General features: G+C 43.9%; 1 protein-coding gene across 5 annotated transcripts; it reads right to left on the bottom strand.

Moving 5' to 3' along the window:
* Positions 1–14,499: 14,499 nt before the first annotated feature.
* On the bottom strand, positions 14,500–58,012 carry LOC507550 (uncharacterized). 5 transcript variants are annotated; one of them, NM_001098903.2, is given in 18 exon segments: positions 14,500–14,998; positions 15,671–15,817; positions 17,180–17,343; positions 18,550–18,669; positions 19,723–19,840; positions 20,308–20,356; positions 20,682–20,763; positions 22,357–22,432; positions 24,676–24,823; positions 27,693–27,804; positions 30,113–30,183; positions 31,350–31,478; positions 33,866–33,911; positions 35,490–35,610; positions 39,099–39,229; positions 40,322–40,419; positions 42,180–42,255; positions 57,901–58,012. In NM_001098903.2, coding segments are annotated over 18 exon segments (1,857 nt in total). In that variant the 5' UTR covers positions 57,921–58,012; the 3' UTR covers positions 14,500–14,849.
* Positions 58,013–58,333: the final 321 nt, after the last annotated feature.

Here is a 58,333-nt window from a genome sequence, read left to right as displayed (position 1 = left end):
AGAATTTTCCATAGTTTGTTGTGGTCCACACAATCAAAGGCTTCAGAATAGTCAATAAAGCAGATGTTTTTCTTGGAGAAGGCAATGGCACCCCACTCTAGTACTCTTGCCTGGAAAATCCCATGGACGGAGGAGCCTGGTAGGCTGCAGTCCTTGGGGTCATTAAGAGTCAGACACAACTGAGTGACTTCACTTTCACTTTCCACTTTCATGCATTAGAGAAGGAAATGGCAACCCACTCCAGTGTTCTTGCCTTGAGAATCCCAAGGACGGGGGAGCCTGGTGGGCTGTTGTCTATGGGGTCGCACAGAGTCGGACACGACTGAAGCGACTTAGCAGCAGCAGCAGCAGATGTTTTTCTGGAACTCTCTTGCTTTTTCCATGATCCAGAGTTGGTAATCTCTGATCTCTGGTTTCTCTGCCTTTTCTAAATCCGGCTTAACATCTGGAAGTTCACGGTTCACATACTCTTGAAGCCTGGCTTGAAGAATTTTGAGCACTACTTTACTAGTGTGTGCAATGAGTGTAAATGCAGTAGTTTGAACCATTCTTTGGCATTGCCTTTCTTTGGGATTGGAATGAAAACTGACCTTTTCCAGTCCTGTGGCCACTGCTGCATTTTCCAAATTTGCTGGCATATTGAGTGCAGCACTTTCACAGCATCATCTTTTAGGATTTGAAATAGCTCAGCTGGAATTCCATCACCTCCACTAGCTTTGTTCATAGTGATGTTTCCTAAGGCACATATGACTTCTCATTCCAGAATGTCTGGCTCTAGGTTGGTGATCACACCATCATGATTATCTGGGTCATGAAGATCTTTTTGTATAGTTCTTGTGTGTATTCTTGCCACCTTTTCTTAATATCCTCTGCTTCTGTTAGGTCCATACCATTTCTGTCCTCTATTGTGCCCATCTTTGCATGAAATGTTCTCTTGGTATCTCTAACTTTCTTGCAGAGATCTCTAGTCTTTCCCATTCTATTGTTTTCCTCTATTTCTTTGCATTGATCGCTTGTACATTGGTTGTTGTCAGATGCAGGAGTTAAGGGCATCCTATTGGAGAGTGTTTCCTGTGAGGAAGGCATGGCCTCCTATCTTTCATCCAGCTTTGATTGCCCTCAGCACAGTGTCCTGCACATAATTCAGACACACTGAATGCTTCCTGCTAAATGCAGGAACACCTGGAGTGTCCTGGCCTGACTTCCAGAGGTGGCTCTTTCCCACACACGCACCCAGAGTTCTGCATGGCCAGGGCGGAAGGTACTGTGGTGGATGCTGAACCCAGCACAGATTTCCTACAGACCTGGGGTTTCCTGACTCCTCTCAGAGGGATCCCTGTCCCAATTGCTCATAAATGCTACCTATGACAACTTCCTTAAACAAGTGGTCATTCTGTCCAGACTACTTTCAGAACTTAAGAAACAGTGAGAAGAAAGCCCTTTTATTCCCGTTCTTTGGTCCCAGGTTTTATTAACAAGGTGAAATATAACAAGTGACTGGACTCATTTTAGCTGGAAACAGAGAAAGTATGTTTACCTGAGGTTATGGATGAAAAACATGGTAAAAAATCGGAAATGTTCAGGAATTATTTGCAGTTAGCAAGATCTCTGTTTTGTCGAGGAGGTCCTACTGGCTTGGCACTTGTACATCAGAAGCCATATTTTCCCTGCCCAGATGCTTTCTGGCACATCCATAATGTGGGGGTTTTTAATTTTTTAATGTATAGATACAAATATGTAGGCATGGATATATCAGGTATGACGTTTTGTTCAGAGTAAGCAACACACATTGTTTAAAATAGAAAAAAAAAATTGAATGGAGAAAATAAAAATAACCCATAACCCACTGCTGAGAATTTGCCTTCCTTAATTCCCAGATTTCTGGGCCTTTGTGTTTGGGTTTGGATCAAACATGAAAATTTGTGTTTGGCTTTTGGATGGCATTTGCATTACCCCTCTAACTCAAAAGTGTTATAGTTGGAAAGAATAACCAGTTGGGGATCACCTGGTGAGCCTACCTCCTGTGTTAGAGAGGCACAGGAGGTGAGAGACAGGGAATGAAGGAGTGAAGCCAAGCCTTTGGACTCTCTTTTCCTGCACCTTAACATCATATCTTCCCCCATTTGAAAATGTCTCTTGACTCGAACCTCATCCTTTTCCTTCCTCTTCCATAGGCCATCATCCATCTTCTCTATAGTCCATAGAAAGAAGACCAAGAAGCACCACTCAAAGAGCTAATATTTATTGAGAGGGTTTAATAGTCTCAATAACTATGAGAGGGGGTACCACAATTAACCCATATTACAGATGAAGAAACTGAAGCTCAGAGAGTTGGTAACTTGGCCAAGATCTCTGAGATAGGAAATGGTTAAATCCAGGATATGAATCTAGACCATGTAATTCAGAGTCTTGAACCCAACACTATACCATCTGACTTTGGGATTTGCCAGAAAAAAAGTTCTGGATCCAATTGATAGGATTTTTGCGTTGAATCATAGTACATGTACTGAAAAGTATGGAAATCATAAGTGTATAGTTTAATAAATTATCCAGGGGGAAACACACCAGGTAACCAGTACCATAAGAAGTAGAACATTACCAGCTCTCCAGGAGCCCCCCATGTGTACCCATCCCAAGTCACTGCCCTTTCCTCCCCAAGGGTAGCAGATACTCTAACTCCTGAATTAGTTTTGCTTGTTTTTGAACTTCAGTGGAATCATACAGAATGTTGGACTTTTATGTTGGACTACTTTCATTATATTTCTAAGTTCCAAATATCTTTTTTAATGTGGCTGTAGTTCACTTTTATTTCTGTATAGCATTCCATTACAAAAATATATAACCCACTGCATAATATTTATCCTTTTTATTATTGATGTACATTCCAGTTTAGAGAATTACCAAATAATGCTGTTCTGAACATTCTTTTGCATGGTGAACATATGTAGGCATTTCTATTCTATTTCTATTCATATTTTCATATATTTAAGGCTATTTTCATTTCCTTTTGTGTGAACTCTGGGTTCATGTCTTTTGCCAGTTTTTCTACTGTGTGTTTGTTCTTTTTCTTATCAGTTTCTAGGAGCTGTTTGCATTTTTGGCATGTGAGCCCCTTTTTAATATGATTTGCAAATATTCACAGTTTATAATTTCTTCCTTTTTATTATGAAGGTTGGTTTGGGTTTTTTTGTGTGTGTTTTTGTTCATTTGTTTTGCTATGTATTGTTAAGATGTTGCTAAGTCGATTCAGTCGTGTCCGACTTTGTGAGACCCCATGGACTGCAGCCCACCAGGCTCCCCCGTCCCTGGGATTCTCCAGGCAACAGTACTGGAGCGGGGTGCCATTGTTAAGATGTTACTTCTCCACAAATTGACCCATAGATTTATATAATCACAATAAAGTATCTAAGCAGATATCTAGTGAAAGTGAAAGTCACTCCGACTCTTTGCCAGCCCATGACTACACAGTCCATGGAATTCTCCAGGCCAGAATATGGGAGTGGGTAGTCTTTCCCCTCTCCAGAGAATCTTCCCAATCCAGGGATTGAACCCAGGTCTCCCACATTGCAGGCAAATCTTTACCAGCTGAACCACAAGGGAAGCACAAGAATATTGGAGTGGGTAGCCTATCCCTTCTCCATATCCCAACCTAGGTATTGAACTGGGGTCTCCTCCATTGCAGGTGGATTCTTTACAAATTGAGCTATCAGGGAAGCCCATATTTGTCCAGATATCTGGTGAACACTGACTATTCAATTTCAAATTTTCCATAGAAATGCCAATTACCAAGAATAGTCAAGACAAGCTCAAAGAAGAATAAACTTGGATGGCTTACACAACCGGATATTAAGCCTTTGTATAAAGCTACAGTCAACAGGGTAAAATGCCATAGTAGTACAAGGAAAAACACCAGGAGAAACAGAGTCCAGCCCAGACCCACATATGTGAACATTTATGTCATATATACTAAAGTGACCCAGCAGAGCAATGGGGAGAAGATAGTTTCAATAAATAGCCCAGGGTCACTGGTTATTCATATGGGAAAGAAATTAATCTTGACTTCCATTTCACACCATAGACAAAAATCAATTCCAGGTGGATTTTAAATCTAAATGGGGACATTTAAAATAATAGCAATTGTAGTAGATATCATAGGAGAATATTTTCAGGACCTTGGAGCATAAAGACAAAAATTAATAAACTTGACCTTATTAAAATTAAGAACTTCACTTCATCAAAAAGCACCCTCAGGAGAGTAAGAAAGCAAGAACAGAATGAGAATAAACATGTGTCATAAGGAAAAAGCCTCATAAAGGATATGTAACTGATTTCCATGAATTAATAAGATGAAAGAGACAATATACCTGAAAAAAAATGGGCAAAAGATTTGACTAGGTATTTCATAGAAAGATAACCAACAGGACATGAAAAGCTGTACAACATCATTATTCATCAGGAAAATGCAAATGAAAACCACAATGAAACACCACTACACCTATACCAGAATGACTGAAAAATGCTGACAATACCAATTGTTGGTGAAGATCTGAGCAACTGGAATGCTCATACACCGCTGTGTGTATAAACTCCTACAACCACTTTTGAAAATTCTTTGGTAGTATTTCCTAAAAATGAACTTACACATACTCAATGACCCAAAAATTCCACTCTTGGGTAAATACTTCAGCTCAGTAAGAATATGACAAAATTATGAAATTTTAAAGTGTGACAATACATTTTAAAGTTGAGGGAGAAATACAAATGTGATACCGCCTCTCCAGACTTTCCAGACTCACCAGATCCAGCACCGCATAGACTCCCTGCCAAGTGCTTTGGGGCGCCTGCGCAGCTCCAGAGACTTGGGGTACTCAGAGGTGGCATATGGTGGTGGTGGGTGGGGGAGAGGATGGCAAAGAACACACATCCTGAGTGGAGCTGCTGGTTCAGTGAGCAGTGTGCTCAGTAAGGCTCATCGGGAGCAAGCTGGGCTAGAGCTCCCCACCTCATAGCTCACTCTCTTACCGTCCCCAGGAGTGCCAAACCTCAGGAACTTCTCCTCAGTGCATGACGTCCTTTCTTCTGGGCAGAGCACCTCCAAGTACCATCTAAAGAAGACATGGGGAAAAGTTTCCAGCTGTAGGCCTCTCTCCCTAGGAGTATCAGGTGGATGAGGAATCTCCCTTAGGGCTGGCACTGCCCTCTCTTTCAATAATCCAGACCTCCTGGGAGGCAGCAAACCCTGGGGACAGGGACTGGGCTGCTGGTGGAATCTCTAAGCCTCCCTAGGACCTTAGGCCACCAGTCCTGCTTCAAAACTCAGTTTCCTTAAATGTCAGAGCCTGGGTGGAGCCAAATCGGAGGTTCTCAAATGCTTCATTGATAGCAACAAACTCTATGTTCATTTGAAACTGCTCAGAAGAAACTGGAGTGGAGGCCCAAGGTGACTGACACAAGGGCTTCCTCTGAGGCCCACAGAGCCTTCTGAGCTCAGAGGAACCTGCTGGCATCTGGACAGTTTGGATCATTTGAGTTCTCCAATAGAAGGGATTTGCTCTCATACTGCTCCCATTATTCACAAATTTCTCCTTCCTTTTTTCCCCCTCCCTTGAGGAAGAGTTCCCTAAATTTTCAAAAGCTGGTTGCAAAGACGACTCACAAAGCCAGGAGCTGCTCATCAGGGCTGAGTGGAGGCTGGAGGTCTAGAAAGAGAGGAGGGGGTGGGGCCAGAGGGAAAGGGGCACCAGATGGGGCGCAGTTAGTTTCTCACTTAAAGTCTGAAAAATTCCAGTCTTGTCTAGATAAACAGGAAGAGGGGTGTGTTTGGTCTGTGGGCAGGAAGGGGACAGTTTGAGGGTAGGAGGCCCCGGTAAGGGGATAAAAAGGTGGCAGCTGGCCATTCCAGGAGGGGATGCCGAGCTGGCAGAATCAACAGCTCTCTGGCTTTCATGCTGGTCCATCCTGCTGGCACTTAGCTTCCTCCAGGCTGTCGGGCTGGGTGGAGGTTCCTTTCTTCACTAAACCAGCCAGTCTATCCTCAAGAAGTCAGGCCTCCGCTCTTCTCCTGTCTTCATTCCATACTCCAGGGGAGGGCATCCTGCCTGCACCACGAATGGGCACTGCTGGGGACTCTCACGGGCCAGGTGAACAAATGAACAGACTGCCAAGCCGTGGGTCTAAAGGGCAGGACCAGGGACATAAGACACCCAGCCCTGTTTCCTGGCTGGCAAAGCAGCAGAGCTGCTGGACTGCAAAGCTGCAGGAGGTTTTGGTCTGAAGCTGGAGTCAGTCTCCCCCTCAGATGGTACCACGGAGGAGAAAGAGATCTACTGCTGCTGCTGCTAAGTCGCTTCAGTCGTGTCCGACTCTGTGCGACCCCATAGATGGCAGCCCACCAGGCTCCCCCGTCCCTGGGATTCTCCAGGCAAGTACACTGGAGTGGGTTGCCATTTCCTTCTTCAAGAAAGAGATCTAGGTTCCTTCAAGTCCCTTTCTGCCTGAGTTTCAGCTCCCTTGTCTGCCACCCATGTCCTGCATTGAGGCCCCGCCCAGGTCCACGTCCTGTTTTGTGGTTGTGCACTGCCCCCCTGAGGTCACCTGTGGTAGTGCAACATGAGGGAGGGTGGTTGGGGTGCTAGTGATGGGCTAGAGGACTCTTTCTGAAGAACACTGGCTGTCTTCCTCCTAGGGGAATCAGATCAACCTCCAAAAAAGGAATATTCCTCTATGAAAAGAATAAGGTGAACGGTTGTGGCACTCACTGGTGGGGAGTGGTAGCGGAGTGGAAATCAGAGACCCTCTGGGCAGGATACTCTCTGCTCTGTCCTCTGCGTCTTACATTTACTAGAAGAGTTTGGTAACAGAGAAGCAGGAGACCCGTTGACTCGACATAAGAGGGAAGGGGGCTGGCATCAAGGACACCTTCCTGGAGCAGGCGCTATTTACACCCATCTCTGAGAACAGGTAGGACCTGGACAGAATGAGGACGGAGGGGTCCCTGGGGTGCCTGTTAAATGTTTCACCTGAATGACTGAAACCTACGACATTTTCAAAGGTGTGTGTGTTTTTAGTCACTCAGTCATGTCTGACTCTTTGTGGCTCCATGGACTATAGCCTGCCAGGCTCCTCTGCCCAAAGAATTTTCCAGGCAAGAATACCAGAGTGGGGTGCCATTTCCTATTTCAGGGGATCTTCCCGACCCAGGGATGGAGCCCGCATCTCTTGCATCTCCTGTGTTGGCAGGCAGATTCTTTAGCGCTAGTGCTACCATATCCTCTAAAGTCAGCTAATTATAGATGTGTTTGATTAAATAACCAGGAACTATAATCTCACCAACCTGACATGTGGGACCATCACAAGTTGTAATAATTCTTTTGTACATATTGTAAATATAAGATGCTAAGCTGGTCTAATATTTTCTTCCATTCCTTGAGTTATCTTTCACTTTCCTGATAGTGTCGTCTGATGCACAAGTTTATCATATTTGCTGCTGCTAAGTCACTTCAGTCGTGTCTGACTCTGTGTGACCCCATAGACAGCAGCCCACCAGGCTCCCCCGTCCCTGGGATTCTCCAGGCAAGTACACTGGAGTGGGTTGCCATTTCCTTCTCCAATGCGTGAAAGTGAAAAGTGAAAATGAAGACACTCAGTTGTGTCCGACCCTTAGCGACCCCATGGACTGCAGCCTACCAGGCTCCTCCATCCATGGGATTTTCCAGGCAAGAGTACTGGAGTGGGGTGCCATTGCCTTCTCCATCATATTTACTAAGTCTTAATAGATTGTCTTATAACTTACATATTCTTTTTCTTTTTTTGCTTGTGCTTTGGATGTTGTATCTAAGAATCCTTTCAGTTTAGTTCAGTCTACTGTTGCTACTTGGCTGTTCTTCACATGGGTGCTGGTTGAAGAAGAATAATATATTAGTTCTAAATAGAGTTATAATGATTCTTAATATTTGTAAATGTTCAAAATAACTATTTTGGAATAAAAAATTTCTAACAGTTTTAAAAACTGGAATGATGATATGATCTGAACATGAAAAAAATCTATGTCACAAGGATAATGGTAATTATATATTAATATGTCAAAAGCCATACCTAGTCCGTAGTCAAAGCAGCCACCTACTATGTAGGAAATACTGTTTAATCTGGAGTTATGTAGTGTTTATGAAAAGTCAGAATAGCCAATCACCACCTTCCCAGTGTAATACATCAGATTAGTCCTCTGGTTTCTTGAGCCTTTTGATATTATTGCCTGGGAGAAGGAATTATTGCCTAAGTGGCTAATGAGTACTGAAATTATAAACAAACAGTCCAGCTCCAGGTACTTGATGTGGACTTTTGGAGAAAATGTAGACTCAGTTCAGTTCAGTTGCTCAGTCGTGTCTGACTTTGTGACCCCATGGACTGCAGCACACCAGGCTTCCCCGTACATCACCAACTCCAGGAGCTTGCTCAAACTCATGTCCACTGAGTTGGTAATGCCACCTAACCATCTCATGTTCTGTCGACCCCTTTTCCTCCTGCCTTCAATTTTTCCCAGCATCAGGGTCTTCTCAAATGAGTCAGTTCTTCGCATTATGTGGCCACAGTATTGGAGCTTCAGCTTCAGCTTCTGTCCTTCTGATGAATATTCAGGACTGGTTTCCTTTAGGATGGACTGGTTTGATCTCCTTGCAGTCCAAGGGACTCTCAAGAGTCTTCTCCAACACCACACAGTTCAGAAGCATCAATTCTTCAGCACTCACCCTTCTTTATGGTCCAACTCTCACTTCCATACATGACTACTGGAAAAAACCATAGCTTTGACTATACAGACCTTTGTCGATAAATTAATGTCTCTGCTTTTTAATATGTTGTTTAGGTTGGTCATAGTTTTTCTTCCAAGGAGCAAGCATCTTTTGATTTCATGGCTGCAGTCACCATCTGCAGTGATTTTGGAGTCCAAGAAAATAAAGTCTGTCACTGTTTCCATTGTTTCCCCATCTATTTGCCATGAAGTGATGGGTCTGGATACCATGATCTTCTTTTTTGAATGTTGAGTTTTAAGCCAGCTTTTTTACCCTCCTCTTTCACCTTCATCAAGAGGCTTTTTAGTTCCTCTTCACTTTCTACCATAAGGATGGTGTCATCTGCATATCTGAGGTTATCGATACTTCTCCTGGCAATCTTGATTTCAGCTTATGCTTTATCTGGTCCAGCATTTCACATGATGTACTCTGCATATAAATTAAATAAGCAGGGTGACAATATACAGCTTTGACATACTCCTTTCCCAATTTGAAACAGTCCATTGTTTCATGTCTGGTTCTAACTCTTGCTTCTTGACCTGCATACAAGTTTCTCAGAAGGCAGGTAAGGTAGTCTGGTATTCCCATCTCTTTAAGAATTTTCCACAGTTTGTTGTGATCTACACAATCAAAAGCTTTAGCATAGTCAATGAAGCAGAAGTAGATGTTCTTTGGGAATTCTCTTGCTTTTTCTATGATCCAACAGATGTTGGCAATTTGATCTCTGGTTCCTCTGCCTTTTCTAAATCCAGCTTGAACATCTGGAAGTTCACAGTTCATGTACTGTTGAAGCCTAGCTTGGAGAATTTTGAGCATTACTTGGCTAGTATGTGAGATGAGTGCAATTGTGTGGTAGTTTGAGCATTCTTTGGCATTGCCTTTCTTTGGGATTGGAATGAAAACCGACCTTTACCAGTCTTATGACCACTGTTGAGTTTTCTAAATTTGCGGACATATTGAGTGCAGCACTTTCACAGCATCATCTTTTAGTATTTGAAATAGCTCAACTGGAATTCTATCACCTCCACTAGCTTTGTTCATACTGATGCTTCCTAAGGCCCACTTGACTTCACATTCCAGGATGTCTGGCTCTAGGTGAGTGATCACACCATCATGATTATCTGGGTCATGAAGATCTTTTTTGTGTAGTTCTTCTGTGTATTCTTGCCACCTCTTCTTAATATCTTCTGCTTCTGTTAGGTCCATACCATTTCCATCCTTTATTGAGCCCATCTTTGCATGAAAAGTTCCCTCGGTATCTCTAATTTTCTTGAAAGATCTCTAGTGTTTCCCATTCTATTGTTTACCTCTATTTCTTTGTATTGATCACTTAAGGAGGCTTTCTTATCTCTCCTTGCTATTCTTTGGAACTCTGCATTCAGATGGGTTATCTTTTCTCCTTTGCCTTTTTCTTCTCCTCTTTTCTCAGCTATTTGTAAGGCCTCCCCAGACAACCATTTTGCCTTTTTGTATTTCTTTTTCTTGAGTCCTCCAAGAATCCTTTACCAAATCCAAATCGTGATATTTACCCCTTTAAGAACTTTATAGTTCTAGCTCTTAAATTTAGGTTTGCTCCATTTTGAATTAAGTTTTGTATATGATGTAAGGTAAGGATCTAAACTGGTTCTTCTGCATGTGGATATTTTATTTTCCTCGAACCATTTGCTAAAAACAGTTTTCCACATTCCAGGTTCCCTTTGTTGAACTTCAACATCTGTTGACAATCATATGACCATAGATATATGGTTCATTTCTGGACTCTCAGTCTATTTCATGGTCTGTATGTCTATCTTTATGCCAATGATGTGTTGTTTGATTACCACTGCTTTGTTGTAAAACTAAAAATCAGGCAGTGTGTCTCCTAACTTTGTTCACTCTATCCAATATTGTTTTGGCTATTAGTTGCAACTCCAAATGAATTTTAGGATCAGCTTTTCCATTTCTGCAACAAAGATTTATTGCAATTTTATAAGAACTGAATTGGATATATAGAGTGCTGTATTTTATCATAAGTCCTCTAATCCATAAATATGGGATATCTTTTCATTTATTTATAATCTCTTTAGCCTTTATTTCAAGAAATATTTTGTTTTTTTTCAGAGTATGAGTCTAGTGTATCTCCTGATTAAATATATTTTAAAGTATTTTATTATTTTTAATGCTCTTGCAAACAGAATAATTTTCCTCAGGTGGCTCATTTCTATAGACTTTTAACAATTTTTCATTTCTATAGTTGTACTGAATGGCAGTTGATACATGAATGTTAATCTGCTTATAGACTTATAACAATTTTTCATTTCTATAGTTGTACTGAATGGCAGTTGATATATGAATGTTAATCTGTATCCTGTAACATTGCTGAACTCATTTATTAGCTTTACAGTTCCTTTTTGCTTCTGTTTTTTATTCCTTCAGAATTTATGCATATGAAATCACGACATCTACAAGTAGAAATGCTTTTACTTTAGCTAGTATAATCTTGAAGATTTTCACATCTGTTTTCATAAGAGATATTTGTCTGTAGTTCTTCTATTTGCTTCAGAAGTTTTCGGCTGCTTGCCTATCAACATTAAGCCGACCTCACAGAATGAGACAGGAAACATTTCCTTCTCTTCCATTTTTTAGGGAGAATTTGAAAAGAATGTGTTTTCATACTTGAAAACGTTTTGCAGAATTCAGTCATGAAGCCATCTGGTTTGGGGCTTGTCTTTGTTGCAATTTTGTGTTTGTTTTCAAAGGATTCAATTTCTTTGCTCGTTATAGGTCTATCAGTAATTCCTGCTTCTTGAGTCAACTTTGTTTGTGTCTTTGTAGGAATTTATCCATTTCATGTAGGTTATCCAGTTTGTTGGAGTACAGATATTCACAACATACTTTTATAATCATTTTTATTCCTGTAGAGTTAGTAGTATTATTCAACTTTCATTTCTATTTTCAATAATTTGGTCTATTCTCTTTTTCTCTTAGTAATTCCAGCTTAAAAGTTTGTCAGTTTTGTTGATCTCACAGAACCCATTTTTGGGCTGGTTCACTTTCTCTATTGTTTTCCTGTTCTTTATTTTTTGTCTCTATGATCTTATGTTTATTCATATTATTACCTTGTTGTTCAGGTTTAGTTTGCTCTTCATTTTCTAGTCCTCAAGGTGTAAAGTTAGGTTATTGTTTGGGGCTCTTTCTTCTCTTTAATGTAGACATTTACAGCTATAAATTTTTCTGTGAGCATTGTTTTTTCTGCATGTCCTAAGTTTTGGTGTGTTCATATTCATTTTCATTTGATTCAAGATATTTTCAGTATCCCTTGTTTTCAACTTTTACCCACTGGGCGTTTAATGGTGTATTGTTTAATTTCCACATATTTGTTATCCTCCCCCAGTTTCCTCCTGTTGTTGATATCTAGTTTGATTCTGTTGTGGTCAAAAATGACAATTTTCATGATTTTAATTTTTAAAAATTTACTAAGACAAAGGTCCATCTAGTCAAAGCTATGGTTTTTCCAGTAGTCATGTATGGATGTGAGAATTGGACTATAAAGAAAGCTGAATGCCGAAGAATTGATGCTTTTGAACTGTGGTGTTGGAGAAGACTCTTGAGAGTCCCTTGGACTGCAAGGAGATCCAACCAGTCAGTCCTAAAGGAAATCAGTCCTGAATGTTCATTGGAAGGACTGATGCTGAAGCTGAGACTCCAATACTTTGGCCACCTGATGGGAAGAATTGACTCATTTGAAAAGACCCTCGTGCTGGGAAAGATTGAGGGCAGGAGGACAAGGAGATGACAGAGGATGAGATGGCTGGATGGCATCACTGACTCAATGGACATAAGTTTGAGTAAGCTCCAGGAGTTGGTGATGGACAGGGAGGCCTAGCGTGCTGTGGTCCATGGGGTCGCAAAGAGTCAGACGTGCTCAGCCTTATTTATGGTCCAACTCTCAGAAACATACACAATTACTGGAAAAACCATAGCTTTGACTAGACAGATCTTTGTTGGCAAAGTAATGTCTCTGCTTCTTAATATGCTGTCTAAGTTTGTCATAGCTTTTCTTCTAAGGAGCTAGCCCTTGAGGAGCTCACAAACCATTCCAGGGTAGAGGCTGGGAGACAGTTGTAGCAAGAGCTGCGGGAGAGGCCTGGGCCACATGCTGGCAAGACTTTGCCTTCTTAGGTGTGCTGGGTCCCTGGAGTGGTGACTGCACACAGCAAGTACTTGGTCAGCACCAGCTGGGTGCACATCAGGAGCACTGGCTGTGAGGGCAGCATGAACTCTCATTTAGGAAAAATGAGACTCATGCTAGAGGCAGAGCTGGGACCAAAACCCCCTGCTCCTGACCTTCTGTTTAGTGGCCACTTGACCATGATGCCAGGGTTGATTTCAGTATCGAATTCATGGCTGTAAGATTCATTCATCATGGCCTCACTACTTAAGTCAAGATCCTACAGTGTTACAGTAGGTACTTGGTAATGGTGAATGAAACCTGAGGCCTCTTTCTTTGTGGAGCAGAGTATAATGAGAGGTAGGCAGACATTAACCATATCACCACAAAGTGTAACATCACCAACAACAATGACTGATATTTTTTTGAGTTTAGGATGTGTCAGGCACTAGCTTAGGAGTGTTTGTATATATAAACTCATTTTATCCTCAAAGTAATTTTTGGTGTTATGGGTATTACTCCCTTTTTATACATAAAGAAAGCACAGAATGGTGAGGTAATTTAGTCAATGTCACACAGCTAGAAAGTGATGTGGGGATCCCAATACTCTTGAGCTCCAGTTTTCTTAGTTTCAAAAAGCAAAATGACAAAACTTGGTTGCAGAGAGTAAGTTAAAAGAGATAAATCTGGAAGATACATTGAACAACAGGACTGGGTTCACAGTACATGCTCAATAATGAAGACTGAGTTTCAAAGGCTCACTCTGTGGGTGAATCCTCCTGGCACTTGCACAGGCTTTGTAGAGTGACAGTTCCCAGGTTAGCAGAGACTTTATGATTGGCATGAAGAATCTGGGTAAGTATTCAGCCCTCCACACAAAGAGAAATGTCCTGGCATCTGGGCTTTCTTGGATGGCCTAACCAGCCCCCAACACCATGCGCTGCATACACTGGAGGGCTCACCTTCCTCAAAGCTGCCCAGGGCTTTCTTGTTCCCACATCTTTGCTTTTGTTGTCCCCCAGTTTAAATGCCTTGGGGCTTCTCTGATGGCTCAGTGGTAAAGAATCCACCTGCCAATGCAAGAGATGCAAGAGTTACAGGTTCGATCCCTGGGTCAGGAAGATCCCCTGGAGGAGGAAATGGCAACCCACTCCAGTATTTTTGCCCAGGAAATCTCATGGACAGAGGAGCCTGGCAGGCTACAGTCCATGGGATAGCAAAGTCAGACCCAACTAAATGATTAAACAACGACAACAAACTTAAATGCAGATCTCATCTCTGCCTCTTCAGACGGGTGGCTTTCTCAGGGGATCCCCTGTGTGTCAGAGAGAATCTACACAACTTATTTGTGACCAGGGCACATGTCAGTTCTGATCTGTTCCCCACCTGAGTGGCTGTGGGAGAGAGCTCAGTGTGTACCTGCTCACCCACCAGACTGGAGGCTGGGGTCAAGGGCTCCTTGTCTCCCACCACCATACAATCTAGAAAGGAGGAAACAACAAGGACCCTGTTGGATTAAGGCCATACTTTGTCCCAGAGAAGAAATGCATCAAACAGTTAAACTCTCTTGATACAAACTTTTATACCACCTTTGACAGTGACATGAAGTTCTGCCCAGTGCGTCTCAACATAGAACTCCCCAAGGCTGCCTTCTAACCAGGGATAGTGGACATCATTATTGGGTAAAGTTTGTTCAACAGAAATTCTCTTTTGTTGTTGATCTTTTTCCCAAGGGAGTGAATTGGACCTGAGACATCACGGTTCAGCCCCAAGTGCCACCCCACGAATGGCCAGTCTGCAATGGACAGTGGCCGTGCAGCCTATTCCACTGCAGGGGACAGCTGCTGAGTAGCCTGGGCTTTCTCAGGGGAAGTTGTCCTGGAACAACCTTGCAGCAGTGTGGAAGGTCAGTGTCAGCTCTCCGAGCACGTCAACAGAATCTGGGTAAACTCCTGGGAGCCAAGACCTGGCCTGGATTTTCTGAGTCTGACCAGTTCGGGGTTGTTGATCAGGGTCTGCAGCAGGAGCCACCTTGTCCTGGACCTCGCTGAGAGACGGGGACCTAGAACAGAATCAGAGCCGGTACAATGGAGGAGAGGGCAGCTTGTCTCTGTCCTGCTCAGAGGCCACAGGGAAAGCTGCCCAGAAGGAGTGAGGTGTGGAGGAAGGAGCCGGACCAGGATTCCTGGGGACATGAGGGTGGCTGGAGGGATAAGAGTTTGTTCCACAGATCTGGATATCTGCAATGTTGGGATCAGCAATGAAAACAGTCCAGATCAGTGCTGAGTGTTCACAGGCAGAACATAGCTAACTGGAGGTCTTCCCAGGGGAAGGCAGAGCAGAATGATATAGGTGGCAGCCAAGAGAGAGCTTGTGGTAAGGAATGGGGTAGTTTAAGCAAAACTGCACACCATCTTGGAGGGCATCTGGCTTGCAGCGTGAGTTATGGAGGAGTCTCAGACAAATGGCTGATTGAAGGACTTAGGTAGCAGAGTTCATTTTCAGAAACAATGGAGAAGCTGAATTAGCAGGAACAAGGCCTCGGAGTCCCACAGCCAGACTGACTGGGGTGAAGACTTCTAACCTCCTGGGTAGAAGGGCTCCCAGGGCACAGAAAGTGGAGGAAGAGGGTCAGAGAAGGAGGAACATGGGACATCTCAGGGATCCCAGGGAAGACTGAAGGCACTTGTTTCCTGGTGTGCAACCCCAGTATAGATTCAAACAGGAGACTTACCTGCTGACTGATTTAGGTACCAGTATTTGATGGTCTGCTGTAGCCTCCTCTCCCTGTGGCTGGTGATCAGGATATGGCAAAAGCTGACGAGCACGGGGTTGGTGTGATAATGATCTACGTAGAGCATGCCAATCCATGCACTGAACCCTGAAATCCAGAAGGGAAGTCAGACCATGCAATGTATATTCCTGGATGACTAGGTTTTGCTTCTTATGACATAACTGCAGCAACACTTTGTTCCCAAATGGTGTCTGTGTCTTTGCTGTGAATCCAGAAAATGAGGTATAAAGAGCTGGAAAGGTTCTTAGAGATCATACCCTAACCTGTTCATTTTATGGAAATTTGAAGTTCACAGTGATGGGAGCCTCTATGGCTTATATGGAGAAGCCAGCTGCCATTGCACGAATCAATGAATGAATGAAAAGACACAGTCCAGAAATAGGACAAAAACTGCTTTTTCTCCACAAAAAATGGTTTCATTTTGGAGCAAAATGAACAGACCATTTTTTTAACTAAGAAAGCTTGCAACTAACGCCACAAGTAATTCTGAGATATGTTTTCTCAAAAATTTCAGAGCCACCTTGTGTTTTGATAGAATTGCACTATCCCTTACTGCTCTTCATTATACCTCAAAGATCTGTTAAATATGCAATCTGACCATTGGGCTGAAAAGTTTTGTTTTGTTTTGTTTTTCTCTTCAGCGTTATAGCCCCGTGGGAAGATAAGCTCTAAGTACAAGAGAAGAGAATGCCTTATGATCCAGCAATCCCACTGCTGGGCATACACACTGAGGAAACCAGAATTGAAAGAGACGCATGTACCCCAATGTTCATTGCAGCGCTGTTTATAATAGCTAGGACATGGAAGCAACCTAGATGTCCATAAGCAGATGAATGGATAAGAAAGCTATGGTACATATACACAATGGAGTATTACTCAGCCTTTAAAAGAATACATTTGAATCAGTTCTAATGAGCTGGATGAAACTGGAGCCTAATATACAGAGTGAAGTAAGCCAGAAAGAAAAACATCAATGCAGTATACTAACGCATATATATGGAATTTAGAAAGATGGTAACAATAATCCTGTATAACAGACAGCAAAAGACACACTGATGTATAGAACAGTCTTATGGACTCTGTGGGAGAGGGAGAGGGTGGGATGATTTGGGAGAATGGCATTGAAATACGTATAATATCATATATGAAACGAGTCGCCAGTCCAGGTTTGATGCATGATACTGGATGCTTGGGGCTGGTGCACTGGGACGACCCAGAGGGATGGTATGGGGAGGGAGAAGGGAGGAGGGTTCAGGATGGGGAACACGTGTATACCTGTGGCAGATTCATTTTGATATTTGGCAAAACCAATACAATATTGTAAAGTTTAAAAATAAAATTAAATTAAAAAAGAGAGAAGAGAATGAACTGCGGGCCTCTGGTACCCGACTTGCAGGCAGCTTCCGCAGAGGTGCGAGAGCAGCGCTTCCCAGACGCACGGCTACATACCCATGTCTGCTCTCTCGTAGCCACTCTGCAGGATGGTCCTGTCGATGCGGGCGATCAGCCACGTGCCCAGGACACAGCTGATGAAAAGCCTGGAGAGGCAGGCACCCAGGCCCAGCAGCACATTGTAGAAGAACAGAAAGTAGTTGAAGTTGTGGAACGCTCTCCTGCGGAGGGAAGCAGGCAGAGGGGAAGCACCCTTCAGTATGAGAAGGTGGCTAGGCAGGTGGGCTCAGGGGCCCTCCCAGACCTGTGGTCAAATCCTATCTCTCCCACCTCCTAGCTGTGCGACCTCGTGCTGTTAGTGGAGGAAGCTGACTGTCCCCACTTCACAGCTGGTGTGAAGACCGGCTCAGAAACAGTGGCGAGGACGTTGAGCACCAGGCAGGCTGAATGTGAGTGGGGACTGTAAACCCCACGTGGCTACCGCTGGGTCCATGGTTACAGCAGAGGGTGTGGCTTTCTCGTATCTGTTGCAACAGTGACCTGTCCCCAGCTAGAACTGCTCCAAGTCCTCCAGATAAAATTTTTCAAGTTAATCACATGGTTCCTGTTGCCTATGGGATGAAGCCCAAATATTGCATATGAATTTTGAGGTCCTCTCTGAGAGGGACTTTTCTGGTATTGCCACTTTGTGCTCGCTTCCTGTCCCTCACCATCCAGCATATTGTATTTTCACTCTTCTCCCAACACATCCTGCCCTTTCATGGCTTCCTGCCTGCATCCGCACAGTGGGGGCTGCAACCACACCATCTGCTCATCTCTGCCTGTAGGAATCCTACCATCCTACCTCCTTTAGCTCAAACATCCCACCTGCAGCTGAAAGAACGCCCCTGCCTCTCCGCCCCTCCCTTCCTCTCCTCTTTGCTTTCTCTTGTAATGCTTTCACACCATCTGGACTCTACTGTCCCTAAATGTCTGTGTCTGTCAACTCCAGTGGACCATGAGCAGATCACAGGCAGATCGTGAGGAGTATTTCATTATCCTCAGTGCCCATGTTGCTTCCTCCATGATGAACAGCTTTGAATGAATGAACTAGAAAGGATTACCATGGGACAGGCACTACTGCTCTAAGTTCATATTTTAATACCTTTCATCCTTGGAACACCTCTCTGAGATATGCAAACTTATTTGTAAAGTGAGGAAGTAGAGGTTCATAGATGTTCAGTAAGGTCACATAGCTCATAAGGGGTGGAGCCAAGATTTGGCTCCAGGCAGTCTGGTTCCTGGCAGTTTGGTCCCAGTTCTAAACCACTGCCCCTCGCCCTCTCAGAATGTATAGTGCACCCAGGAACCTGCCAAGGGTGAAGAGAAAGGAGCAAGACTGCTGAGGCCAGAGCCCTACGATGCCCCACTACTTTCTCTGCTCTCACCTGTTGTTGAGAGCCAGGGGCTTCTGCTTGTCATCTGTCCCCATCTTTGGTTGCAGGAAGAAGCTGGTGGCAATCCATACCTGCAGGACCATGAGACCCAGGACGATGGATACGGTGAGGCTAAAACACAAGGCGAGACCATGCTGAGGTGGCCTTGACCACTCTTCCCAAACTCTTTTGGAATGCCCAGTGATACAGAGGAAAGACATGTTGACTGCCTGCCAGACCAACAGTAGCTTGAACTCTGTCCTTTATGCCTACAGAGAATTTTGTCTACTATGCAGATGAGAAAAATGAGGCTTACAAAGGGGAGATGACTTTCTCAAAGCTGCGTCATCAGGCCTTCTGGCTCCAGACCAGAACTCCAGGACTAAATCAGGTCCTTTTGTTGAGGGGTAGCAGTGGGCTGAGTGGTTTAGCAGCATAGGAAATCAAAGAAAGGAATGGGATTTTCAGAAGAGCTCATGAAGGCCATGGAAGAGTGGACAGGGCAGGCTCTGCCCCAGATTCGTAGGAGGCTCTAGGTGAGCCTGGAACCAAGGAGTTCAGAGCAGCAAGGCCCCCAGAGGGCACACACCCTGTTTGCATCTCTCCCCAGCACCAGCATGGGGTGATGGTTGAATGAGGTTTTGGTTTCAGATTGTCCAGCTCCCCATCCTGCCTCCTCCCCTCCTGGGACAAATTGCTCAGCCTCTCTGTGCCTCTGTTCCTCATCTGAAAAAGGGAGCTAATGTAAGTCCCAACCTCAGAAGGTCCTCAAGAGAAAAGTTGCAAAGTGAATTTTCAGTAATGTCAGCATTTGCTTACTTTCCATATGGGTAAACTAAGGCTTGGAGAGGCAGTTTACAAGTCACACAGTTGATCTAAAGCCTAAACTCAGATTCCCTCTCTCTTTCCACTATACTGTCCTTTCTCTCACTTCATCTGCCTGAACCTCAGTCTTCCCAGCAATACAATGGACACACATATACCTCCCACAGACACAATTGTGAGGACCCAGCTGAACAGTGCAAGTGGAAACATTTTATAAACTGTGAGTCTCCCATCACAGTGACAGCATGGGTCCAGGGACTGGTGAGAGCCCAGCAGGGAAGGGGCATTTCGAACAGCAGCTCGGAGGGCCCAGCAGCTCCCAGGCCCTGGGCAATGTCAGGAAGCCCACCCAGCACTTACATCCCGATGCCTAGGCCTCGGAGCATCTCTAGCGCCTGATGGTGGATGACAGGAAGCACCAGGCTGTACATGATCGCCAGGCCACACAGGCTCTGCATCACATGGATGATGAGGTAGCCTGTGGGCCAAGGGAGCCGGTGGTCACTAACGGCCCTTCAGCATCCAGTCACACAAGTCCCTCCCTCCAGCCCCGCCCCCAGCCTCCTCCCTCCAAAGGTCCTGGCGCTCTTGCTTATGCTGTTTCTCCTGCCTGGCACGACCACCAACCTTCTGCTCACTCTGCCAGGTCAGTTCAAATGTCAACTCCATTAGGAAGGCTTGGCACCCTGGCCTAGGTGTGGGTAGTCACTTCCTCCTCTGGGTCACCACCACCCTTAGTGTACACACCCCATGGGCACAGGACAGGTGGTAATGATGACCAATATGAATGTGTGCTTCTCACTCCTTCCTGACCTTCCTGTAGGTCCCTTGAGGAAGAGCTGGGGCTGCTTCTGCCCCATGTCCCTCCTCCCTGACCACAGCCGGGACTCTGCAGGTGCTCAGGGAAAGTGTGTCAAATTGAATGGGTCATGTGATGGCACTTACCCCACAGAATATAGGCTATCTGCCAGCCAGAGTACCTTGCAATGGCCACCTGAGATTTAGATAGAACAAAAGATCTGAGAGGGGAGACACCTTGATGACCTCTAACACATATCCAGCATCCCTGTCTCATTTGAGGGTCACCCACCAAGCTACCAAGGCAGGTGTCATGATTGTCCTCATTTTACACATGAGGCCAGATGGGGACAGTGGCTGTCCCAAGTCACCCAGCAGCAGAACATACTAAAATTGAGGGCTCTGGACCCCCGCCCCCTGCCCCAGCCCAGGGCTCTTCCTTCCCCAGCACGCCAACCCTGTCTGAGGTGCAGGACAGCAGGCTGTGGCCTGGGAGCAGAGAGAGACTGCTGTGGACTTACCACACTCTCAGATGAGGAAGGATTATGAAACTTCAGAGGAAGAAAGTGTTTATCCCCTGCCCACAACCTCTTGATGTGCTTTCTAGAGAGAGAGAGAGGGAAATTAGTAATGCTTATGACCCGGGCTCCTTACGCACTTAGAGCTCAACAGATGTAAACAGAAAGGCCTATGGAGGGAGATGGCAGGCAGCTCAGCTCCCCTGTATTGACCATAGCTCTTGAGATGATTCTAATCAGTCGTGAAATCTTTTTAAAATACTTTTTAAAAGTTGAGATACAGTTGACTATAACATGACATCTTTTATCTTTTAGGTGTACAATATAATTGATATTTGTACATATTATGAAATGATGATAATGTCTTGTTAACATCTGTCACTGCACACAGTTACAAAAAGTTTTTCCTTGTGATGAGAACTTTTAATCTACTCTCTCAGCAACTTTCAAATATTCACTGTTTGTAAACTATAGTCAAAGGTTCAAGGCAGGCCTTGGATGGAGAGCTGGGGCCTCTTTGTGCCAGGAGAGTCTTCACTTAGATGCCATCTGCAAGAGACTCACCCTTTGGGCAGCCAGATGGGGAGGATGTAAAGACAGGATGCTCTGGAGGGGTAAGAATTGGCCCTGGGCTTCCAGTGAGTGAGTGGGTGACTGTGAATTAGAGACTGAGACAGACAGTGAGAGAGAGAGGCAGAGACAAAGGCAGAGAAATGGAGAGAAAGAGAAGCAATAGATACCCAAATTCAACTTCTATCAGCATGCAAATGCTGACTCCATACTAAAGGCCATCCCCTCCTCCCGCACTGCTATTCTTGAGACTGATGCACCTGGTCCCCTTGACCCAACCTCCTGTGGGGTCCCCTTGAGCCAAATTCACCTGCTGGGAACCCACTGTGGTTAGTCCTGGAGAGCAGGGCAGGTCTGACACCCAGCAGAGACACGAAGTGTACAAGAAATGATAAGGTTAGAAGAGGCCAGAAGACATGGTCATATGCTAACAGACTGGCCAAAGAACTGCGGTGCTGGAGAAGACTTTTGAGAGTCCCTTGGACAGCAAAGAAATCAAACCAGTCAATCCTAAAGGAAATCAACCCTGAATATTCATTGGAAGAACTGATGCTGAAGCTGAAGCTCCAGTACTTTGGCCACCTGATGCAAAGAGCTGACTCACTGGAAAAGACACTGATGCTGGGAAAGATTGAGGGAAGGAGGAGAAGGGGCCAACAGAGGATGAGATGGTTGGATAGCATCACCGACTCAATGGACATAAATTTGAGCAAACTCCAGGAGATGGTAATGGACAGGGAAGCCTGGCGAGCTGCAGTCCTTGGAGTTGCAAAGGGTTGGACACGACTTTGCAACTAAATAACAACAAAGTTTTTTGTTGAGTCTTGCCTGCTCAGCAGTGAACATGGCAATGAAAGTATTGCTTAGGGTTTTGCTGAAGACCAAAAGAAAACTCTAATCACAATGTCAAATTGATAGAGGAAGCTCAAATCAAATGCTATTTTGTTTGTTTTTGTTTTTTACCAATAGATGTGGTTGTCCCCAAACCCTGTATACACTGCAGTTCCCAATTTGGGAATGACTGACACTGCTTGGGAATTCTGAGAAAAAAAATCTGTCAGCCGATTTCCTGCTTGAAGACACACAAATGCCTCCCAGAACCCCTTACCTGTAACAAGCCAAGATGTGGAACAGGTAGCTCACACATGTGAGGGAGGCAGGCAAAATGGTCACCACCCAGACTTCTGAAATAGAAAAGGTGACACAAGCAACCTCAGAAGATGAACCAGAAATAATTTTTAAAATGCAGAAAGTCACAACAGAAAAGTTTGGGCAAAATATATTGTATTTCCTTTAATATACCTCTTGGGCAAATAAAGTTCTGCTTATTTCTGTTTCATTTTAGCTATATGCCTTCAATATCCTTTATTTCCTGTGTGTTTATAAACTTTTCCTTTGGTATTAATATTTTCCGTCTGCAATGCATAATAGAAGCAGAAAATTATAGAATGTACACATGGTAGGTAGCCTCCAGCCTTGTAAAATGTCATTTATACCTGACCTTCTAATAACCACTTTTGGGGAAGGGGGTTATCCACCCCCAGTTCACAGCCACCATGTGCAATGGTAACTGGAATGAAGGTCTTGACTATTCCATTCATCCACCTTTTAGTAAGTTTTTAATATTTCGTATCCACCTTGCTTTCAGAATGACTCTGGGTGCTTGTGAGACAGGGATGGAGAAAGACAGAAGAAAGTAAAAGCTTCTGTACAAGCGGATTCTCAGTAGCTGCAGAAAAAGCATTTGAGAGAATCCAATACCTCTTTATAATTAAAATCACTGAATAAACTAGAAATGGAAGGGCATTTCCTCAATTGGATAAAAAGCATCTCTAAAACCCCCACAGCTGACATCATACTTAATTGGTGAAAAACTGCTTTCCCCTTAGGTTCAAGAATGAGAAAATCAGTGTCTGCTCTTGCCAATTATATCCAACGTTGTACTGAAGGGTCTAGTCAGGGCAATTAGGCAAGAAAATGCAGCTAGACTGCAAAAGAAGAAATAAAACTATCTCTATTCACCAATGACATGTTCTTAGGTATAGAAAATCCTAGGGAAGAAGCAAACAAAAGTAAAATGATTAATAAATGAGCTTGTAAGTTTGTAAGACATAAGACCAATATATAAAAATCAATTCATTGCTGTACCTAGCAATGTGTAATCTGAAAATGAAGTAAGAATTGCATTTGAAATAGTATCACAAAGAATAAAATACTTAAGAATAAATTTAATAAAAGAAGTGTACAACCTGTACACTGAAAACTATAAAAGATTATTGAAATTAAAGACCTAAATTAATGGAAAAACATATCACTTTTATGTATAGGATATTCTCTGTGAACATACAATACTCCTAAATTGACTGACAAATTCAAACCAACTGCCCAAAACTTCCAAAGCCATTTCTATTTAAATTGACAAGCTAATCCTAAAATTCATATTTAAAAAAAGGGACCCAGAATAGGCCATACAGCCTTGAAAAAGAAGAACAAAATTGCATGACTCATATTTCTTGATTTCAATCTTACTATAAATCTACAGTAGTAAGACTGTGGTATTTCTGTAAAGATAGACAAATAGATGAATGGAATAAACAGAAGCCGTAAGTAAATCCCCATTGTCAATAAATTTTCAACAGGTATGAAAAGCATTAATTGTCTTGACAATTTAATGGGGAAGAAATATGCCTTCAATAAATATGTGTCCCTCCACCCAAAAGGATTCATGTGTTGAAACTCTAACCCACGATGTGATGGTATTTGGAGATAGAGTCTTTGGGAGGTGATTAGATTGTGAGGGTGGAACCCTCATGATGGAATTAGTGCCCTTAAAAGAAGAGACATGAGGGAGTTTGCTTCCTCTCCCTATTCTCCATCCAGTATGTGAGTACACAAAGAGAAGGTGGCCATCTGCAAGTCAGGAAGCAGCTCTCCCAAGACACCAGATCTGCTAGCACCTTCGACTTTCCAGTCTCCAGAACTGTGAGAAATAAATGTTGGTTGTTTATACCACATAGTCGATGGTAACTTGTTACAGTAACCGGAACTAAGCAGAAATTAAATTTGAATGATATGAGTAAACTTTTCATAAAATAATAAGGTCAAAACTTACTATTTTATCTTTTCCAAAGTGAAAAATATATGATGATTTTAGTTGTTTCCACTGACACCAAAAAAAGATAAGCTATTTAAGATGAGAACATTCTCAAGGCATGGTCAATGCAGCCCCAAGTAAGTTGTAATAAAATGGCCTGTGTCTGGACCCCTTTCTCCTTCAAGTCAATCCAGGGAGGCATACAGTAAGTGAAACACAGATAATATGAAGACTAGCAGCAGTAGTTACTATAGGTGTGCACCCACCACCAGTCACAAGTCCCTCCCCGTTCCATATAGAAGTGGCAGGAACAAAGGTGGAATATGGTTTTACCTTTGGTGATGTTAATCAGCTCTTTCACCTGCAGGAGGACTGGGCTCCCTGTCTGGTTCATGGAGGTGATGTAGCTCTCCAATTCACCTTCAAACACATCCAGCTCGTCTCTCACATACACGAACACGCAGAACTCAATGACAATGAACTGAGGACACAGAGTAAGTGTTTCAAGGTCTCACCTGAGTCCTGCTCATTAAATGAATAATATAGGGGGTCATTCTTTGGTTTTGAGGTCAAAAGTCTTTGAAGCTCAAAACTCAACTGACATAGACTCTGGACACTTGCTTTACTGATGTGAATGGGATTGTGACTCCTTTGGAGACAGGATTCAGCCCAAACTCTGTTCTTCACAAAATAGCATACAAGAGTAAATCCCAAAAGGGCTCAAGAAACTCTTCAGACATTAATTCAATCAGAGTGACATGAATGCCTAACTTTGAATAAGGGGTGACTTTATGGACAATTCCAGACATTTCTCACTGTTCTCCTTCTTGCATTTTGGCAATGATCAATTGGAGGACGTGCTGTTTCCTGTATGCATGTCATGCTTGCTCCTGTCCTATCATCTTGTCATCCTGCCTTCAATGCCCCTGATCATCATGCCATTGCTTCTGGAGTTCCTGATGCCATTTTACTTCATCAACTGAATCTTGTTTATCTCTGAATATGGAGCTCAAATGCTACTATTGTCAGGCAGCTTCTCTATCCAGAGTAATTCACTAAACTTCCAGAACACTTTCACCTTTTCTTTTCCTCTGTTTAGATGGCAGTACTGCATATAATATCTTATCTTCTTCTCTTAGACCATGGGCTACTCCCAGGCCAAGAGCTGCTGAATCAGCCCTCTTCTCTCTTCCAGGTCTTAACAAGGCACTTGGTATGGAGTAGACAACTAATAAAGATTTAATGAACACAAAAACATCAAGTGATTTACTCACTGCTGCAGAGAACTCTAGTTAGTGGTCCATTAAAATCCATTCTTCCCTTCTTTGGGCACAAGGCTGGACTACATTTCCCAGCCTCCCTTAGTTAGATATGGCCACGTGACAAGGACCTCACCAATGGGAAAAGAGTGGAAGGAACGTGTGCTGGGTCCACATGGCCTTTGAAGCCTCCCATATGCATTTCTCTATATACTTTCTCCTTCTGCTGACTGGATGCAGGGGGTGAGGATTCTCAGGGATGATGAAGGTACACAATGGAGAAACTAGTTATGGGACAACATAAAAGACTGCTGCCTCCCAAACCTGAACACCCAGTCAACATTGTTAAGTGGGAAAAAAAGAAAAAAAAAGCATATATATATACAGTGTTTTCAAATGAAGTTTGGGGGTTTATGCAGTACCTTATCATAACCTGATGCTGCTAAGTCGCTTCAGTCATGTCTGACTCTGTGTGACCCCATAGACGGCAGCCCACCAGGCTCCCCCATCCCTGGGATTCTCCAGGCAAGAACACTGGAGTGGGTTGCCATTTCCTTCTCCAATGCATGAAAGTGAAAAGTGAAAGTGAAGTCGTTCAGTCGTGTCCAACTCTTTGCGACCCCATGGATTGCAGCCTACCAGGCTCCTCCATCCATGGGATTTTCCAGGCAAGAGTACTGGAGTGGGGTGCCAGTGCCTTCTCCGTATCATAACCTAATCCATTCACCTAAAAGTTATCACAAGACTAGTTTATATAAGTATCATCCTCATACATTTAAAATGAACAGAAGACAATTTGGCCATTTTCATCTCTCCACTTTGACCCTGCTTTTGACTTGGACATTTTACCTCACTTAGCTCTGACCACATGACGTGCTTTGATTTTGTACTTTATTGATTTCTTGTTTTTAGTTTCATAAGTTTCTGCTCTACTTTTTATTATAATACATCTATTTTTCTGCTTACTTTGCATTTTAATTTGCTCTTTTTTGTTTGTTTCCTAATGTGAAAGCTTAGATGATTGATTTTAGATCTTTCTTCATTCAATGCTACAAATTTCTTTTTAACCACTGCTTTTGCTGGGCTTCCCTGGTGGCTCAGCAGTAAAGAATCCACTGGCTAATGCAGGAGACCTGTGTTCAGTCCCTGCGTTGGGAAGATCCCCTGGAGAAGGAAATAGCAACTCACTCCAGTATTGTCTGAGAAATCCCATGGACAGAGGAGCCTCGCAGGCTACAGTCCTCGAGTCACAAGCGTCGGACACGACTGAGCAACTTAACAACAATAACAACAACAACTGCTTTTACCACCTGCCACAAAGTTTGAGAACTTGTGTTCTCCTTTTTCAAAATATTTCTAACTTGCCTTGATTTTTTTCTTTGGCTCATATGTTATTTAGAAGTGTGTTGTTTCGATATCTACTCCTGAGGGATTTTCCAGTTATCTTTCTGTTATTGGTTTTTAATTTAATTCCATTTTGATTTGAGAGCAGAAATCATGTGATTTTATTCTTTTACATGTATTAAGTGTGTTTGATGGTTCAAGATATAGTCTATCTTGTTGAATTTTCCATTTATTCTTGAGAAGAATATGCATTCTGCTGTTGTTGATGACGTAGTGTTTGGATTTCCAAAATATCCAGTTGATTGATGGCATCAACTACAATTCAGGTTTTCTTACCTTGGCGCTGGTTGCCATGGGGTTTCTGCTCCATTCTGCCAGGATCTTGTCTGTCTCTTCAATTTTAGGGGCAAACTTTGCCCCATGACCTCCCTGCTCTTAGGGATCTAAGAAGAGTTGTTGATTCTTCAGTTTGTTCATATTTGTACTTGTTTTTAAGACAGAGTGGCATTTTTCAAGCTCTTTACAAGTGGAATTGGCAACCAGAAGTCTCCATAAATACTTCAATTATATTTATTACTAATATTCACTACATGAGTAAAAGTGTCCTTAGAGTCAAAATGGTGGGGTCAAAGAACTGTACTTCTTTGATTTACATATACCCAGTTTTGACCCAGCTTTTAAAGAACAACCCTATCCTATCCCCACCCCATTTATAAAATACAAAAGGATTTGCTTAGCTCTACTTACAAGGTACAGGCAGATGAAAGCCAACACAATGGTTCCAATCATCCTGCTTGGGAACTGAAAGTAGGGGTCCCACTCATATATCCTGGTTTGGAACCAAGACTTATTTCTTTCTCTGTGAATGAACAAACATCAAGAGAAGATAGGTTGTGAGTGGTAAACAAATGCCTGATTCTTCTGAAAATAATGTCATTTCTTCTTGATCTTAGAGTTTAGTGAAGAGAAAGAGCACTGGAAGATTCCACTGTTGTCATCCTCCCCTTATTCTTCAGAACAGGGACTCAGTTTTATTTAGTACAGCAATTTACTAGATAAAAGGCTATAGTTCTTGACCTTTCTTACAGCTAAGAGTGACCAAGACTAAACAGGCCAATGAGACATGAACAGAGGTGTGGGGTGGGACTTGAAGAGGCTGGCCAGATGGAAGTGACACAGCTGGGAGGGCTTCCTTTGTCATTACTCATTTCTCATGCCTGCCATTTGAAGGGCAGACGTGGTGGCTGGTCCAGGTCGGCGCTCCAGCATCTATTCTGGATCAGCCTTCGTGATAGCAACCCACTAAGTTATCGGAGGAAAAAGACAGATGATGGGTAAACTGCCATGATGGGCAGTCCAGGGTAAGTATAGACTGCCTGCTTCCAGAATTCTTTTATATGAGAAAGAAATAAATCTCTCTCTTGTTTGTGCCATGATTATTTTGCATTTTCTGCTACATGTTGCCAACTATATTTCTAGCCAGAGAATTAGCTTTGCAACTGTGTGACCTTGGATTAGACATACACCTTCTCTGGGAAATATCGCCTTGTATACAGCGGCAGTGGTAGGGGTAGGTAACCTGAATGATCACTGAAGATAGGTGCTTTTTCCTGGCCAAGAGCTATGTCATCTTTTATTGGTAACAGCACCTCAGTTCTTCCCTGGGTCTGTATTCTTCCCTACCATCAGTCCTGGTGGCTAAGTGAGGCTGAACCACTTCTTAGGTCCAGTGGTGAACATGTGACCCCGGTTTGCATGCATGCATGCTAAGTCACTTCAGTCAAATCCAACTCTGGAACCCCATGGACTGTAGGCCACCAGGCTCCCCTGTCCATGGGATTCTCCAGGCAAGAATACTGGAGTGGGTTGCTGGGCCCTCCTTCAGGGGATCTTCCTAGCCTAGGGATTGAACCTGGGTCTTTTATGTCTCCTACATTTGCAGGCAGGCTCCTTACCACTGGTGCTACCTGGGAAGCTCCTGACTCAGATTTAACAATCAGTTTACTCCAAACACCTACGCATAGTAATTGTTTCTGGTATGGCATGTGGTTCAACTTGATCCAATGCAACATGTTCATGGGAATTTTGTTACACTTACTTAGAAGAAAACACTCTTTTCTGTGAGCTTAAGCCAGAAAGGTAAAAGCTTAGAGATTCTGGTCTCTTGATTAAAGTGAAAGAGAAGAGTGAAAACTTAAAACTGGCTTAAAACTCAACATTCAAAAAATGAAGATCAAGTCCCATCATTCCATCTATTTCCCAGACATGGCAAAATAGATGGGGAAAAAGTGGAAACAGTGGCAGATTTTATTTTCTTGGGCTCCAAAATCACTGCAGATGGTGACTGCAGCCATGAAATTAAAAGACACTTCCTCCTTGAAATAAAAGCTTTGACAAACCAAAACAGTGTATTAAAAAGCAAAGATATAATTTTGCCAACAAAGGACCGTATAGCCAAGCTATGGTTTTTCTAGTAGTCGTGTGTGGATGTGAGAGTTGGACCATAAAGAAGGCTGAGCGATGAAGAATTCATACTTTTGAACTGTGGTGCTGGAGAATACTCTTGAGAGTCCCTTGGACTGCAAGGAGATCAAACCAGTCAATCCTAAAGGAAATCAGTCCTGAACATTCACTGGAAGGACTGATGCTGAAGTTGAAGCTCCAACATTTTGGCCACCTGATGTGAAGAGCCAACTCACTGGAAAAGACCCTGATGCTGGGAAAAATTGAGGGCAGGAGGAGAAGGGGATGACAGAGGATGAGATGGTTGGATGGCATCAACAGCTCAACAGACATGAGTTTGAGTAAGCTCCTGAAGATAGTAAAGGACAGGGAAGCCTGGCGTGCTGCAGTCCATGGGGTCACAAAGAGTCAGACACGACTCAGTGACTGAACAACAAAAGCAGAGAGATGAGGCAGAGACCTAGTTCTGATGACATCAATCAAGCCCCTGGATCCATCTGTGTCTGAAACTGACGACTTCTAGAGTTTTTAATTATGTAAGGCCATAACTTTTCTTTTTCTCTTTACACCCGTTTGAATTGAGTTTCTATTAACAAACAAGCGGGCCCTAAAATAGTGCCCTTCCAGTCATCACCAGGTCTCTGACACGTCAGAACTCATCAATATATGTGCAAACACAGAGGGGCAAAGAGAACTGTGCTTACTGAAGGGGACACTTCCTCAGGAGCCGCTTGACATGCTCTGCCTGGTGAACTTCCAGGAAAGGTTTTTCTTCCTGTGAGAAGAGAAAGAGGTTGATGCTTTGGCTCAGAAAGTCTTATTAGAGTTTTGGTCTCTCTGAAGGACTATTGCCACGAAGGCCAGGATTTTGGGTAAAACTTGGCTATTTTCAACTGAACCATTCCCAGACACCTGTCATTTATTGAAGAGACAATAGCGTCCCATTTCCTGTTTACCTAGTACTTGCTTTCAAGAAATGCTAGAGGCCTGACCTTCCCTGACTCTTCTGTTTCCTGTTTATAGCAGCTTTTGTTTTGCGAAGTTGATTTCCTTCTGAGATTTGGTGATTTCTCATCAGAGTTCAAAATACTATTTCAGGAATGAAACGCTCCACATCCCAGCGTTTTTATTTTTTATGAAAAGAAATTTCTCTTGCTTATTTCAGCAACACAATAATAGTAAGGGACTTCTATACCACACTTTCAACAATAGATAGATTAGATAGATAGATAGATAGATCTATAATAGATAGATAATCCAGTTAGAAAATCAATAAGGTAACAACTGACTTGAACAACACTATAGACCAAATGGATCACGCAGACACTTACAGAACATTCCATATAACACCAACAGAATACATATTCTTTTCACAAACATTTTCTAGGATAGAGCACATGTCTGGCCACAAACAAGACTTAAATTTAAGAAGATTGTAATCATACCAGGCATAATTTCTGACCACAAAAAGTTAGACAGTAATAATAGGAGGAAAATTCACAAACAGTACATTCTTGAGCAACCAATGGGTCAAATAAAAAAGTCAAAAGGGAAATAAAAAATTACCTTGAAGCAAGTGAAAATAGAAATGCAACATATAAAAACTTATGGGATGCAGCAAAAGCAGTTCTAAGAGGAAGTATATAGCAGTAAATACCAATATGAAGAAAAGAAGAAAGATCTCATACAAGCAACCTAACTTTTTACCTCAAGGAACTAGAAGAAGAAGCACAAGGGGTAAGACAGCCTCAATGACCAAACTCTCTGGGTTCCAGTTCTGTCTCTGCTACCAACTAGCTATGGACCTTGGGCAATGCAACTGATGTCTCCAGGTCCAAGTTTCCTAATACAGACAGGGAAAAGTAATAACAGCACCTACCTCACAGGGCTGTTAGGAAAACAGCCGTCAGGGCACACGTGGTATTTTTACTTAGTACTCACCATCTGGAGCTCCCAGCCCAGGTGGACCCTCAGAGATTTGACAAATATGTGCAGGAAGCGGCCCAGCAGGAAGGCCAGGCAGAGCAGTGAGGGCCAGTAGAACATGACAGTCTCGTAATTCCCCACGAACTGCAACAGAAGCAGACCGGGGGCATGGGCTCTAGGGAGGGCTGGGATAGGCCACTGGGGAGGTTGTGCACAGGAGTCTGCCTGTCCCAGCCTGCTCCCATCAGGGCCCACTCTCTCAGAGCTTGGAGGTCAGCTGCCAATCCCTTCCCCACCCTACCCCCGACCCCGCAACCCCACTTCGTCAGAACAAGCAGTAGATTTGGAGTCCAGCAGCCCTGAACTTGAGTCTTAGGCCCCCATTTAATTTTCTACAAAGGGTTTTCATGGGTTTTTTCCCGATTGCATATCTTTTTGGTGGCACAGCATGGCTTGCAGGATCTTAATTCCCCAAAGGGATTAAACCTGTGCCCCCTACAGTGCAAGCACAGAGCCCTAACCACGGGACTGCCAGGGAATTCCCCTGATTCTGTATTAAATGTTCCTTTTGAAAAACACACACGAGAGAGAGGAAGGATGAGAGAGGGGGGAAAAGAGACAAAGACAGAAAGATAAAGGGGAGGAAGAGGGAGGGGGTGTGGAGCAGAAGAGGGAGTGGGAGAAGAAGGAAAGGAAGGAAAGAGGGGAGGAAGGGCCTGTGAGTGTCATCATGCTGGGAGCATCACAAGCTCCCAAAAGTAAGAGGTCTCTCAGAATGGTGCTCATAGTTTTTAAGTTATTAGCTTCATTTTGATAAAAACATTTTTTTCACTCTTTTAAGATAAATAATATTGTTACTTATCTTTCATAATTTACAGGTTAGTTTCCTTTTTTTATGTTTCCAGAGTATTCTTTCCACCCTTGGGAAATCAGAATTTTGATGCAGGGATGTTAGGGTGGGGTTAGACACATTGTGAGATGCAGGGGCTGATGTCTTCATCTTCCAACGTATGCTTATATCTGAGACATAGTCATTGTAGTATTAATATTTCAGTGTCTTTTTTATTATCTATATCCATATAGCTATATCTGGGCTTTCCTGGTGGCTCAGATGGTAAAGAATCTGCCTGCAATGCAGGAGACCCAGGTTCAATCCCTGGGTTGGGAAGATCCCCAGTGGCTACCCACTCTAGTATTCTGGCCCAGAGAATTCCATGGACAGAGGAGCCTGGTGAGCTACAGTCCATGGGATCACAGAGTCAGACACGACTGAAGTGACTTAGCACATGGCACACAAATTTTATCTAAATTTCCCCTTAGAATTTGACATTTTAGACCCTTTCCAACGTCTCATTTTTATAAACAATGTTTCCATTAGTACATTTGAAAACATGAGAACAGGTCTTCATTACTTCCTTAGTCTGGATTTCAGTCCCATGATTGTTAATTATTAAGTCATGTCAGCCCCTGAGCCTTACTTGCCTATCAACGAACCGGGTATGAATGGCAGTAACACACTGGCTGCCTAGTATCCTGAGAATTCTCCAGTTAGTGATTGGGACTGAGCCTAGAACAATGCCTGACGCATAGCAGTTCTTGCTGTTAGAGATTCTGAGCACAGAAGTAAGACCCTGCTGTCTCCTCCAATTAACCATGAATATTTTGAATTACAAGAGAATTTTCAGAAGACTGAAAGTTCTCCAAGACTCCAAAGAAAATACCTGTGCTCTGGAACCTCAGGCACTGTGAGCAATGGGAAGAAGGGCTTCTTTTGGGACAGAGATCCACCATAATGCCCTCAATCCTGGTGCAGAGATGCAGAGGGAAGGTCTGACCTACATACCTCATTGTCTAATCTGTTTCCCCGCAGACTCTCTTTATCACACCCCTTAATCCTCTATAGTTACTGAAGCCCAGGAAAGGCTTTGGCAAGGCTCCCATGGGCTCCTGGCCCAGGTGGCCTCCTTGAACTCCTCTCACCCACCTAGTAAGCCTTCTGGATGCAACATGATACCTCTCTTTCATCTTGCTTACTTTCCTGGGTATAGGGCTGAACAGATAAACCAGCTTCCTATAATTCTGCGGTAGACAATGCACGGCAAAGCAACAAAGGGTAATTGAGTCCACTTGTCCCATTTTATAGACCAGAGAAACTGAGGCTACAAACAGGAACAGAGAAAAAGGAGCTTTGAAGTCAGCCAGACTTGGTCTTAACTCCCAAATCTATTGCTTCTCAAGAGTTACATAATATACTTGTGCCTCAGTCTCCTCACCTATAAAATGGGTTTGCTGAGAGCTTCCCTCCCTTGAGGGGCCTCTATGGGCATCACCTGTGAGGACATCTCCCGTGAATGACACCTGATCAACACAGGATGCTCTGCAAATGGAGGCATCATGAATGGCTCCAACTCCCTTTGTGTCCACATGAGGAAGCTGGGGCCCAGAGTGGCAAAGCCTTGTCCCAGGTCACATAGAGAGTTGGCCATAGTGATAGGACTGAGCTACTTAAGTACAGTTCAGTGGGGACTCACCTGCCCATGTGGACACTGTATGATGTAAAGGGTGGTGACCACAAACCTGCAGGACAGAAACAGGGTTGGAGTCCTGGGGTCCTTCCCGCACAGCCTCTGTGAAAACAGCTCAGATTCCACCTGCCTGGAGTCCTCTCCCCATCCTTCTGGGAGGACTGGTTCCCAGGATTCTGTGTGCATCTCACCCAGATCAGGCACCTAGCTCGTGCCTAGGTACATGCCCGCAACATTCATTTAACATGTCCTCACACAGTCCTGGAATCCACAATAGCAGAGCACGGAGACTCAGAGGGTTCTCGTCCTCTCTCCCTTCATCACTCAGGGAGACTGAAGCCCAGAGAGGGAAAAGGATTCATCTAGAGTCGTACTCAGAGCCAAGACCAAGTCTCCCAACCCTGGGGCTGAGGCTTTTGCTGCCTGGCCTTGTCTGTAAACACTCCTCTGAGGAATAAGCCTCAAGGGTTTCCCCCAACTGGTCATGTTCAATCTTGGTGCCCATACTCCTATGGTACACAAGCTGCTAAATGCTTCTGGCCACCTTTTCCTCACCAGCTCAGAGTCTGCCAGAGGCTGTTAAGATGATATTACTCCATGTCTAACCCTTAATACCCTGTCTTCTAATTTTTTAAAATCAAGCCACTAATTAGCAAGCCATTTAACAAACTCTGGAATTGTAGCTATCAGGGTATCATTTGCTTGAGAGTTCCCTCCATTTGTTTACATACTAGGTCTGGGACCCTGCTCCACAGAAAATGCTGTGGGGGAAACAAGCCCAGTAAGGGGGTTGCGGGCAATGAAATGAGCTTGAGGGCTGGAGAGTAGAAGTGTTCATGGGATTACTCAGCCAGAAATATTCTCCAGGCCAGCTCTGTGCTGGTTCGGCATCAGAGCTGAGGGCAGAGAGCTCAAGAGGAGGATGAGAAAGCTCCCACATCTAAGGGTGATGATGAATAAAGGATGAGCATGTGCCCATCACGGGGCCAAGGGGGAAGACGCTCCACACAGGAAAGAGCAACATGCAGACAAAGAGGCCAGAACGCACGATCCATGACGGTCTGTTTTGTCTTCCAATGTATTCCCTGGATCACAGTGGTATATTTGCTGAATGAAGAAGTGGATGGATGAAGGAATGAATTCAGGAGCCTTGCATGACTGGAGGTGTGTGCTAGAGACCGTCAGGCATGGAGAGACGGGGATAGGCCAGATTGCGATGGCCCCAAATACCCTGTTAAGGCCCCTGCACTTTCTCCTGGGCTCCCAGGGAAGTGACAACAGCAAGGAGAAGTCACATCCAAATGGGACTCCTGCTTCTACCTGTGGGCCTACCTGACGGCAGTTGACAGAAGTGAGTTTTTCTACAACCCTGACTTCTGGGAATATTCTAATCAGGGACGGGCTCTTGTGGAGCTGACAGAATGCAGATTGACCTTCTGAAGCCTCAAGTGCAGTCCCAAGGAGGCGCCACGGTGGGCCTGGGACCAGTCATTCCACCCACCCACCCTGAGCCTCAGTTCTGGGCAAGGTGCCCTCCAAGAGAGTTCTCAGGTCACCTCCAGCACTTTGCCCAGAGTTTAGCCATGGCCAAACAAACTGTTGGAGGGGAGGCAGGCAGAGTCCATCTTACCAGACAAGAGAGTAGCTGAAGCCCAGGACAGAGCTGACCAGCCCAAACTCCGATGAGAGGCAGGCGAAAAAGGGGAAGTGGGACAGGCCAACTTCGATGCCTCCGATCAGAAGCACAAAGGCTGGGAGAGAAGGGCCAGAGACTATGTGAGTTCCTCTTCTCACAAGCTCAGGGGAGACTCAGGGCAGCTATGGGGCTTCATGTGCCTTGCAGTCACAGGTCTCAGGACTCAGGGAGATGAGTGAATAAGTCCTATATTAGTCCAGGGAGGAATGCAGGGATGTCTGTCATGTATTCATATTACAGAGCCTTCCTGGTACCTCTTCCATGCCAGGCACTGGGCTAACTATTGAGATGAAGAAGACTTGGTCCCTGTCCTTGATTAGCTCACAGCATGATGGGCAGAAACAGACAACATAAATGAAAAACAGTCACTACAAGTAAAGCACCATAATGTATACCATAGCAACACAGAGAGCAGGGATGTCCTGTGTTTTAAAACCTCTTGTAAAGTATTATATTTATACACTGTACCCTTAAGGCAATGATAATATTAATGCTGTCACTGCCTAGTTCTGAGATAGTCTAACAAATCCAGTAAAATGTAATTGGGCAGGGTGTCCTTTCTAAGTGCCTGCTTTGGGCTGGGGCACAGAACAGGCATCAAGGACACAGGAGGAATGAACAAAGTTCTTGCTTTGAGATACTTACAATACAATAGAGAAGACAAAGAGGAAAGTAAATGATGTGATATGTATGAAAGTAGAGGCATATTCAGAGTGCTATGAGGGCAAGAAGAGAAAGTCATGGACCTCACCTAGGGTCTGAGTATGAGAGAAGGCATCCTGGAGGTGATGACATTTAGCAAGGCCATGAAATATAAGAAGGACAGGACAAGCCCAGGGTGACAGAGAAACTGTTGGCAGTAGGAATTCAAAATGAAAAGGATAAGAACATTAGGAGCTGGGAACTAGTGAGTCCAGACAAAAGTGGAGGGAAGAAGTCAACTTAGAGAATGTGCGGTTATAATGAGGATACATATGTAAAATCACTTTGTGAAAACAGAAGAGGGAACCCTTGAGCCATGAAGCAAGAAACAGTGTTCTGGCCCAGCCAGATGCTCAACATATTCGTTTTCAAGGAAACACAGGTCAAGACAACAGTCAGATAGTACTTTATACCTACTCAAATGCCTATATCTTTTTAAAATGAAAATAGCAAGTGTTGGATAGGATGTGGAAAAATTGGAAACTTCACACCTTGCAGGTCAATGGAACTAAATGGAGAGCCCAGAAATAGACCCATACACATGTGTAGTCAATCAGTTTTCAATAAAGGTGCAAAGGCAGTTTAGTAGGCAAAGAATAGGTTTTTGCAACAAGTAGTGTTGCAAATAAATGGATAGTCAAAGGCAAAAAAAAAAAAGAGAGAGAATTCATTCCACACCTTACACTATAAGCAAAAAATTAATATGCATCATAGACCTAAATGCAAACACCATAAGACTAAAACCTCTAGAAAGAACAAATAAGAAAATCTAAGTGATCTTAGATTAGGCAAAGATTTCTTATATGATACCATAAAAATAAAAATGAAAATATTAGACTTCCTCAAAATTGTAAATGGCAGCTCTTCAAAAGACACTGTCGATAGAATGAAAACACAAGTCACAGATTGGGTGAAAATACTTGTGATTCATACATCTGATAAAATACTTATATATAGATTATATTAAAAAGAAAACTCTCAAAACTCAACAATAAGAAAACAAAAAACAACCCAATTTTTTAAAGTAGGCAAATGATTGAAAAGACAATTCATCAAAGAAGGTAGAGGGATAGCAAATAAGCATGAAAACATGCTCAACATCATTAGTCATTAAAAAAGCGCAAATTAAAACCACAATAAGATACCACTACATGCTTCTTGCTGCTGCTGCTGCTAAGTCGCTTCAGTCATGTCCGACTCTGTGCGACCCCATAGATGGCAGCCCACCAGGCTCCCCCGTCCCTGGGATTCTCCAGGCAAGAACACTGGAGTGGGTTGCCATTTCCTTCTCCAATGCAAGAAAGTGAAAAGTGAAAGTGAAGTCGCTCAGTCGTGTCCGACTCTTAGCGACCCCATGGACTGCAGCCTACCAGGCTCCTCCATCCATGGGATTTTCCAGGCAAGAGTACTGGAGTGGGGTGCCATTGCCTTCTCCGTCATGCTCCTTAGAATGGCTGAAATTAAAAAGACTGACCATGTGTTGTCAAGAACAAGAGAAACTGAAACTCTCATACACTGAGGAAGGTAATCAAAACTGGAAAAAAATCACTTTGAAAAATAGTCTGACAGTTTCTTTTAAAATATAATCTACTTCATGGTCTTAATAATCCAGACATCCACTCATAGGTATTTACCCAAGAAAAATGGAAACATACAAGGACTTGTAATCCTTTTAGCAGCTCTATTTGTAATAGCCAAAAACTGAAAATAAATCAAATGTCTGTCAACTGGTGAATGGGTAAACTGTGGTCTCTCCATATAGTGGAACACTACTCAGAAATGAAAAAGGAATTATTTCTGATACATGCTAAACATGTATGGATCTCAAAATAATGATGCTGGTGAGTGAAAGAAGACAAATAATTCCCCCAAGGTCGGGGGAGGGGGGCGGGAAGTGCATTACCTGTGATTCCATTTATATAATTGCCTGAGGCTAGGGGTGATGACCAGATACAGGTGGGAAGAAGAGAGTACAAAGGGGAAAAAGTTAACTCCGGGGTTCATCATGATGATTGTGGTAATGATTTCATAGATGTAAACATTTGCCATGGGCTTTCCAGGTGGCTGAGTGGTAAAGAATCCGCCTGCCAACACAGGAGACGCAGGTTCAGTCTCTGGATTGGGAAGATCCTCTGGAGAAGGAAATGGCAACCCCCTCCAGTATTCTTGCCTGAGAAATCCCATGGACAAAGGAGCCTGGTGGGCTGAAGTCCATGGGATTGCAAAAGACATGACTGAGTGACTAAACAACAAGAAACATTTGCCAAATCTTAACTTATATACTTCTAAGAGATATATCATTTGGTTTTAATTTTCATCAAAAACTCTTAAAAACTAGAGAGATATTGTAGGCGTTTGCTCATAGAGGACTGGAACTCAGGAGAGAGAACTGAACTGGACAGGAGAGGTTTGGGAGTCATTAGATTAGGGATGATTGAACTGTAGGAGAGCCCAGGGCATGGAGAACAAAGAGGCCTCAGATCAATGGCCAGAGAAGTAAGCACAGTTATTTGAGGAAGCATCTGAATGCTTACTGATAGCAAGAAGGCAGTCATAGCTATCACTCAGGAGAGATGTTTAGTGCAGGTGACAGAGAAGCTACCTTCTGAGCCTTCATTCTACTATGTCGAAAGAACCCCTGAATCTAACTAGGAGAAAACGCCGACAAATGAGCTTTGAAACTCTGTGGGCTCAACATTGACCTTGGGTAAGTAATAAGCTGAAAAGAATGCTGACAGTCCACAAAGTGTGTCCCCTGACCCCAGAGAACCCCTGCCATGCCGCCTCTGAGCAAGAATTTCCGTGGTGAAATTCCCAGCAGGTGTGAGGCAGCACGTGTACCTTGGGCCCACTGCGGGACCCGCAGGGGCTGGTAACCTTCCGAGAACAAGAACATGACCTTATTGGCTGTGGCCCCAAAGGCGACTCCGTAGGACCATCGGTTACTGAAAGTGCCCACGAAGTCCAGAGGTCTGTGAATAAGAGAAACAAGTCATGAAGCCAGAAGTGACTCACTCCCACAGTTCACCTCCAAAGTTAACTACCCTGTGCTGGGGAGGAATTATTGATTAGTGAACTATTCATTTCCTTGGTGGCTCAGCAGTAAAGAATCCGCCTGCAATGCAGGAGATGTGGGTTCAATCCTGGGTCTGGAAGATCCCCCGGAGAAGGAAATGGCAACCGACTCCAGTATTTTGGCCTGGGAAATCCCATGGACAGAAGAGCCTTGGTGGGCTACAGTCCATGGGGTTGTAAAAGAGTTGGACATGACTTAGAGACGAAACAACAACATATCCTGAGGCCCTCTGTGCCGATCTTTGGGCTAAATGTGGATTCAGGGTACTGAAGCGAGGGAGACAAAATCTTGCCCTGGAGAAGTTCCAAGTCTGGGGAGCAAAAGCAAGGACACCAGCAACCATGACAACAAGCAAAATGGGCAAGTGACTCACTTCTCTGAGCCTGAGCTTATTCATCCATCACATGAGGATAACAATCTCTACCTTGTTGGGGTTCATCAGAGTAATGTAGTTAAAGCGGATGGGTCAGTGCCTGGGTCACAGTCAGTGTGCAATAAATGCTAACTGTATCATCAACATTATTATTAATTACAGAGTGATGAGGCAGAGATGTGAAAATTAGAACTCAAGGAAAAATGTGGTAAGGGGAGCAGAGATTCAGAATGGCAGAGCCAGAAAGGCCCTGAAATCTGCCTGGACCACCCAGCTCTCCTGGGACATGACTCATGCTTGCTGCCCCCAGTGATGGGGAACTCTCTCCCCTCTGCTTTCTGGAGTAGCCGTGGTGCTGAGCGTGGGAGGGCCCTTCCCACAGTGAGCTGAGCCTCCTTGAGATGTCTTAAGCATAGCTGGGCAGCCCTGGGTGCTGAGGGCACAATGGCTTGGAACTGCATTCTGAATTCTCTGGGCATTGGGTGGGTTGGGGAAGGGAGGGGCAGGGCTATTCTTGGTGGGGAGGTAACTAGGAGTTAGCCTGGCCTTACAAATGGTGTTGGTCCCAAACACAGAGTACCCCAAGCTGTGGTTATGAACCTTGGCTCAACTCACACGATCATTCCGAAGCGGTTCCGCAGAAGGTAAGTGTCATCTCTCTCTCTCTGTTGCTCTCTTCTTTGCAGAAAGGACAAGACCAAAATGATGAAAAACTATAGGAAGAGAAGATGAGTTTGCCATCAGGGAATGTTCATCCTCAGACCTTCTGTGCCCTTACTGAAGGAGAGTGTGTGGGTGACCAGAGCACTCAGAATGTCTAGGACTCAAACTCCAGACTCAGGGAGCTGGCTATGTGCACCCTTAAGTTTCCAGAATGTTTTGTACTGAGCTTCCTTTTGTGTTGGCCTAAATGAACATGGGTTCAAATCTTTCTTTCCCACTCACTGGCTTGAAGGGAGACTTAACTTCTCTGAATCTCAGTGTCCTCTTCTGTTAAAACAAACAAACACACAAACAAACAGATAATTGTTAGGTGGCAAATCCTTCTTTGCTTTTTATTCCTGTGGATTCAGTCATCCCTCCGATACTTGATGCCCCTTTCCTGTTTTCCTTTTACTAGAAGTATCCCAAGAATTATCAACACTTGGCATCTCCATTTCCTGACCTCTCACTTGCTCTTCGACCCCCTAACCTGGCTTCTACCACCATCACTCCATGGAAGCAGTGCTGGTCAAAGTCGCTAATTACCACCTTGTTGCTCAACCCAAATGTAAACATTAAGCCAGGTCTGCTTGACCTTTCAGCAGCATTCACTGTTGACCTTTTCCTCCTCTTTGAAATACTCTCTTCTCTATGCTTCTGTCAGCCACACTTCTGGTTTTCTTCCAGTACTTCTCAGTCTCCTTTGCTGGATCATTCTTTACCCAGCTGCTAGATGTGGAGGTCCCCATGGTTCACTCCAAGGACCGCTCCTCTTACTCCTCGACTCTCTCTTCCTCAGTGATCCTACCCATGTCCATGCTTTCCATGGCCACAAACACATAGAAGACTCACAAACTTAAATTTCCATCCCAGACTTGGTCCAGAATTGTATGTCCAACTACACAGTTAGTATTTCTTTTTGATGTGTTGAATGCTTTTTAAATTCAGTATGTCTTAAATGGAACTCATGAGTTTCCTCCCTGTCTTGTTCCTTTACCCGCACCAAACTTGGATCTCTTCTAATTTTCCTTAACAAGGGAATGGCAAATACCACCATCCTTCCAACTGTGCAAATCAGAAACTGAAGAGTCATTCTCTCCCTTACCTCTGTAACCAACCTGTTAGTAGGTCCTACTGATTTTACCTTCTGAACATCTCAAGTTGACCACCATCATCTATGATGATGTAAAATTACCTCACCTGGACCTCTGCAACCATCTCCTCATTGGTCTTCCCTCCTCTCTTGCCTGCCTCCAACCTGATCCCCACTTGCAGCCAGAGTGATCGTTTCAACACTGATCTGATCCCACCATACTCATGCCAGAAATCCTCCAATTACTACCCATTGTATTTAGAACAAAGACAAATCTCCTTTACACAGGGTCTGGCCCTGAGCCACCTCCCCAGACACTTCTACCTCATTCTCCACTCCAGCCCCACTTGCCTTCTCAGCTCCTCACAGTCTCCATGTTCCCTGCCCCCATGGAGCCTTTGCACAAGCTCCTCTCTTTGCTTGAAATGTTCTTTACTACATCTTCCAACAGACCTTAGCTCCAGCATTGCTTCCTCAGAAAAACCTATTTGGACTTCCCTACAAGTCAGTGTTCCTGACTCTTGGGACCTTCAAAGCCTTCTTCTGCCTGTGTTTTTGGTGCATAATGTAAGTCAGCAAGTCTCTGCTGACCTATTCAGACCCCTGTGGAAGCCTGTGTATGGGGGGGGGGCGGCTCCCCTTCTCTCCCCTCACTGACCCTCCTCTGCCTTCACTTACTGATGGGATGAGGGAGTAATGGAGGAAGAGCTCCATGTCCACTGAGATGTCACAAGTGCCGTTTAGCTGCCTGGTCCTGAAAAACAGCCAAAATACTCATTCACATCATCAGTCACTGTTGTGGTCATTGACCCTTCAGCCTTGAGCATCACTGTCAGGAATTTGACTTGTAGCCCACTGAGATCATCTGATCTTTTTTAACGTCACTTTCTGAGTCAGTGCCGCTCACCTGTGATGTGTCTTCCCTAAGTGGATTAGTCTTCTTTAACTCTTTCCCCAGCTTAATTATTTATACAGCTGTCCTACTAACTGGCTCTAACTCCTTCTTTTCTTGGTGACATAGTCCAGGACAGATTCAGGTTTCCTTGGAGCCCAAAGCTTATTATTTGGATGTCCTTTTCAAATAAAACTACAAAAATATCTTACCTGCTCATATTTTAAAGAAAACACATCACCATGTAAACAGTTAACCAAGGTGCCTCCCACCCTCCCAGAGCCTTGGTGGGGTCCTGCAAGTGAGAGGTCCTGAGACTTAAGCTCCAGAAACTTCACAGGAAAGCAGTCTTTCGACATGGTTTTTTGTAATCAGAGGTCAAGAAGCATCTGCTCACTCTGATTCACTGCTAGGCTACTGGGGCAGGACAGCAGTCATCTGGACGGCAGGCTGTGGACTTTGTCCTCTCCAGACCTCACAGCCTGCAGAACAGGGCTGCTGGGGTCTCCTGTCTGAAACACATGCCAGCAGGCTTGTGGCCTCTTTGAGAGGGACCTGCTCCTCTTTGGGGTCCCAGCACAGTTTTTCTCGCCACTCTGACTTGCACTGCACCACCTCAGCACATGCTCACCCTCCAGATCCTTGCTCACTCTGTGCCCCACTCCTGCAGCATCCATCTGGCCATTCCCCAGACTTCCCTCCTGGCCAGCTTTCCCCTCAGAAGTCTCAGGGAAGAGCACTTCTCAGGGGAACCCATGAACATAACATGTGTGTGTGGGTGCTAAGTCACTTCAGTCGTGTCCGACTCTTTGCAACCCCATAGACCGTATACAGCCTGACAGCCTCCTCTGTCCATGGGATTCTCCGGGCAAGAATACTGGAGCAGGTTGTCATGCACTCCTCTGGGGAATCTTCTCCACCTAGAGATCAAACCCGCATCTCTTGTCTCCTGCGTTGGCAAGCAGGTTCTTTACAACTACTGCCACCTGGGAAGCCAGAGCATAACATATTCCCTTGAAATCCTTTGCAATTCCAGTACTCCATGGTGATGTCTAAACCATAGGACTGAATATCCTAGAAGTGGTGGGGTAGTGGTGGTGGGGACTCATGCTGTTAGAAATGTGACAGAACTGTAAAAATCAGAACTCCAGTTTTTGGAAGGTAAATTAAGCACATACATCAGTCTCCCCATCCTATACAAAAGCCTCAAATTTTAAAAGAAAGGAAAAAATAGCCATATTTGAAAGCAGGAAAGAAGTCTATCAGGTACACAGAAACTATTAGAAGATGCTCAATGATGGAGTGCAATTAGGACAAGATCAAAGAGAAAAAGCATTAGCCAGCATGGCTGCAGACTGTGACCACGAAAAAAGTGCTCTGCATCCACATGCAAGAGGCTGACACAGGTGGGGGCTGCTGACAGACCACAAAATGAAGAGTTGGGGGGCCACAGACCCAACGGTCCTCTCATCATGCTGATCAGCCAGGGGCAAGGAGTTTATCTCTCTGGGAATAGTATACATGCGTCAGAGAGAAAAGGCAGTGCCCCAGATCACAGGTGGCACCTGGGAGGGACCAGGCTCTTTGGATGAAGATCGGCTGCTGAGGTACCCCATCTATCGGCACATCCCACCTCTACCCTGCTGCACGGAAAGCACACTTTAGTATTAGCTGCTGCAGCAGCTGCCATCCCAAATAAATATCCCAGTGGAAAGCTCTATCACAAAGATAAGCACCCAGTCTAGAACCATCAAACATGAGGAAAGATTACACTATGAAAGGGAGCCAAAAATTCGATGGACAGAGGTGGTATCTTGAGGAAATAAAGCTAATACAGAACTTCTTTGAGACACAGTGTAGAGGAAATGGTTCACAAGAAGAATGAACCTAGGAGGAAGATATTGTTGCCGTTTAGTCACTAAGCCATGTCCAACTCTTGGCAACTCCATGGGCCGTAGCCCGCCAGACTCTTCTGTCCATTGGATTTCCCAGGCAAGAATACTGGAGTGGGTTGTCATTTCCTTCTCCAGGGGCTTTTCTTGACCCAGGGATCGGACCTGCATCTCCTGCACTGCAGGCAGATTCTTTACCACTGAGCCACCAGGGAAGCCCCCTAGGAAGAAGTAGAGGGATGCAAAAAGTCACAATAAGCAAAGAAATTAGCAAAACTTCCCATTATTCCCGAGCACAGAATTTTAAACACACACACATATATATTAACACACACATTGTTAGAAACACAAGGACTCAAAAAGACCTGTTCTAAAAGAAATACTGGAGAAAATTCTCAATTAAGAAGAAAAACGAATCTAGGAGGAAGGGGAAGGATTTAAAAGCAACAACAAATGGAGGAATTAGGGGGGAAATAGCTAGATAAGTAATTATTGTGAAATAAAATGTTTGAAATGTCAATTTGGAGTTGAAATACCAGATGATACCTCACATGGAAGGGTAGGAACACACGTGGATATAAAGGGAAGTGAAATGATGACCAAGTTCTTGTCATGTTTAGGAGGATGGTGTAGAAATCTGTTTTATTTTTCTGGGATTTGTAAGTAAAATATAATTCTAAGTAAGTATGTTAAAAGTCCACAGTTAGCTACCAGAGGGATATAAATGGAAAGCAAATTAATGTACTAAAAAGTGAATAAGAAGAAATAAAAATTCAATCACTCCAACAAATCACAGGAAAAGAAAAAAATGAAATAAAGACCCAAATTGAAACACCACAAGAACAAAACTGTCCAAAGAATAGTAAGCCACCAGCAAGGGAAGAAATACCAACATTCAATAAATTCTTAAAATTTCAACTAGTAATAAAAGGAGAAATTAAGATGAAATGCTGCCTTATCTATTTTTACTGTTTATCTATTTGCATGGTTGCACGGGGTCTTAGCTGCAGTGTGCAGGGTCTTCAGTCTTTGTTGCAGTATGTGGGATCTTCAGTTGCAGCATGTCAACTCTAAGTTGGGACATGGAGGATTTTGTTCCCTGACCAAGGATTAAACCTGGGTCCCCTGCATTGGGAGCATGGAATATTAGCCACTGGACTGTTGCCCTAATGGTCTGGGAGTGAGCGACGAGAATGAAGACAGAACAGGAAATCTGGTGCAATGGGTCAGGGGACCTGGCCTCTATTGGACTGAGGGAGTAATTTTGATTAATGGTTCCTATGGAATTGTATGGGACTGGTCCCCTAAGGGGTATGTAGTCTCTAATCGCTCTCATAAAAACCAGTCCTACAGTCCTCACAAAAGGCTGCATTGACAGGTGCATAAAGTCTTTGACCATACTAATATTACCACTCATTCAGATCATCCAATTACATGGCATGCTAGTGGCATGCCATCCCCCTTCCCACAACCAGATAAAGGAGGAGGGCAAGGAGAGATTTGGAGACTGGCTTTAAGTCTTAAAAAATTCCAAATTTGGGAATGGACATTATTCCGATAAAACTCATTATTTACTGATATTTAATACCAGTACAAACTGGACATTTTATATTCAGTCTTGCATGAGAGATTCTTACGTGCTCTTGAAAGGAACAGTTTCTATCAATGGAAGTGTACAAGAACTTTCTTGCCAGGACTGCAAATTATACACTTGCTTAAATTCTTCACTTTATAATTCTAATCACTCATTTGTTACATTAAGAAGGAGATTGGGAATATGGCTTCCAGTAAATCAAACCAGACCTTGGGAAGGCTCTCCTGAAACACATGCCCTTTTAAAGGTTATAAAGAAAGTACTACAACGTTTCAAAAGTTTATTGGACTCCTTATAGCAGCTATTGTGGGAATTATCGCTATAGCCCTGACCGCAGCAGTAGCTGGAGTGGCATTGCATCAGACTATACAAGCGACTACATTTGTACAGCAGTGGCACCAAGATGCAAGTTCTGCCTGGGGAAGTCAAACCCACATAGACCAAGAAATTAATGAACGATTGATTGATTTAGAAAATGCAGTTCTCCTACTAGGGGACGAAGTACAAAATTTTAAATCGCAATTTCATCTTAAGTGTGATTGGAATATCTCTTCATTTTGTGTCACACCTCACAAATATAACCAAAGTGAATATACTTGGGATCAATCATTTAAACATTTGAGAAGACATGTTCGTAATAATTTATCCTTAGATATTTCCCAATTACGGCTACTATTTCTAGTATGCAGAATGCTCACTTACAATTACTCCCAGAAACTGATTTATTTGAAGAAATTGAGGAAAGCTTACATAAACTTAACCCCATGATGTGGATTAGAACTTTAGGAGGAGGCTTGCTTGGTACTATAATATCAGGATGTATGTCTTTAACTGTTTTGTGTCTAGTCCTCAGATGCACAAGAATTGATGAAGAAAAAGATTTGGACTATGCTCAGACGGTGTATCTACTCCTGAAAAAACAGAAGGGGGGAAGATGTACTGGGAATTCCTAACAATGTACTTTCACAGCCTTGAGAAATTCCACAGAAATAGCACCTGGAAAAACAGCATATATTAAGAAATTGTAAATATATATATACACACACACACACACACACACACATATATATATATATATATATATATATATATATATATATATAAAAGAAATTGTGTTAATGATAATCTGTCATGGTTTTCTTAAGAATCATCTCCTTGTTACAACCCCCCAAGGCCAGACCCAGAAGGGAGTATGACTGGGATCATGAAAGAATGGACCTTGTAACTTCGGGTCAGCATCAGGCATGAACGTTGCCTATGCACTCGCTAATTGTTTCCGAGACTAGCCCAAAAGTGAGAGGCCTGGGGTAAAAACAAGGGGATCTGGACTGTCAGTGTAGTGTCTTGGGAAAGATAAGATAAAAAAAGTCTTGTAGTCTGCAATTCGGAATAAAAGCTGGACTCAGAGTGGACTCTGCACCTCAGTCCAATAGAGGCTGCAGGTCCCCTGACCCATTGCACCAGATTTTGTGTTCTGTCTTCATTCTCATCACTCGCTTCCGGACTATTAGGACAACACTGGACCTCCAGAGAAGACCCTGTCTTAGCTATTAAAGTGGGAGTTATTGACAATACTACTCAGAATTACTGAAGGTCAAGACAAGTTGGTATTCATTTACTGGTAATCAAAGTGCAAGGAGATATAGCCATTCTGTTGATTAATTTTGCAGTATATACCGAGAGCTGTTAAAATACAGCAATTCCACTTCTAGGAATCCTAATTCTAAAAAATATACACTAAGGAAATAATCAGAGAGATGACTGGGGACATGTATTAGAATGCTAAAAATTTCATTCTTCCTCCCTCCCTCCCTCCTATGTGTTCTTAACATTTTAAATGTAATATATGCTTATCGTAAAATATTCAGAATATTTACAAATGTAAAAAGTACTAATACAAGCCCTTTTCCCTTCCATAATCATGTTTTTGTAACCTGTAGTTTCAAGCAAAAATGGGACCAGACTAAAGTTGTCTGATTTGATTGATTTCTTCATTTAATCAATAAAAGAAAGGAAAAGATTTTTATTAAAGAAGGGCAATTTCTCATGTCAGAATATACAGACCCACAGACCTCTTTCTGTGGGGTGACTCTGCCTGCACATATTCACTGCTGGACCTGTCTCCTGCTTGGAGGGCTGAGACGAGAGTTAGTCTGGCAGTGGCTAGAAGCAGGTGAGCTCAGAGACAGTAGAGAGTGGAGCTCTCTAAATAAGGGCTCTATCTATGCGTCCCCTCCAGCATGAACAGGTGACCTTGACTTGGGGTCAACCCAAGTTAGAAGGCCACTGAGACCCCCTTCTTGGTCTCTGAGACTCACACTATTTCCTAATGGGTCCAGGGCTGTTGGGGCAGATCTGTTGAGGGGTGAGCCACAAAACAGCACCCTCAAGTGTAGAAAATCTAATTTCCACAGATGACAGCTTGGAACTGTGTTTGTGATATATTGTTAAGGGAAACATATTATAAAACAACATGATCCCAAGTTGTGAAGAGTGGTTATCTCTGTGTAGTGGGATTTGAGTCCATTCTACTTGTTAAAAGTGATTTTCCTGAATTTTCCAAGGGTACTGCATAGATGTAGTGCTTGGCAACTGCTTAGAACAGTGCTTAACACAAAGTAGACAGCAATGAACATACGCTGAATGAATGACTGGGTTTTGTAATCAGGGAAAAGACTGGAGGTTTTTTGCTCAGGTCCCAGAGCAATGAAACACCATTCTGAAGGGAAGTTGCCCAAGAATCAGCATAAAGTGAAAATATGCAAGATTTGTTCTATGATGGGGTATTAATTATAAATCTTTCATTAATTAAAAAGATAGAAAATTTAAAAATTGTTTAATAAATAAAAAATAAAGATTGAAAATTAAAAGTAATGAGGATGAGTCCAAGCAATGACACAGACCTGGTACATCTAGCGCACAGGTCATCTGCATTCCTAACTTCTTTCTCTGACGCTCCTGTGCTGATCGCCTGCTGGGGGCAGTACGGTGTCTCTGTGCCCCACAGTCCTGCTTCCTTTGGTCCTAATGTTATCACTCTATGGTCATCAAACATATGACAATAGCTTTTATCGATTGATGTTACTTTATTGTGTATCACTATCTCCTTAGGAATTCTGCTATTTTATGTTATCTTATGTAGTCTTTACAAGTCAGATCAGATCAGTTACTCAGTCGTGTCCGACTCTTTGCAACCCCATGAATCGAAGCACGCCAGGCCTCCCTGTCCATCACCAACTCCCGGAGTTCACTCAGACTCACGTCCATCAAGTCAGTGATGCCATCCAGCCATCTCATCCTCTGTCATCCCCTTCTCCTCCTGCCCCCAATCCCTCCCAGCATCAGAGTCTTTTCCAATGAGTCAACTCTTCACATGAGGTGGCCAAAGTACTGGAGTTTCAACTTTAGCATCATTCCTTCCAAAGAAATCCCAGGGCTGATCTCCTTCAGAATGGACTGGTTGGATCTCCTTGCAGTCCAAGGGACTCTCAAGAGTCTTCTCCAACACCACAGTTCAAAAGCCTCAATTCTTTGGCACTCAGCCTTCTTCACAGTCCAACTCTCACATCCATACATGACCACTGGAAAAACCATAGCCTTGACTAGACAGACCTTTGTTGGCAAAGTAATGTCTCTGCTTTTGAATATGCTATCTAGGTTGGTCATAACTTTCCTTCCAAGGAGTAAGCGTCTTTTAATTTCATGGCTGCAGTCACCATCTGCAGTGATTTTGGAGCCCCAAAAAATAAAGTCTGACACTGTTTCCACTATTTCCCCATCTATTTTCCATGAAGTGATGGGACCAGATGCCATGATCTTCATTTTCTGAATGCTGAGATTTAAGCCAACTTTTTCACTCTCCACTTTCACTTTCATCAAGAGGCTTTTTAGTTCCTCTTCACTTTCTGCCATAAAGGTGGTGTCATCTGCATATCTGAGGTTATTGATATTTCTCCCAGCAATCTTGATTCCAGTTTGTGTTTCTTCCAGCCCAGCATTTCTCATGATGTACTCTGCATATAAGTTAAATAAACAGGGTGACAATATACAGTCTTGATGAACTCCTTTTCCTATTTGGAACCAGTCTGTTGTTCCATGTCCAGTTCAAACTGTTGCTTCCTGACCTGCATACAAATTTCTCAAGAGGCAGGTCAGGTGGTCTGGTATTCCCATCTCTTTCAGAATTTTCCACAGTTTATTGTGATCCACACAGTCAAAGGCTTTGGCATAGTCAATAAAGCAGAAATAGATGCTTTTCTGGAACTCTCTTGCTTTTTCAATGATCCAGCGGATGTTGGCAATTTGATCTCTGGTTCCTCTGCCTTTTCTAAAACCAGCTTGAACATCCAGAAGTTCACGGTTCACGTATTGCTGAAGCCTGGCTTGGAGAATTTTGAGCATTACTTTACTAGCATGTGAGATAAGTGCAATTGTGCGGTAGTTTGAGCATTCTTTGGAATTGCCTTTCTTTGGGATTGGAATGAAAACTGACCTTTTCCAGTCCTGTGGCCACTGCTGAGTTTTCCAAATTTGCTGGCATATTGAGTGCAGCACTTTCACAGCATCATCTTTCAGGATTTGGAATAGCTCCACTGGAATTCCATCACCTCCACTAGCTTTGTTCATAGTGATGCTTTCTAAGGCCTGCGGGGAGCTGCCCGTGAGAACGGGGTCCTTTGTCTGAAGGACACAGCTCTGGGAGCTGCCTCAGTCCTTGAGGGTTTGCTTGCAAACATAGCTCTCTGTCCCGCCACCCCAGAGATTAGGCGCTTATTTACTGCAGGCACCTGGAGCTCTGTGCAAACTTCTCATGCACAGAGAAATGTTATCTGGTGTAAGAAATAATAACAGGGAGCCATTCCCATGCTCTCAAGATTTCTTGTGACTGTAAGATGTATAGGCCAACCAAGAAAAAATGTCAACTGTCTTGTCTTTCTCGCGCTTTTCTGTATAAATACGAGATGTTGAAAAAAGTTGGTGTCAGACTGCGTCCCTTCGTGGTGACATGTCTGAACCTCTCGACCCCATCTTTGTAGTCTCTTGCTTTAGTTTCTTTCTTAGCCCCGCCGTGCACGTTCTCGGGACCTGATCGACTTTGCCGGCTGGCTCCGGCAAAGGCCCACTTGACTTCACATTCCAGGATGTCTGGCTCTAGGTGAGTGATCACACCATCGTGATTATCTGGGTCGTGAAGATCTTTTTTGTACAGTTCTTCTGTGTATTCTTGCCATCTCTTCATAATATCTTCTCCTTCTGTTAGGTCCATACCATTAAGCAGATTGTAATAGCTCCTTTTCAAAATGAGGAACTGGAGCCAGGAGAGGTTTTCTAACTGGCCCAGGAGGAGGCGAGGCTGGGAGCCAGGCACCGCTGTATGACACCATCCTCCCAGCCCCCGCTGCTAGCTCACGTGGCTCCTCAGAGCTCCGAGAGTTCGCTGACCTTCTGGGCTGCGGCTGACTCATCTCTGATCCTAAATCCAGCCCAGCACCTGGCACAGACAGGATTAGGGCATGTTTGTTAAATTCCATGGGAACTTCCCTCAGGAAGTTGAGGCCCAAAGAAGGCCAGTGAGCAGAAAACATCACAAAGCCCAGGTTATTTCGAGTCCAGCTCAAGGTGCTCTGTGAGTGTGGCACCGGCCATCCTGGGGGCAGAAAAAAGGGAACTGGTTCCCACTGCTGAGAGCAGAGAAGGGTTGAGAAGGAGGAAGAGGTGTGTGCAGTGTGTTTGTGTGTGTGTGTGTGCATGTGTGTGCATGAGCATGCCTGTCCATGTGATGCCTCCAGCAATGAGGTGGCCTGTGTGCCAGGGTCTCTGGGGTCAGTCCAGCCCCACCTCTGTGAATCCCTTCAATCCCCTAACACACAGTCTCCTCCTAGTCCTGCCTGGAGCTGGAGGCAGATGTGATAGTATGCTCAAGCTGGCTTGTATCAGCTTAGGACTGTCACATTATCAGGAATTTTGCAAGCTAGTTTGTAAACACCACCATTGGTAAAAATTAAAATATACAAATGCATAATTAAATAAATTATTAAAAAGGAAAGTAGTAAAGCCTGAAAACCCATCACCTCCTAATTACTTTGCTACCTTTTGCTGTGATTTATCTCTGGAGGTTATCTACATCTGTTATATGTGCAGGATGAAAACTCTATGTTATGGATTGTGCTACTCCCGTGCCTCCCTTCACACCTCCATTCAGCGACATCACATCATTAGCTTGAAATCAGCCAGGCTGGGAGTACTTACACCAGGGAGATGGGGGAGCACTACAAATCAGGCTCTGATTTATGTTCTGAGACTGTCTAGAAAGTGACAGAGAAAATGTTAACAAGGCAGATTAACTTTAAACATGTTTGTAGCCATTACATTATGAACAGCAAAAAAAAAAAGGAAATATTCTTCTAGAATTTAAAATTCTTATCTCATTCATCCAAAAAAGAGTTTCTGGAAAATGAAATTCTGACTCACACCTTGTTTCCACTGTTGCACGTTTGTCTTACTCATTAATGTCAATAAATATATCAACCAACACTCATGTCGGAAATAAACTCATGGGTCAATGGCAGGTTGACTACATATACAAGAGTTCTGGCAAAAATCAATGAAAGCATTCTGTGAGATTTAATTGGGTCTGTGCAGTTTGCAAGAAAGATCATTGTATATTTGTTATTTGTAAATTGTGTGTGATAATCTATTCTATCAGTACAATTCCTTGCTTTTGGACCAAAGAAAAGTTTTCTTTCTTGGGTTGGAGAGGGACTCTCACTGGCTGTTTCTACCTCCTCATATGCCAGACCCCATCTGCTCCTCTGTCCTCAGAGCATCTGGGGTCAGCCCTCTCCAGACTGAGTGCCCCCTCAGCTCCAATCCATGGGCAGCTGACCTGGCGTCCCTGGCCTCCTGCTAGGTGAGGGAGTGTCTGGAACTCCCCCGCCCTGGGTTCCTGATCACACAGTGGACTGAAGTCCTTCACCTGGTTAACCAGTAGCCTGAGTGCTCTGCACACCTGGCCCCGTGATCAATGTCCCGCTCCATGCTACAGGTTGTGGGGAGCAGGGCGGGAAGAACACAGCAATCTTGCCCAGAATGGCCCCTCTGTCCTCCAGAGCTGCCAGCCTCCTCTGAGGCCCTCATGCAAAGGCACCTGGCCAGGAAATACCACTTTGAGCCCACCCAGCCCTGCTCCTAAAAGTGCCGTGGCTTCCTAGTCTCAGATGAGCCCAGGGTCTCAGTTTGGTTACTTGTGAACTGAGATAGTTGGACTGCGTGGGACTCAGTCCACAATCACAGCAGGGAGCCCACTTTGTGGAAAAGTCTTCATACATCTGTGTCCCCCACTAGAGGAGGTGCTCCCTAGGGGCAGGGACCTTCCTCATTATTCTCATGTGCTCAGCTCCTGACCTGGCATGTGGCAACGACAGGTGCCCACTATTCTTAGTCATTCAGTCGTGTCCAACTCTTTTCAACCTCATGGACTGTAGCCCACCAGGCTCCTCTTTCCATGGGATTCTCCAGGCAAGAATACTGGAATGGGTTGCCATGCCTTCCTCCAGGGGATCCTCCCAGTCAAGGGATCAAACCCAGGTCCCCCAAGTTGCAGGCAGATTCTTTACTATCTGAGCCACCAGGGAAACCCTGGTGCCCACTAATGCTTCCTAAATGGATAGATGGAAAGTTAACCTTTCTCAAGGGCCTACAGTATGTCAAGCTATTCCTCAAGGATATGCTTTTATTAACTAATTTCAGCTTCATGATAGCCCTGTGAGAGGTACTATCATCACCCCCATTTCACCTATGAGAAAACGGAAGCAGCAGAAGGTAAGGAAACACATCCAGGCTTCCCAGCTAGTGAGCGGCAGAGTCTGCATCCCCCTCAGGCTTGCCTCTGACAGCTTCCCCAGAAAGTCAGTCCCATGTGCCCTTCTGTCTGTTTCTCTCTCCATTGCTTGCTGCTCTGTCCCTGTCTGTTGCTCTCAGTGACTCTCTGAGAATCAGGAGAAGTTCTACAATGAGAGCCACACTGATATCCTGTTTTGATTCCATTTTTTCCCCAGGGCCGCTGTCTGTCTTCTCTGTGTGTCCAAATCAGTTTTTTTCTCCTTTGCCATGACTACTCCCTGGACTACTCATCTGGACCTTGCTGTACAGCTAGGATGAGGCTTCCCAGGTGACTTAGTAGGTAAAGAATGCCTGCAATGCAGGAGATGCAAGAGATTCGGCTTCGATTCCTGGCTCAGGAATCTCCCTTGGAGGAGGGCATGGCAACCCACTCCTGTCTTCTTGCCTAGAGAGTCCCATGGACAGAGGAGCCTGATGGGCTACAGTCCACGGGGTAGCAAATAGTGAGACACGACTGAAGTGACTGAACACTCATGCATGTACAGCTGGGGACGATCAGCTCTGGTTGGTAACCTCCATCAGAGGGTGACTATGGGCTGTTTTCATGCACTTGTGAGTCCTCAGATCTACCCAGAGGAAAAGCCTGGGATTTGGAGTTATAAACCTCGTGAGCTGGGGTGAATCATTTCTCCTGCTGAATCCTTGGTTGCTTTATCTGTAGAATGGATGGGATGCCAGCACTTTCCTAGATCCTTAGAGAACGGATAGGAATGGTGATTTGTTAACTGAGAAGTACCATGCTTGCTAGGCCTCAGGCCTGCTTCCACCTTCCCTACGAATACCTGCCACAGATGCTGTTTCATGAGGTGGGAGTGGAGTATTCCAGGCAGCAGCCTGGCCCCCAGCAGACCCTGGGGTCCCTCCTGGATGTGGGGTCTGACATTATCAAGAGACACAGGAGCCACAGAACCAAGGAGCTGGACTCCTGGCTGGGTGTCTTGGCTCCACTGTTTAACCAGCTGGTCAACTGACTCAGAGAGACAGAATCGGCTCAGCCAAGTTGGGAACAGAGCTCTTTCCCAGGGCAGAAGGACTGCAAGAATTTTCCTGTCTTGAGCAGGGCACTGTAGTAAATAACAGAGCTTTACAGTTTATAAAGAACCCTCATCACCAAGGTCTCACTGGATCCTCAGAGAACACCAGTCAGAGGGAGACTATCACTTGTTCTTGGTGGGACTCAAACACACGTGATAACTTTAAGATGAGCTATTGACTGGCCTTTCGTCTCTGGCCTGGTTCTTTGTTCCATCTCCTCCCAGGGCCTCCCTGTTTCCTCCTCTGGGTGTCCAGATCTCTGTTTATTCTCCTTTGCCTTGACCTTACCCCTTCAATTGGAGCTTACTGTTCAGAGAAGAATGGTCTGCATCTGGTAGCTACCCCCTTTTTGGAGAGAGTGTATGGAAGTGTTTTCACCCATGTTTGGCAAGTTCAAGCAGAGTTACCATGCGAAAAATGGGTGATTGAAGAAGACAAAGGCCCCCCCCTTTTTTTTTTGCTCCCTTCCATTCCTAACTGTCCTAAAAAGCACCGTTCATTTTTATTTCTTTCATAACCTTACCCTTGTTTACTGTGCTTTTCCTAATAACTGACTCCTCACCCTAACATCTTTTTTTGTCTTTAGCTGAAGATGGTATTTAGGGTGACAACTTCAGTCATTTGGGAGAGTTAACTCAGTTTTCCTAGGTATCTCCCACGTATTCAGGAGGTGTACACGTGCACGTGTGCTAAGTTGCTCCAGTCATGTCCAACTCTGTGCGACTCCAGGGACTGTAGCCTGCCGGGCTCCTCTGTCCATGGGATTCTCCAGGCAAGAATCCTGGAGTGGGTTACCATGCCCTCCTCCAGGAGATCTTCCCAACCCAGTAATCAAACTTGTGCCTTTTACATCTCCTGCATCGGCTGTCAGGTTCTTTACAACTAGCACCACCTGGGGAGCCCATACAGAAGGTATACATGTTATTAAATTTTTGTTTATCTCCTGTTAATCTTTTTTTATTATAGGAGTATCTTTGTCAAGAACCTAGAAGGATAGAGGAAATATTATTTTTTCCTTCCCCACAATAACATCTTGCAACAATCTAAACGGAGAATCCCCTGATACCAGGAAGCAATGGTTCTACTTTTTGAGTAGTCTTTTTAGTTTTAGAATCATTTAAGATGAAATGTTTGATGCTTTTGAACTGTGGTGTTGGAGAAGACTCTTGAGAGTCCCTTGGACTGTAAGGAGATCAAACCAGTCCATTCTAAAGGAGATCAGCCCTGGGATTTCTTTGGAAGAAATGATGCTAAAGCTGAAACTCCAGTACTTTGGCCACCTCATGTGAAGAGTTGACTCATTGGAAAAGACCCTGACGCTGGGAGGGATTGGGGGCAGGAGGAGAAGGGGACGACAGAGGATGAGATGGCTGGATGGCATCACCGACTCGATGGACGTGAGTTTGGGTGAACTCCGGGAGTTGGTGATGGACAGGGAGACCTGTCGTGCTGCAATTCATGAGGTCGCAAAGAGTCGGACACGACTGAGAGACTGAACTGAACTGAAGATGAAATGTTTAAGTTTAAATGTTTGAGTGAGAATTCTTAATTCATGACGTCTAGACATGACTTTACAGCTCTCAAATGCCTTTCATATTATTTTTTCATATGATCTTCACAAAGCTGTGGGTTAGGACAGGGGTTAATAAGTGAGGAAACTAATTAATAGATGAGGAAACTGAGGCTTTAAGATCTACTAGAAACTACAGAGCCAGGTTCCAAACCCAGATCCTCTGGGATCTTCCCATTCTGTACTTCAGAATGAAGACAAACTGAAATCTGTTCACTGACCCAAGAACCTACCTGTGGTTCTCTGCTCAGTGCCCCCTGCCAAATTACATAAACCATGCCTTCTTCCCAGTTCCATGAATCACCAATAACAAAGACAGTCACCAGGTTTCTCAAAAAACTAAAAATAGACTACCATATGACCTAGCAATTTCACTTTTGGCTACATATCTGAAAACAACAAACACACTAAGTTGAAAAGATACACGCACCACAATGTTTGTAGCAGTGCTATTCACAACAGCCAAGACATGGAAGCAACTCAAGTGTCCATCATCAGATGAATGGATAAAGAAGATATCCTGTTCAGCCACAAAAAGGACAAAATGTTTGCCATTTGCAACAATATGGATGGACTTGGAAGTTACGCTAAGTGAAATAAGTCAGACAGAGAAAGACAAATATCAGTTGATATCCTGTATACGTAGAATCTAAAAAATACAACAAACTAGTTAATATAACAACAACAGCAACAAAAAGCCAGACCCATAGATATAGAGAACAAATTAGTGGTTACCAGTGGTGAGAGGGAGGGCTTCACAGGTGGCACCAGTCATAAAGAACCTGTCTGCCAATGCAGGAGACATAAAAGATGTGGCTTTGATCCTGGGTGGAGGAGATCCCCTGGAGAAGGGCGTAGCAACCCACTCTGGTATTCTTCCCTAGAGAATCTCATGGACAGAGGAGCCTAGCTGGCTATGGTCCATAGGGTTGCAAAGAGTCGGACACGACTGAAATGACTTGACGCCTGCATGCACGCAGTGGCGAGAAGGAAGGGGAGAGAGGCAAAACAGGGGTAGGAAATTAAGAGGTACAAACTATTATGCATAAAATAAACTACAAGGATATATTGTACAATATAGGGAATATAGGGCTTCCCTACTAGCTCAGACAGTAAAGCGTCTGCCTGCAATGCAGGAGACCTGGGTTCGAGCCCTGGGTCAGGAAGATCCCCCAGAGAAGGCGATGGCACCCCACTCCAGTACCCTTGCCTGGAAAAGCCCATGGATGGAGGAGCCTGGTAGGTTACAGTCCATGGGGTCACAAAGAGTCGGATACGACTGAGCGACTTCACTTTCACATGGAATATAGTCTGTATTCTATAACTATAAATAGAGTATAACCTTTAAAAATTATAAATCACTACACTGTGCAACTATAATTAATGTTGTACATCAACTGTACTTCAACTGTACAAAAGTAAAAAGTTACTTTTTTAATTAAAAAAGAAGACAGTTGCCAGGAAAACTCTATTGTCCAGCATGACTTGTTTCAAGCTGGGCCCTGATAACTCACCTTGCATTTGGAGGAAACATCTTGGTGGAAAAGCACTGCTTGCCACCCTGGTTAGCAATCTGCTTCTCTGAATTGTTCTTTGGGCTTCTCTGGCCTCTTGTTGAGTGCTTCTGATATTCTGATGTTCTGCCCAGTTTATGTCACATCATCCAAAATTCCTCAGAGAAAAACAAACATATAGTCAAATATTTACCAGAGAAATGACAGTATGTGGTGGCCTCCTTCCTTGTTTGGGAACACTACTGGCTATTCTTTGGCTCTTCCACCCTTCCCATGCTTTCTCATTCAAAATCAGGAACTTCCTTCCTATTTTCTCTTTCTGAGACTCCTGCAATCTTTTTTAGTACCTGCTGGCTGTGGGCACTGGATCCTTGAGATACTGAAGCTTTGTTCAGCAGCTGAGGCCTCTTTAGCTAGCTGTAAAAATTATTAC

This window comes from Bos taurus, chromosome 8 (assembly GCF_002263795.3).
Source record: "Bos taurus isolate L1 Dominette 01449 registration number 42190680 breed Hereford chromosome 8, ARS-UCD2.0, whole genome shotgun sequence".
Classification (NCBI taxonomy): domain Eukaryota; kingdom Metazoa; phylum Chordata; class Mammalia; order Artiodactyla; family Bovidae; genus Bos; species Bos taurus.
This window is presented reverse-complemented; position numbering and strand designations above follow the sequence as displayed.

Excerpts from the sequence above, each read along its gene's own strand:
- LOC507550 (XM_059888989.1), bottom strand. The coding sequence starts at position 38,558 with ATGATATATCTCTTAGAAGTATATAAGTTAAGATTTGGCAAATGTTTC. Across the intron at positions 24,824-27,692 it reads CTTTCATCTGCCTGTACCTT|TTCATTGTCATTGAGTTCTG; the intron begins GTAAGTAGAGCT and ends CTGTGTCCTCAG. Across the intron at positions 14,999-15,670 it reads GTACCTAAATCAGTCAGCAG|GTCCCCGTCTCTCAGCGAGG; the intron begins GTAAGTCTCCTG and ends ATTCTGTTCTAG.